This window comes from Pristis pectinata, chromosome 6 (genome assembly GCF_009764475.1).
Source record: "Pristis pectinata isolate sPriPec2 chromosome 6, sPriPec2.1.pri, whole genome shotgun sequence".
NCBI lineage: Eukaryota > Metazoa > Chordata > Chondrichthyes > Rhinopristiformes > Pristidae > Pristis > Pristis pectinata.
In genome coordinates this window covers 106717650-106789738 of record NC_067410.1, presented here as the reverse complement: position 1 = coordinate 106789738, position 72089 = coordinate 106717650, and the positions used below count along the sequence as shown (strand labels likewise).

At 45.1% G+C, this 72089-nt stretch overlaps 1 protein-coding gene across 3 annotated transcripts; it reads right to left on the bottom strand.

Annotated features, from left to right (window-relative positions):
* Positions 1–16754: 16754 nt before the first annotated feature.
* Positions 16755–55221, bottom strand: LOC127572069 (P2Y purinoceptor 1-like). Of its 3 annotated transcripts, none has more exons than XM_052018935.1 (3): positions 55023–55221; positions 23910–25087; positions 16755–17390 (listed from the first exon to the last, which is right to left on the bottom strand). In XM_052018935.1, exon 2 carries the CDS (start codon positions 25040–25042, stop codon positions 23957–23959), a length of 1086 nt encoding a protein of 361 aa, XP_051874895.1. In that variant the 5' UTR covers positions 25043–25087; positions 55023–55221; the 3' UTR covers positions 16755–17390; positions 23910–23956. The 3 variants fall into 3 exon arrangements, with proteins under 3 accessions (XP_051874895.1, XP_051874896.1, XP_051874894.1); XM_052018936.1 differs by having other exon boundaries at positions 16756–17390; positions 24043–25087; XM_052018934.1 differs by lacking the exon at positions 16755–17390 and having other exon boundaries at positions 23817–25087.
* Between the last annotated feature and the right edge of the window lie 16868 nt (positions 55222–72089).

Below are 72089 nucleotides of genomic sequence, written 5' to 3'. Positions count from 1 at the left end.
GACAGTCCACCCTTCACCCACCCTCCTTGCAAATTAACAAACTTTCTTTTGTCTCCTTCCCAGGTCTGATGAAGAGTCTCTGACCTGAAACATTAACTCTGTTTTTCTTTCCACTTTTGCAGCCTAACCTGCTCAGTATTTCCAGAATTTCCTGTTATTATTGTCCCAATAGACCAAGCCAGTTTGGGGAAGATTGGTTCCAGGAATTAAAGGTAAACTGGAAGGACTTATTTAGTGTAAGCACTTTATAACCACACAGTGACATAGCTAGGAGAGTTAAAAATGAGCTGCGAGAGGAACTCAGTGGGTCAGGCAGCATCTGAAGAGAGAAATGGACAGTTGACCTTTTGGGTCAAGACCTTTCATCTGAATGACTTGGCCTCCACCGCCCTCCATGGCAACAAATTCCACAGATTCACCACCCTCTGGCTGAAGAAATTCCTCCTCATCTCAGTTCTAAAGGGACATCCCTTTCTTCTGAGACTGTTCCCTTGGATTCTAGACTCCCCACTAATGGAAACATTCTCTCCCCATCCACTCTATCCAGGCCTTTCAGTATTTGGTAGGTTTCAATGAGATCCCCCCCTCATCCTTCTGAACTCCATTGAGTACAGACTACCAAGCTATGGATAGTGAACCAAGCTATGGATAATGAACAAAAGTTGCAGGATATTTGTGCTGAATTGGGAAGGTCCAAAGTCTTTACCAATATAGACCTGATATGCATAATAAACATGGAAGAACAAATCCAACATCATCTCCTAATCAACACTGTCAATAAGGGGACAGTTATACATTATCAAGCTGGCTAACAATGCAACTTCAGTACCCAGAATATTTCAGGTCACCATCTCTGCTACTCAGCCACTGCCTGTATGAATCTACTTCACATTCCCACCACTCCAGGATCCCTACCTGGGACTAGCTTATACTTATGATCCCCTAGCCCCAGAGAAGCCCATGAATGGAAATTACATGAGAATCATAAAGTCATTGAGGATCGGAGACAGGCCCTTCAGCCCAACTTGTCCATGCTAGCCAAGATGACCGTCCCACCTAGTCCCATTTGCCTGCATTTTGCCCATATCCTTCTCAACTTTTTCTATTAATACACCTGTCTAAATGTCTTATAAACATTGTAATTGTACCCGCCTCTACCACTCCCTCTGCCAGCTTGTTCCATATACCCACCACCCTCTGTGTGGAAAAAGTTTCCCCTCGGGTACGTTTTAACTAAATCCTTCCCCTTTCACCTTAAATCTTTGTCGTCTAGTTTTAGACTCCGCGTAACACTGTTACAGTGCTAGTGACCCAAGTTCATTTCTTACTGCTGTCTGTAAGGAGCTTGTACCCTCTCCCCGTGTCTGCGTGGGTTTCCTCCAGGTGCTGTGGTTTCCTCCCACATTCCAAAGACGTACGGGTTAGGAAGTTGTGGGCATGCTATGTTGGCGCTGGAAGCGTGGCGACACTTGAGGGCTGCCCCCCAGAACACGTTACGCAAAAGATGCACTTCACTGTATATTTTGATATACATGTGACTAATAAAAATATCTTATCTTATCCCTTGGGAAAAAGACTGTGGCTATTCACCTTATCTGTGCCCCTCATGGTTTTATAAACCTCCATAAGGTCACCCCTCAGCCACTTACGCTCCAAGGAAAAATGACCCGGTCTATCCAGTTTCTCCTTATAACTCAAGCCCGTCCTGGTAACGTCCTTGTGAATCTTTTCTGTAAATTTCTGCAAGCTGAATTAAAACAATCGATTGAACAAATTGCAGCATACTCACACATAACACAAGACCAGCCCAATACAATGATTTGGTTTCTTATTTTATTACTGAATCTTTGTTACTGGACTTGGCGTTACGGTGCTAAAGTTGATCTGTTGTGCTCCTTAATAACATGTTACTTTAAACAAGTAACATGGTGAATAAAGCATGAGGCATATCCTGATGTGCTGCACACATACTGGACTTGCATGCAACGACACAATATATTGTACCTTCGCACAGTTGGATATACAGAGAGAAAGAGAGCCAGTTTTCTTGTTAATTGTCTTGCCAGTCCAGAGCTGAGGAGCCAGGAGGATTTAAAAACACAGTACTGGAGGATGGAAGACTTGTTTTTGATGTAAAGGTTATTAGAATATAGAATGCATCATCACAAATGGCTATTCAATTCTAGTTAATAAGGGGAAATTCGCAATTAGTGCTGATAGTTCTAATGTAAAATGACTCCCAGCACACAGAGATGAATGGTTTACTTCTGTGCCAACATCTTTAAAGTTCTAAGACTCCGGCAAGTTTAAGTATCAGTACAACATTGATATGGCCATTTGTAAGACACACAATATAACCCTTCTTTATCCTGGATTGAATAAGAACTGAAATTCTTCCTGATTGCTCCAGATTCCAGAATGTGCAGTCTCTTGTGAGTCCATTTGCACTGGTTGGATAGAAACTTCTGTTGGCAGTCCTCCCAGTGAGCTGTTTATGACATCTGAACGCACCACTGCAAATGAGGGTGATACAAATGGATAATAACTAACTCAATGTATCTGCACTGTGTAATGAATTGACCTGTACGATCGGTATGCAAGACAAGTTTTTCATTGTACCTTGGTACAAATGACAATAATAAACCAATACCAATACCAATAATACTCAGCAGGACAAGCAGCTTCTGTGGAGAGGAAACAGAGTCAACTTTTCGGGGGGTGACCTTTCATAGAGTCAGGGTTGCCACAGGGAGATACAGCATGGAAACAGGTCCTTCAGCCCACCGAGTCATCAATCATTGATTCTGCCCTAGTCCATTTCGTTCTCCGTATATTCCCATCAGATTCTACCACTCACCTTACACACTAGGGGCAATTAACGGTGTTCCCGCCAAGAGGCAGCTCCTCTGACAGTGTGGCGTTCCGTCAGTCCTTGATGTGTGCCAGATTGGATGACTCAAACTGTGAAAGGAGGGTGATTTGCATTGCTACCCATTGAGCCCTGGTTGATATGGGTCGGACTTGGCAATCTCCTAATGCACGTAGCTGGAGGTGGAGAATAGGGGACAAGGTGCTTCTTGCTTGCAAGTTGAAATTGGAAACTTGGCCAGTCTGATGATTGTTGGAGTGATTACGGGTGACAGACAATGGCACATCTAGCGGGGTTCAATTCTGATCTCTGGTGCTGTCAGTGTAGACTTTGCATATTCTCTCTGTGATTGAGTGGGTTTTCCCCAGGTGCTCCCATCCTCCCACATACTGCCTGGATTAGAGGGCATGTGCTATAAGAAGAGGCTGGACAAACTTGGGTTGTTTTCTCTGGAGGCTGGGGGAAGAGCTGATAATTTATAAGATTATGAGAGACATAGATGAGTAGACCGCCAGTATCTTTTACCCACGGTCAAAATGTCTAACACTAGAGGGCATGCATTTAAGGTGAGAGGGAATAAGTTCAAAGGAGATGTGCGGGGCAAGTGTTTTTACACAGAGAGTGGTGGGTGCCTGGAATGTGCTGCCAAGGGTGGTGGTGGAGGCAGATATGATAAGGTGTTTAAGAAGCTCTTATATAGGGACATGAATGTGCAGAAAATGGAGAGATATGGATATTGTGTAGGCAGAAGGGATTAGTTTAATTAGGCATTTGATTACTAGTTTAATTAGTTCAACACAACATCGTGGACTGAAGATATGTATCCCAAAGACATGCGGGATTCGTAGATTAATTGGCCATCAAGTAAAAGGCAACTGGACTTTGTTCTTTTTTGTTCTAATTGTGTTTCTTTTATTGTAAAAATATGTGTTTAATGTATGCTTTTCTTGTGAATGTTGCTTATCTGATGCTATGTGATGCTGCTGCAAAAATGTTTTTCATTGCACCTGTGTATACATATACAATAAACTCGACCTTGACTTCGACTTTAAAAGCTCAGAGCCACCCTTGGGGATTGAGCAGAGGCATTCAACAAGGCAGTCACTCAGTCTGCCCTTGGTCTTTTCAGTACAGGGGAGACAACACCATGTCCAGTGAGCGCAGTGAAAGCAAGATTGATTGGAAGTGGAAAAGTTTAGGATCCGGGAGCAAGAAACATGGCTGGAGACAGGGCAGAAAGTAGGAAGGACTAACTGACAAAAGTGATGAAGGTGAAAGGCGACAGAGGATGGTAATGGGGCAAGTAAAAGAACGAAAGATAGGCGCACCTCAAAATGGTCACCAAGCCTTCGTTAAGTCTGCTGGCTGGAAGAGGCTAGCACAACACGAGCACCATGTGCTAACTTAAAAGCGGTATGTACATCTTCCTGCTTTAGCTGGATAAGAGAGTTTTGGGTACTGGATGATATTAACAGAGGAGGTAAAAGGATAAGTGTTGGATCTTCTGTGGTTGCATGGTGCCACTAGAAGGTATGGAGGTGTGAATCAGAGGGAATGGTGCTTTGGGACCATTCCCTATCAATGACCAGCTGGATTTAGCAAACATTTCTTTGCTTTCTTTACAAAAATTATTTAATCTGTTGTGAAGCACCAAAAAATCCTGAGGCTATGAAAGGCGCCATGTTGTTTTACATCCACCTGTCATGCACCCAGCCACGTTCAGTACACATTATACAATGATACAACCTCCTGCCCATTAACTGTCCCAGTAATGATGTTCACCTCTGCCCATTGTGCTCCCCATTGTAGGAACACTTGCACCTCCCGCCATTTTGAAGTTTGTCCTCTACTCTTCCAACCATTGACGTTGGATGAACTTAGTTTGGGTTTGCCTGTGACACAGAATGCAGTTGAATAGGGTTATACAATATTACTGGTTAAGAGGTCTGAGGCATAACCATCAGTTGGGAGGCTAGCTCGCAGCCAATTGGATGAGGCCCAGTGGAGCATTTGTAAAGCCCAGGGTCTTTCTCGGCGTGATTGACCAGCAGCACTGATACAACAGCTTTGACAATCAGTGAGGCCTCTCTCCCAGGCTCATCGGCTGTCAAAGCTGTCACTGGTATTGAATATCTGTGGACGTCCTTGAGATCCGTGAACATTCAAATTTATGGTGGACCTGTGAGGATATAGCTAGTGGTAAAATAAAAGTAAAATGTTTAAAAGGCATTTGGACAACTGCTTAGATCGGAAAGGCTTAGAAAGATACAGGCCTAATGTGGGCAAATGGGATAAGCGGAGATAGGCATGATGGTCAGCATAGACGTGGCAGGCAGAAGGGGTCTGCTTCTGTGCTGTATGTTTCAAATATTCTATGAAAATTATCTTGATAAGATTGGTTATGAGACTGAAGTAAATGCATGCTTGTCTCTCTCTCTCTCTCTCTCTCTCTCACACACACACACACACACACACACACACACACACACACACACACACACACACACACACACAGAGCACCTCTACTTCCTCAGGATGCTAAAGGAATTTGGCATGTCCCCCTTGACGTTCACCAACTTTTATTGATGCACCATATCAGGATGCATCACAGCTTGGTACGGCAACTGCTCTGTCCAGGACCGCAAGAAACTGCAGAGATTTGTGGACACAGCCCAGCACGTCACAGAAACCAGCCTCCTCTCCATGTCTATACTTCTCGCTGCCTTGGTTATCAAAGGCAGCATTATCAAAGACCCCACCCACACAGGTCATTCTCTCTTTTCTCCTCTCCCATCAGGCAGAAGATACAGGAGCCTGAAGGCACGTACCACCAGGCTCAAGGACAGCTTCTATCTCAGGGTGATAAGACTGTAGAATGGTTCCCTTATACGATGAGATGGACTCTTGACCTCACAATCTACCTTGTTATGACCTTGCACCTTATTGTCTACCTGCAATGCACTTACCTGTAGCTGTGAGACTTTACTCTGCATTCTGTTATTGTTTGTACCCTATACTACCTCAATGCACTGTGTAATGAATTGATCTGTACGAACAGTATGCAAGACGACTTTTTCACTGTACCTTGGTACGTGACAATAATAAACCAATATCAATACACTAATGCACAGGCACACGCCTACACACAGACACACACAGACACACAGACACACACACAGACAGACAGACACACAAATATACAATTAATAACACCTAAAGCCTCCCATTGAATTCTAAGGGCCCCTGTATTGGCCATCCACCATTCAACCAGAGTTGGGTAATCTCCGAAGGTTGGAGTTGTCATGGTGGTGACCAAGAGAAGTCCACCAGTATTGTACTGGAGTCCTGCGGCTGATGATCTGCGGAGCAGAAGCCTTCACTCAGGAACTGCCCAGTTATGGGCAGATCTTCCAGCCGATCCATGTGGATCTCAGCGGGAGATCTGTCCCAATGTGCTGTCACTGATGCAGGTTGCTGCACTTCAATAGAACTCAGAGCAGTGAAACACATTCAGACCTATAAGCAAGAAACAATCTGCTGGAGGAACTCAGCAGAATGAGCAGCATCTGTGAGGTGAAAGGAATTGTCGATGTTTCAGGTCGAAACCCTGCATCAGAACTGAGAGTGAAGAGGGGAGATAGTTGGTATGAAGAGGAGAGGTGGAGGGGTGAGACAGGAGCCAGGGGTGATTGATGGACCGAGGGGAGGGGTGAAGGATGATGGGCAGATCAAGCCAGGCAGGGGATAGGGTGCAGGCTTTCAACCCTCACTACACCCTGCTGTATTGCTCCATTATTCTATGATGCAGGGTTTCGACCTGAAACATCGACAATTCCTTTCACCTCACAGATGCTGCTCGTTCTGCTGAGTTCCTCCAGCAGATTGTTTGTTGCTCCAGATTCCAGCTTCTGCAGCTGCTTGTGTCTTGAGGCCAATATGTTCTTCTGTCGCACAAGACCTGCCAACTCTAACTCCATCATCTTACACCACTCTCTCTCATAATGCACCCCTTAAAGTTTCCATGCAAACTCGTGGTAATGAATTCCACATTCCAGTCACCTTATGGGCTTGTCTTATGTTATGGGTCCTTCTGATCCTCCCTCACAAGCTTAAGTATCAGCATATTGACCCTAATGAACCTTTCCGAGCCTCAGCGACCTCCATCAGATCACCCCATTTCTAGAGAACCTGCAAATATCCTTAAATCACACCAACTTTTCACTGCTTCATACATAATTGGGGAATTACAGTACATTAAAAAGCACCACTGCAAGTGTAAAACTAATATACATGTGACTCAGAGATATGTTCACGTCATGTTACGTTTTCTCATTTCTTTGCTTTAGAGCACAAGTCAAACTTTGTTCAGAGACTCTATAACTCTCTGGCCAAGGGACACACCAGGGTTGCGCAGTTATAATGTCCTAAACTCAAACCTTCTTGTAAAAATTATGTATAATTTATGTTTTTCTTGTGAATGCTGCTTATCTGATGCTACGTGCCTGTGATGCTGCTGCAAGTAAGTTTTTCATTGCACCTGTGCATACATGTACTTGTACATATGACAATAAACTCAACATTGACTTTTCGACTTTGATTGACTGAAACAGCCTTTGTTAAATCCATTATGTACAAAAACAGGGTAGCACAAAAGTTAGGGCTGCTGGCTCACAGCTCCAGTGACCAGGTTCGGTCCTGACCTCGGGTGCTGTCTGTGTGGATGAAAAACACAATGATGCTAGAGGAACTCAGCAGGCCAGGCAGCATCTGTGGAGAAAAGCAGGCTGTCAATGTTTCGGGTCAGGACCCTTCTTCAGGTCCTGAAGAAGGGTCCTGACCCAAAACTTTCACCAGTCCTGAAGAAGGGACCTGACCAGAAACATTGACCGCCTGCTTTTCTCCACAGATGCTGCCTGGCCTGCTGAGTTCCTCCAGCATCATCGTGTTTTTCATCTAGATTCCAGCATCTGTAGTCCTTTGTTTCTCTAGTGCTGTCTGTGCAGATTTGCATGTTCTCCCTGTGACAGTGTGGGTTTCCTTTAGGTGCTCCGGTTTCCGCCCACATCCCAACAACATGTTGATATGTTAACCGTAGTACGGGGAAGTGGCAGAGTAAAATCAAAGGGAGTTGATGCAAATGTGTGAGGGACAATGAGTTGCAGGCAAACAAGAAAATAAGAGAGCAAATGGGACTGGAGGAGTTCCTCAGCTAGGCACTGACATGAGCTAAACAACCTCCTGTGTGGTGGTAACTATGCTATATGTTTACGTCACAATTTTTCAGAGCACCTTTATTATCTCTGTTGCTCAGATCTTTTGCTCCAGCTACAATCTGGTGTAACAGGCTGGGAGCATAGACCTGGGGACACATTGGGCCAACCTACAGCAGAAGGTATAGTTGGTGAAAGGAATGTGGTTGGGTTTGATGGGTGTTTATGAAGCCCTCACCATACACAGTTTAGATGTATTGTCCCAGGCTCTTTACAAGTTAATTGTTGGCTAGATTAACTCTAAAGAATAGGTATTTATATATGTTGATCCTGTTCAGTAAAATTCTCTTCTCTGGTGCTTTGATCTGCTTGTGTTAGAGGTGATGCTTTGGAGAGGAGGAATTTACCACAACAAAGGTGAAGGTCGATACCATCAATAATAAACACCATTCTAAATCAGATCTTCTCAGAACCCATTATCACTAAATCCAAATATGTGGCACACATCATAAGGAAGTAGATAATAGCTCCAGGCTATTTGACCTAACTAGAGCACACCATCACCCTTCATGTAATCCAGTCACTGCTTCCTTGCTTTCTTTCTCCCCCCCCTTCACCCCCTCCACTGCCGTTTATCCAACTTTTCCTTAAATGCATCCCTGTTATTTTTTGGCCTAATTCCATTCCCAGTGAGAATGTGCTCCATGTTTGCAACACTCTCTGCGTCTCAAATTCCTCCTGAATTTCCTTCAGGGAAAAATAGGGAGCTATGTGGGAGGGAAGGGTTAGATCGATCTTAGAGCAGGGTAAAATGGCGGCACAACATTGTGGGCTGTACTGTGCTATAGTGTTCTATGTTCTATGTTACTGATCATCTGCTTGTGTTTCTAGCCTCTAACTCCGACCTAGCCACCACAAGGGTATGCATCAGGAGAGAAATTTGTCTTTGGAGTTTAGTGCTCTGTTTGTGTCAATACCTTTTGCTGTTGCAGATTCCATTCATTTTGTTGCAGTGAAGTCAATAATGGAATCTGAACACCTATATACTTCCACGTGCATATCACTTGCACTCAAACATAAATGTTGCCCCCAAATTCTCTACTTTGACCTCATTGCTTAGTCAACCCATCCTTGATTTCTCAATGGAATATGGCAAGCTAAGTGGTGCATATTCCATGCATTCTTACAGTATATAGAGTTTGCAAGCTTCCCTTAAAAGTTTTAGTAGAAACTGTAGCCTAGGTTGTGTTATATTATCATTCAATGTGTGTACAGTCACACCTATTTCTAGCATTATTATGAGAGCCAATCATGGTACCTTAATGGTAAGCACCTTGAGGGCTATTGATCTGAAAGCACAAGTTCAAATCCCGCTAGGGAGGTTGGAGAATTTAAATTTGACTAATTAAATCCAGAATAAAAAGTCAGACAGGGTAATGATGATGAAGACCCTGCCAGGGATTTTTGTGAAGTCCCAACTGGTTCACAAATGTCCTGGGAGGAAATTTGCCATCCTTACCCATTTTTGACCCTCATGTGACTCCAGACCCACCAAGGTTGTTGACTCTTACTGAATAACCAATCCAGTTCAGGAGACAATGAAGGGTGGGCATTGAGCACTGACCCCCTCAGCTATGGCCTCGTCTCTGGAACAAATAATTAAAAACATTTCATCCAGTAAAATAGTAAACAGTTTTGATCCAACTGAATATAGTGCTCATGTTAGTAACATTTTGCAATGTATTTAAGTATTATAATGCAAAGTAAACATTTTACTTAATTAAGAAGTTTCTTTTTTTATATAACCAGCTAGTTTATAACCAGCTATTACTCCCATGAGATGCTTTGAGCAGAACATAGTTCACCCTGCAGAATAAAATGTAATCTGACTGAAATACAGAGATTATTTTAATTATTCACTCAAAGGGTGGGGATATCTCTGGAAATGCCATTCTCATTGTCCATCCCTAATTACCCCTGAATTGAGGAGGCAGCTGAAGAGTCAATCCCATTGGTGGGTGTGGAGTCACACATGGGTCAAGATGGCTGATTTCCTTTCCTGGACCATCAGTAAACCAGATGGGGGTTTACAACAATCCAGTAGTTTCATGGATACCATTACCAAGATGGGTTTAATTCCAGATTTATTTAATTACATTTAAATTTCCCAGCTACTATGGTGAGATTTAACCTCATGTCTCCAAAGCAGTGGTCCAGAACTTTAATGACTGACCAATAGTGCGGTCACTATATTAATGTACCATAATTGGATTGATAGAATGGATGTTGTGAAGATGTTTATGGTAGAAGAGTCCAGAATGAGGGACTTCATCTCAGGATATGATGTGAGTCATTTAGGATGGGGATGAAGTGAAATTTCTTCTCACAGAGTATTGTGAATATCTGGAATCTCCCACCTTATAGTTAAGACTGAGACCGAAAGATTTTTGGACAATGGTTTTGGGGAACAGGCAAGAAATGGTTGAAGCCTTGATCACATTGAATGATGTAGCTGGCTCTCAAGGCCATATTAGTGAAGGCAAAAGTAGGTGCCTTAAAGTCAGTAATGGGAACAAAGGAATGGTTGGACAATGAGGCAAATACTTTTGTTCTATCTTCATGGTAGAGGACACAAATAACTTCCTAAAAATGCCAAGAGTCTAATGGAAAGGAGGCATGAAAGGAAATTTATATTAGTAAAATCATAATGCTGGAGAAATCAATGCCACTGAAAGACAGTAGATCCCAAGGGCCTGATAATCTGCATCCCAGAGCACTGAAAGAGGCAGTCATGGAAATAGTGAATGTACAGGATGTCTTCCAAAATTCTGCAGATTGTGAAGTGGCTTATGAATATTATCTGTTTCCCTTTGTACTACCTCGATGTACTTACATATGGAATGATCTGTTTGGACGGCACGCAAGCAAAGGCTTTTCACTCTATCACGGTACATGTGACAATAGTAAACCAATTACCATACTAATTACCAATTACCTGTCCATTGGAGGGTGGCAAGTGTAATCCAAATATTTAACAAATGAAAGAGAGAGAGAACATGGAACCACACAGTGGTCATCCTAACACCTGGGGCAGGGAAAATGCTGGAATTTATTATAAAGGATGGGATAATAGGATACTTAGAAAAAAAAACACAGTGGAATAAGACAAAGTAAACATGGGTTCATGGAAGGGAAATCATGTTTGACAAACCTGCTGGGGTTTTCTGAGATTGGAACTGGTGAAAGACATAAGGGACGACCAGTGGATGTGGTGTTATGGAAACCAGCCTCCCTTCCAGGGACTCTGTCTACACTTCCCGTTGCCTCGGGAAAGCAGACAACATAACCAAGGACCCCTTCCACCCAGGTCATTCTCTCTTCTCCACCCTTCTATTGGGCAGAAGATACAAAAGCTCGAAAACATGTAACACCAGGCTCAAGGACGGCTCCTATTCCCCCGGTATAAGAATTTTGAACGGACCTCTTGTAAGATAAAGATGAACTCTTGATCTCACAATCTACCTCATCATGGCCCTTGCTCGTTATTGTCTATCTGCATTGCACTTTCTCTATGACTGCAACACCATATTCTGCATTCTGTTATTGCTTTTCCTCTTGTACTACCTTGATGTACTTACGTTTGGAATGATCTCTCTGGATGACATGCAAAACAAAATTTTTCACTGTATCTTGGTACATGTGACAATAATAAACCAAACACCAATGACTTGGAATTTCAGGTTCATTAATTTCTCCAGCAGTTTTTAAACCAATACTAATTTCCTTCCATCGTTCCATTGATGAAGTCCCAAGTAAGAGGTTATTATGCAGAATAGAAGCATATAGGATTGTGCCTAATATGGATAGATAATAGGTTGACAGATAGGAAACAAGGTAGGATTATAGAGATTAACTTTGGACTGACAGGAGATGATGAGAGGGATGCTGCAGAGATTAGTGCTTATATCCCAGTTATTCACAATATATATTAATGATTTGGAATGAGGAATTAATTTCTGAGTTTGCCAGTGACACTGAGTGGGATTGTAAACTGTGGGAAGGATACAAAGAGGCTTCAAGGTGATTTAGAGAAGTTGAGGGAGTGGGCAAATACATTGCAGATGCAGTACAATGAGATGTTATCCACTTTGGAAGGAAAATCAAAATGGTAAAGTATTAATTAAATGGTAATAGTTCAGGAAACCTAGCTGTGCAAAGGGAACTGTGTATCCTTGTACACCAGTCACTGAAAGCAAGCAAACAGTTATAAGGGCAAATGGTCTGTTGGCCTTCCTTGCAAAACGTTTTGAGTGCAGGAACGAGGATACATGACTACAATTATATCGGACCTTGGTGAGGTCACATCTGGAGGATTGTGTGCAGTTTTGGTCTCCATGTAGATGGAGAAAAGGTACTCAAGGAGAAGCTTAAAGCTTACATGAAAAATTGCAAAACCCACTGACTCCTGGGAATCTCTGGCCCATGACCACTCAAAGTGGAGAAGGAAGATTTGGCATAGTATTTTTCCTCTACAACCGGGGGTCACAACCTCAGGATGCAGTGTAAGCCGGTTAGGACTGAGATTCTTCACATACTGAGTAGTGAGTCTTTGGAATTCTCTTTTACGGAAGGCTGTCGAGGTCAAGTAAATGAACCTCTACTTCCTCAGGCGGCTAAAGAAATTTGGCGTGTCCCCCTTGACGCTCACCGATTTTTATCAATGCACCATAGAAAGCATCCTATCTGGATGCATCACAGCTTGGTATGGCAACTGCTCTGTGCGGGACCGCGAGAAACTGCAGAGAGTTGTAGACACAGCTTAGCACATCACGGAAACCAGCCTCCCTTCCATGGACTCTTTCTATACCTCTCACTGCCTCGGTAAAGCAGCCAACATAATCAAAGACCCCACCCTCCTGGTACATTCACTATTCTCCCCTCTACCAACAGGCAGAAGATACAAAAGCCTGAAAGTACATACCACCAGGCTCAAGGACAGCTTCTATCCCGCTGTCCTAAGACTATTGAACAGTTCCATAGTACGATGAGATGGACTCTTAACCTTACAATCTGCATCGTTACGACCTTGCACCTTATTGTCTACCTTCACTGCACTTTCTCTGTAGCTGTGACACTTTACTCTGCATTCCGTATTGTTTTACTACCTCAATGCACTGTGTAATGAAATGATCTGTATGAATGGTATGCAAGACAAGTTTTGTTATGGTGCATTGACATATTATTGCCACATATATCTCAGTACATGTGACAATAATAAACTAATTCCAATATATTTAATAAGGAGCAACACACAAGATGCTGGAGGAACTCAACAGGTAAGGCAACATCAATGGAGGGAAATGGACAGTCGACGGTGAAGGGTCTCAACCCGAAATGTTAACTGTCCATTTCCCTCCATAGATGCTGTCTGACCCACTGAGTTCCTCCAGCATCTTCTGTCTAGCTCCAGATTCCAGCATCTACAGCCTCTTGTGGCTCCAGATTTAAGGAGGTACAAGAGACATCAAGAGTTATGGGACAGTGTGGAGATATGGTATTGATTTAGCAATCAACAACACTCATATTAAATGGCAGAACAGATTCAAAGGGCTAAGTTGCTTACTCCTGCTCCTACTTCTCTATGTTTTTATGTTCTAATCTCTGCTGTTCTTATCTGAGTCATTCAGCTGAGATATTGTAAATTTTGTGGAGAAAGAACATTTCAGGTCAAGGCTCTTCTTCTGATACTGCAGCATCCCACCTGAAGGCTTGGTCTTCCAGAGTAAGTAAAGGGAATAATCCAGAAACCGTTGCAAAGATAAGCACTGGAAAATGTACCCATTTATATGGAATAAATGTATTTGTATTGGTATTGCCATTGGTTTATCCCACTGTGATAAAACTATTGAACGGTTCCCTTATATGATGAGATGGACTCTGACCTCACGATCTACCTTGTTGTGACCTTACACCTTATTGCACTGCACTTTCTCTGTAGCTGTGACACTTTACTCTGTACTGTTATTGTTTTTACCTGTACTACCTCAATGCCGTCTGTACTAACTCAATGTAACTGCACTGTGTAATGAATTGACCTGTACGATCGGTATGCAAGACAAGTTTTTCACCGCACCTCGGTACAAGTGACAATAACAAACCAATACCAATACCAATGTTCTTTGGATGCTACCAAAGGTGTGTTGTATTTCATTGCAAATAAGTATTCAAGCATGATTTGGTTGCCGGAACTCAGCCATTAACACACAGTGAATGGACAATTCTTGCAAAACTAACCAAAAGCAACAGTTGTTCAGTGCTACAATGCAGCAGACAACTTTTGTAATTGTTTAATATTCAATTGTTTAAGTATTATAATGGCTTGGCAACCAAAGACGGGTTAATTTTTAACTGAGTGCAATAATGTAAAAACTGATAATGTTCCACATTATTCCACAGCCCGTTCCACATTACCTGTGATTTTATTCCCACTGGCAACAGCAAAGCAGATGAAAATCATCTGCGCAACTTAAAATTGTCCAAAATGTGTTTCATGACTTACTGGATGAGTTCCACTAATTCTGTTGGCATCATTGTGAACAGGACTCATCCCCTGAATGTGTTAAAACAGAAAATGCTGGAAAAACTCATTAGGTGAGACAGCATCTGTGGAGAAAGAGAGTTAATGTTTCAGGTTGACGATTTTCCATCAGAACTGTGAATGGTCATTGAATGGAAAGGTTAATTCTGTTTCTCTTTCCTGACCCGATGAGTGATTCCAGTATTTTTTGGTTTTTTTTGAAATTTCCAACTTCAACAATTTTTTTCCTTTCTCATGATATTGTTCTACTGAGTGATGAGAGAATTTCTCAGCAGCGCATCTGATAGTTATCTCCCCATTCTCAGCACTGCAGCAACAACAGTGCCTTTGAGGATCGAGAGCTGTGGGTTGCCTCACACGATCCAACCCTTTACTTGCAAACAAGAATTTCTGTGTCTGCTTTTGTCCAACCCCTGTTATTTCTTTGAAAAGATTTAGCATGCCCAAGAATAGTCCTTATAAAAACCAAGCCAGTTGTCTTCGTGGACTCACGCTGGGATTGCTTTGAGTATTCGCTGCCATTATAAGGGGGGAGAAAAGCTAACTTTATTTCCCTTTTACAAATTTGGCTGCATTTACACAAATGGATGATCATTATTTATAACCTTAATCACACCAGGGCAATCTCACTGCACCGTGCTGTGGGATGCGTGGACAGGAAGAAAGTAGAAAAAAAGTAGAGAGGAATTGCATTTACGTGACATCTTTCAAGACATCTCAATCACTTTATAGCCAATGAACTATGATTAGGCTGCAGGAGGAAACATGGTAGTCAAATTGTGCATAACAAGATTCCACGCACAGCATAGTGATACTGACCAGAAAACTTGTTTTAGTTACGTAAGTTTTTTTTACTTACCTACACTTCCCACTGTCTCGGGAAAGCAGCCAACATATTTTGCTTTATTATTGAATTGCATTTTATTATTGAATTTGGTTTAATTGAGGACCCCTCACAACCCGGTCATTCTCTCTTCTCCCTCTCCCACCAGGCAGAAGATACAAAAGCTTGAGAGCACGTACCACCAGGCTGAAGGAGAGCTTCTATCTCGCTGTTATCAGACTCTTGAACGGACCTCTTACACTCTAATAGATCAACTCTTGATCTCCCAGCCTCCCTCGTCATGTCCCTTGCACTTTGTTTGTCTACTTGCACTGCACGGTCTCTGTAACTGTAACACTATATTCTGCATTCTATTTACCTTTTGTACTACCTCAATGTACATTTATGTGGAATGATCTGTCCGGATGGCACGCAAACAAAAGCTTTTCATTTTATCTCAGTACATGTGACAATAATAAACCAATTTCAATTCCAAGGGATGTGGGCTTTACAGGCTGAGCGAACATTTAATTGCCCATCCCTAGTTGTCCTTGAGAAGGCGCTGGTGGGGAGTAAATCCTGGATACCACTGTTTAATTAAACTCCATGAGATCTCTTGCATTCACCATCCATACAGCTGCTGATCCAATTATTAGTTGAGCTTAGCAGAACATTAGGAATTTGGTTTAATTGAAATCTGGTAACAAAAAGCAGTTAGCTGGAAGAGGGATCAGGAAGCTTGACTGGGTCACCAGGTCCTTTGAACTTATTATAAGAACGTGAATTAAAAGCTAGAGATCTGTAATAAAACCAGAAAATGTTGGAGTTACTCGAAGGTCGGACAGCATCTGTGGAGAGAAACGTCTCTACAGAGACTGCCTGCCTGCTATTCCAATTATTTTTGTTTTTATATATAAAACAACTGGTTCACTGATGTTACAGTGGGGAAGGATATCACCCATCCTTTCTAGCTACATACCTGTGTGTACTCTCTGAAGAACTCCAGGACTTTATTCCCTGGAACATAGGAGATTGAAGGGTGACCTGATAATAAGATCATAAGGGGCATAGACAAGGTGAAAGCACATAGTCTTTGTCCCAGGGAGTGGGTGCTAAAAACAAGAGGGCAGAGGTTTGAGATCAGAGGCGAGAGGTTTAAAAGGGACATCAGGGGCAGATTCTTCAAAGGGTGGTGCATATTTGGAATGAGCTGCCAGAGGAAGTGGTTGAGGCAGGTATAATAACAACTTTTAAACTTTTCACAACAGTTGGACAGGTACATGGATTGGAAAGGTCTGGAAGGTTATGGGCCAAACGCTGGCAAATGGGACTAACTTGGATGGGCATCTTGGTTGGCATGGACCAGTCAGACCGAAGGGCCTGTTTCCATGCTGTATAACTCTATGACTCCATGTTTGACACAAGAGAAACTGCAGATGCTGAAATCTGGAGCAACACACACAAAATGCTGGAGGAACACAGCAGGTCTGGCAGCATCTATAGAAGGAAATGAGCAGTAGACATTTCGGGACTCTTTATGTTTTGTAACTGGACTATTTTAATAAATCAAACAAAAGTGACAAAGTCTGAAGTCTCTTCTCGGTTCAGCGAAGTCTGGATCCAGGACTCAATTTCACGTCAGTCAGGTACAGAAGGGCTGTACTGGATAATTTGGCAAAATGAACACCTTCAGCCATTGGCTTGTAATTTTTCACAAGGGCATTCGAACAACGCCAGGTTAACTCCCAGGATACTTGTGGGCTTGATCCTTGCAATACTCCCGTTTCATCGGACTTTGTTCTTGCAAGTGAAAATCAAAAGTCCTGCGGATGCCGGAAATCTGAAACAAAAACTGAAGAAGCTGGAAGCACTCAGCAGGTCAGGCTGCATCTGTGGGAAGAGAAACAGAGGCAAGGTATCAGGCTGAAAGGTCATATGAAGGGGCTTCAAGCTGGAACATTGATGCTGTTTCTCTTCCCACAAATGTGGCCCAACCTGCTGTGTGTCTCCAGCATTTTCCATTTTCGTTTGTGTTCATCAGGTTGTGGTGAAAGGAAGACTTTTCACTCTAAGCAGTCAAGGAGGGCAACAGTATAACATAAGGCTTGTGTTTGCCCATTGACACATTGGTTCCCATTAACCATTCACTGCCCTCGTCCCTCCAAACTTCCAATCAGTGAGTTAGGGCTTTTCTCTTTGGAGAGAAGAAGGATGAGAGTGCACAAGATGATAAAAGGCATAGACCAAGTGGACAGTCAGAGACTTTTTCCCAGGGCAAGAATGGCTAACACGAGGGGGCATAATTTTAAGGTGATTGGAGGAAGGTATAAGGGGGATGTCAGAGGCAAGTTTTTTTTTACACAGAGAGTGGTGGGTGCATGGAACGCACTGCCTGCAGAGGTTGTGGGGGCAGATACATTAAGGACATTTAAGGGACTCTTAGCTAGCCACATGAATGATAGACAAATGGGAGGGAAGGGTTAACATTTGGGAGGGAAGGGTTAGATAGATCTTAGAGTACGATAAAATGTCAGCACAACATTGTGGGCCGAAGGGCCTGTACTGTTCTGCAGTGTTCTATGTTCTATACACCCACTTCCACTCCCCAGCCAAATGTTAAACTCCAGTCAGATCCCAGGTCGAGTTCTGGCCGATATGGCTGTTGATACAACAAAACATTTCAATACCTTTAACAGAAGCATTATCCAACTGAAGTTCTTCAAAATTTGATAGTGATCCACCCCCTTAGTCTCTTGTCAAAGCCTTGTCAAAGAGGTGGATTTTAAGCAGCATCAGGAGGAAAGAGAGGTAGAAAGAGTTAGAGTGGGAATTTCAGAGCCCAGGATAAAGGACAAGGTATGTCTGCCACTGATGGTGGGATTCAAATCAGACGTGAGCAAGAGGATTATGGAATCATGGAAAATCTAGGCAGCTTGTGGAGCTGGAGAACACAAGAAAGTAGGAGCGGGAGTAGGCTACCCGTGCCTGGTCAGAGTCATAGAGTAATACAGCACGGAAACAAGCCCTTCAGCCCAACCCGTCCATGCCGACCATGGTGCCCACCAAGCTTGTCCCACTCGCTTATGTTTGGCCCACATGTGTGCGTTCATCCTACCTATACCCCTCACACTGGACCCCATTGTCCTACATTGCTGGCCTTTTACCAACATAAGATATCTTTATTAGTCACACGTACATTGACACACACAGTGAAATGCATATTTTGCGTAGTGTTCTGGGGGCAGGCCCCAAGAGTTGCCACGCTTCTGCCACCAACATAGCGTGCCCACAACTTCCTCACCCGTACATCTTTGGAATGTGGGAGGAAACCGGAGCACCCGGAGGAAACCCACGCAGACACGGGGAGAACGTACAAACTCCTTACAGACAGTGGCGGGAATTGAACCCAGGTCACTGGTGCTGTAGAGCATTACGTTAACCGCTACACTACCATGCTTGCCCAAAATTTGTATTCCCTGACCGGGAATCGAACCCTGGCCGCGGCGGTGAGAGGTGTTAAATTATGAGATTGTAGAGACTAGGTGTATTCCTTGCATACAGGAAATACAATAACTGAGGTAGTTAGAATGGTCTAGGAAATGGATTGTTGTTGAAGATGATGGGAGAATCTGGAACATTTAACAAAGTTAGAGCAGTGAAATCTCAGGGAGGAATTCTACACACAGTACAAATCTGGATCTGTCGGAAGCTCTTGAGGTTGAGTGGCATTTGAAATTTTTGAAGCGAAGATTGATTGACCTTTGCACGGCCGTGGTACTTACAGAAGGTAAAAAGTCAGAGGCAGGCCTCTCAAGAAAGGAAATGAGAGAAGCTTCTTCACACAAACGGATGATGTATGGATCCAGCAAAATAATGCAGGTTATGTATGGATGTATGGATCCAGCAAAATAACTCAACTCATACTTTTACATCTGAGATCGACAGCATATTACTACTGAAAGATACTGGGGAAAATGGAGATAAGGCAGGTGAATGGAATTAAGGTGTATATCGTCCATGAATATCTGAATGGGGAAAAGGATTTGAAGGAATCAAAAGCCAATTTTTGTTCCCATACTATGATTTCCTTTACTTTAAATGGATCGTAAGTTTGTACAGGTGGGCTGCTGATATGTTAGCATCCAGTTGCTAAGGACAGCATGAAATAGTTGGGCCGAAGGGCCTGTTTCCATGTTGTATTACATTATGACCACAGTGGCACAGTGGTTAACTCTGCTACCTCACTGCTCCAGGGACCAGGGTTCAATTCCGAGCTCTGGTGCTGTCTGTGTAGAGTTTACACGTTCTCCCTGTGAGTTGCATGGGTTTCCCCCCACGTGCTCCCAGCTTCCTCCAACTCCTTAAGATGTACGGGTTGGTAGTTTAACTGCAAGTTGCCCCTAATGTGGGTGGGTGGCAGGAGAATCGGGGGTAAGTGATGGGCATGTGAGAGAGGACAGGCCACTAGTAACTAATTGGGGGAAAGGGATTGCTGAGATTACTCTGAGGGCCAGTATGGATACAATGGGCTGAATGGACTCCCTTCTATGTTGTGAGAAAGATAAATATAAAGACTAATTAACGCCAACCTATTTGTCCGCCAGAAGCCCACATTCAGTGCTGGACACTCTCTGCGGACAGGAATGTCACATTAATGCTTCCTTATCATTGAACCTGGGAACAGCTTTATTCTCCTGGATATCACAGTGCCAAGGAGTCTCACCACATCAGATTCCATCATTTATTCCTACATCTATCTTCACATTATGTTCTTTTGAAAGGCAATAATGTGGTGCAGCTCGTCGAGCCGGTGTTTCGCAGAGCCAGAGATTCGGGTTCAGCGCTGACCCCTGGTGCTGTCTGTGTGGAGTTTGCACATTTTCTCTGTGACTGCGTGGGTTTCCCTCCGGGTGCTCTGGTTTCCTCCCACTCCCCCAGACGTGCGGGCCAGTTGGTCAAATGGCCGCTGTACATTGCCTCAGGTGTGCCGGTGAGGTGTGAGTTGATGGAGACGTGGGGAGAATAAAATGGGATCAATGTAGGATTAGTGTAAATGAGTGGTTGGTGCAGACTCAGTGGGCTGAAGGGCCTGTTTCTGTGCTGTATCGCTCTATGATTCTATGACTCTATTTAACAATGTATGCAACTATCCTTCAAGAAATTTAAGGACATGAACCCCTGGGAGAGAAACAACATTGTTCTTGAAGGAACTTGTCTTGGAGAAACAATGGGCACTGAAACATAGATGCCATACAGTAACATTACCAGATTGCTGAAGAGGAAATGGCAAGTCTTGTGAATTACTTAAACGTATTGCTTAATGTGGAAAAGTAAACTCATTGAGTTGCAGCCCTTTAAGATCGTAAAAGATGCATCTGTGTGTAACTGAATGCAAATTCTTCAGTTCCTGGATATTCTCTCTTCTCCCCTCCCATCAGGCAGAAGATACAAAAGCCTGAAAGCACATATCACCAGGCTCAAGGACAGCTTCTATCCCGCTGTTATAAGACTATTGAATGGTCTCCTAGTACAATAAGATGGACACTTGACCTCACAATCTACCTTGTTGTGACCCTTGCACCTTATTGTCTGCCTGCACTGCACTTTCTCTGTAACTGTAACACTTTATTCCGCGTTCTGTTTCCCCTTTGTACTACCTCAATGCACTGTTGTGATGGAATGGTCTGTATGAACAGCACGCAAAACAAAGTTTTTCACCGTACCTCGGTACGTGTGACAATAATAAACTAATTCCAACCAATTCCAATTGCAACATTAATTGTAGTTGCCAGTGTGAAAATCCTATGGTGGTGATAACATACAAGCAAAAGCTTTTCACTGCATCTCGGTACACGTGACAATAATAAACCAGTTACCAATTTTGATTTGAGCTGTGGATAGGGCAGAGTTTTCAACTCTCCAGGATTTCCCTGAAATCATGAGGAATTATGGATTAATCCATCTTGACATTGCTTCACGCAAATCCATGGAAAACTCGTGGTAATATTCCAAAAGTATTGCTTTATCTTCATTCTCTTACTTTGGACATTGAATAATTGTAACAGCGGGAGAGATGGAAAGACAGGAAAGAATGGGTAATTTTTTTTCCTAACTGTAAGTCACACAATCAGGTAAGATGAAGGAGGGATCAGGTGCAGATGGACATGTTGGGTGACCAATGGTGGGAATGTGGGGATGGAGCTGTTGGAACTCCAGGAACATGGGATGGTTGGCATGGACGGGTTCCCAGAGACCTGTTTCTGTTCTGTATGATCCTATGACTCTCCAGCACATGCTGAATCCTCTGGAAGTGAAGTCAAATCAAGTTAGCAACTCCAGGACCTTGGAGTTATTACTGCCTTAATAAAGCAGATGTGCAAAGCACAACCTTGCTTGACTTTGCCTTCCAATGAACTCAGTGGAGCTGGAAAACAGAGCTGGTCACTCATAAACAGCCAGCCTCCCATGAATAAAAAACCAGGACCTGATGCAAGGTCTCAACCCGAATTTCCCGAGTTCCTCCAGCAGCTTGTTCTTTTGTTCCAGATTCCTGCAATTGCAGCCTCTCGTGACTCCAGCTTACCACCGGCCCCGGAAGAATATCAGTTCCCCTTTGGCCCAAGCCTTTGAGTCACCCCAAAACATCATGTAAAAATAGTTTACTATCCAATGGTTCCTGCTGAAGGCCATTAGTTGCGTTCAGCAGAGAATTGTACTCAGGGCCAAAACCAATAAGCTTGAAAAGCAGCACCTTAATCTCTAACTAGTCCCATTGCAGTCTTCCAGATTCAACACTGTGGATATGGATTCTGTTTTTTCCACCTTCTCCAAATCATTCCATTGCTTCTTTCCTTGTCTGATTATCACCCACGTTCACCTTGCACCCTTTATCATTTAATGGTCCGTGTTCCATCCTGTCATAAACCTTCATTTCCTTCCCCTCTCCGCCCTCCCCACCTTAAAGCATGTTTAACTTTCCCCAGTTCTGACGGAAAGTCATTGACCTGAAATGCAGTCTCTGTTTCAGTCTCCTCCCAGGCTGCCTGACCTGCTGAGTTCTTCCAATGTTTATCTCAAACGGTCCTAGATGGCCACTCATCGCACTCACCAAAGGGTTACGACTGATACTTGGCGAAGTTTCTAGTAACATAAGATCCTAAACTGCATGTGTTTGTACAGGGTGAATTTCATATTTCTATTAAATCGTATCAGTCATAGAGTTATTCAGTACAGACACAGTGCCTTTAACCCGCTGAGTTCACACTGACTGTAAAGCATCCGTTAACACAATAATCCCATTGTATTCTCCTCACATTCCCATCAACTCCACCACAGATTCTAACACTACACTTTATGTCACACTTTATTTGTCCACCTGTACCGCACTTGCTCTGTAACTGCAACACTACATTCCGCATTCTGCTATTTCTTTTTGTATTATCTCGATATACTTACGTATGGAATGATTGGTCTGGATGGCACGCAAACAAAAGCTTTTCACTGTATCTTGGTACATGTGTAACGTACATTGCTTGCACCTTACAAGCAATACCTTTTTCCTGTTATTGAGCGATCCAATACCAGAGGGCATGCATTCAAGGTGAGAAGGGGTAGGTTCAGAACAGACGTGAGGGGTACGCTTCTTTACTGAGAGAGTGGTGGATGCCTGGAATGCGTTGCCTGATAGGGTGGTGGAGGCAGATTCATTGGGGGCTTTTAAGAAGGGCTTGGATGGGCACATGAATGAGAGGAAAGTGGGCATTCTATAGGTAGGAGGGATTAGCTATGTCGGCACAACATTGTGGGCCGAAGGGTCTGTTCTGTGTTGTACTGTTCTATGTTTCTATGTGACAATAATAAACCAATACCAATTACCACTCACCTACACACTAGGGACAAATTTCAGTGGCCAATTAACCTAACAATCTGCTAGTCTTTGGCAGGTGGGAGGAAACCAAACCAAACCAAAGAAGGGGTAAACTCTGCAGTGCCTGGGTCACTGGAGCTGTGTGAGCCAGCAGGTCTGCCCGCTGCAGCACTGAGCCACATTGTGGGGACTAACGGTCTTGGGGTTGCTTGGTGAGATTGGTAGCTTCTGCAAGGTGATAGCCACCTGAGCCCATTCCCACGTGCTTCCGTGGTGTTATTCCCAGGATGGGGAGGGTGTGAGGCTCGTGATGCTGCAGAGAACGGAGTGACAAATAAAAACCTTTTCAAATGTCAAAACAACGATAAAAATTTCTGTGCAAAGCAAGTTTCAGGTTCACAACTGAGATTGATTCGGAAACAAAGTGGTTATGGACAGCGTATTTGAGCTTTTAATTCCCGTTTATCTCACTCTTCATCATTTCCTATACAGATCAGCACCTTGAATTTAAACCAGTCCCAAGTGCAATATCTTTACTGTACCTTCCGAACCTACAGAAAGTCACACAATTCACTGCCTAAGTACAAGTTCACAGTGAAGTGTCTCCGTTTTGTGAAATATTTGACACAGCCTGCAGTGGGCTATCTTCACTCCTGAATGGCAGGGAGAGCTCACCTCGTCTAGACATGAACCTAGTGGCAGCGGTGGTGAACCTTCTCCTGAAGGTGTCACCAGCCAGAAAGTACAGGATGGGGTCCACACAACTGTTGAGACTGGCGAGACCCCTGGTCACTTGATACATGGCGTAGACCCTTCTGTTCCACTCGCACGTGTCTATCCCTTGGTAATAAAGTCTGGACTGAAGGTTCAGGTTCTTCATCACGTGGAAAGGCAGGTAGGAGATAGCGAAGACGGCCAACACAATGATGACCAGACGTACGGACTTGCCCCGGAGAGGAGTCCTCATGTCGTTTGATATCAGCGCCTTCACGATGAAACCATAACAGACCAAGATGGTGGCGAAAGGGATACAGAATCCAAAGAAGGTAGTACCCATACTGTAGATGAAGTACGTGTGCAAGAGTTCCTTAGATGTCGTGTCATAACACGTGTTGGTTTTATTCCTTCTCAGCCCAGTTCTGGAGAAGAACAATATCGGGGAGATGCCGGCCATTACGGCAATCCACACACACACGCAGACAATGGTGGCTGACTTCTTCTTCAGCCTGCCAAGTGACCTCATGGGGTGGACAACCCCCGTGTACCTGTGGACGCTGATGCAGGTCAGGAACAAGATGCTGCCGTACAAGTTCACATGGAATATAAACCGCTGCAGTTTGCACAGGACCTCACCGAAGATCCAGTCGGTTTTGTTGAAATAGTAGAAGATTAGAATGGGCAGGGAGAAGACGTAGAAGAGGTCAGCCAGAGCGAGGTTGAACATGTAGATGGTGATGCTACTCCAAGGTCTCATGTGAAATATGAACATCCAGAGGGCAACACTGTTGCCGATGAATCCGGTGACAAATACTATAATGTACATGATGGGCAGATAATAAAACTGGAAGCCCTTGTTTAAGGTGCAGGTTTTGTTAATGCCAGCAGTCAAACTACCCGTCAAATCTGAAAAGTTAGATAACGCCTCCTCCATTGTATCAAAGCCAAGGTCGTCCATTTAGCATCAACAGGTTGGCCCGTGTTCCATCAAGATAAAAGACATCTGAAACATTAAACAAGAAGGGTTTAACTTTGTATGGTTGCGGCTAATAGCATGCAATATTTAACCAATAATTTATTTTACTTTTTCAAGAAAATGATCTCTGCTGAAGGCAAAAAAGTGGGTGTGTACACAACAGAGGGGCAGGCAATTCAGATTATGCTCCACCATTCGCTAAGATCATGGTTCATCTGATCTTGCCCTCAACTTCACTTTTTCTGCTCTGTTCCTGCAATCCTTGATTTCCTAAACTTTGAAAAATTTGCCTAACTCAGTCTGATGTACGATCATTGACTCAGCATCTCCTGGGTTGAAATTTCAATGACTCACAATCAATGACATTCCTACTTACCCTAAGGCTTAAATGGGTGATCCTTTATTCTGAAACTGTGCCTCTCAGTTCAAGACTTTCCTTCTCAGTATCTCCCCTCTTAAACCCCCCACTAACTCTTGCATCCTTCAGTGAGATCCTTCTCGTTCTTCTCAATCTGCTAAAGTCCAGCGAGTAGCAGCCCATTCTTTTAAACTTTCCTCATTAGGAATCTCTCCATCACTGGAGACAACCTTTTGAATCTTTTCTGTGATTCTTTCTGGACCAAGTACATCCTTCCTTCCCGGGAGATCACTCTTTGTCTTTTAATAGATTCATAGAGTTCTACAGCCCTTCCAAGATGCCAACCAAGATGCCTACCTGAGCTAATCCCATTTGCCTGCATTTGGCCCATATTCCTTGAAACCTTTCCTATCCATGTACCTGTCCAAATGTCTTTTAAACATTTTAATTGTACCCACCTCTACCACTTCCTCTGGCAATTCATTCCATATACGCACCACCCTCTGTGTGAAAAACCTGCTCCTTAGATCCCCTGTAAATCTTTCCCCTCTCACCTGAAACCCATGCCCTCTAGTTTAACTCCCCTACCCTGGGAAAAAGACAATGACTATGTACCCTATCTATGCCTCTCAGCATTTTATAAACATCTATAAGGTCACTCCTCAGCCTCATTCACCACAGGGAAAAGAGACACAGCCTAACCTGACACAGGAGACCGCAGATGCTGGAATCTGGAGCAACAATCTGCTGGAGGAACTCAGCAGATTGAGCAGCATCCGTGGGAGGAAGGAAACAGTCTACATTTCGGGTTTAAACCCTGCGTCAGGACTGAGAGTGGAGAGGCGAGATGGCCGGTATACAATCCCTTTCCTCCAACAGATGCTTCATGACCTGCTGAGTTCCTCCAGCAGATTGTTTGTTTCCTTGGTCTATCCAGTCTATCCTTATAATGGAAGCCCTCCAATCCAGGCTACATCCTTGCCAATCTTTTTTGAGCTTTATTTAGTTTCATCACACCCTTCCTATGGCATGGCGATTACAAACTGGCTGCCTGTCACTTCTGCAGCCAGGACGAGACGGTGTACCATGCATACGCGGAGTGCGAGAGGTTGCAGCCCCTCTTTGCGTGTCTGAAGGGGCTGCTGCTCAAGTTCTGGCTGCACTTCAGCCCAACGCTGTTGGTTTACGGGCACCCAGTGCGGCGCGGGGCGCGAGGAGGATCTCCTGGTAGGTCTCCTGCTGGGCCTGGCCAAGCTGGCCATCCACGGGACGTGGCGGCGGGCGGCCGAGGGTACTGGCCGTGCTTACGTGCACGTGCGGGTGTGTTTAGAGAGGGAGCACGCGGTTTCCGTGGGCACCCTAGCTGAGTTCCGTGCTCGGTGGGCCCCTCAGGGGATCGCGTGTGTCGTGGACGGTACAGACGCGGTTCTTATTTGAAGTGTTGCGTGTTGCGTTAATGGGTGTAGCGTTGTGTGTGTGTTTCGTTAGTATTAATTTGCATTCTCTACTGTAGTATGTCATTGCTTAGTTTCTTCTTTTCTATATTAGATGTACTGTATTGACACTGGTTGTCTTTTTGTAGTGCTTTTAGCGAATAAGTGTTTATATTAAAAAAATGGCGATTAGAAACATACACAATATTCCTAGTGCAGTCTAACCAATGTTTGTTACAAACTCTCCTACGTATACAAGATGATAAGAGGCATAGATCGAGTGGACAGTCAGAGACTTTTTCCCAGGATGACAATGGCTAACACGAGGGAACATAATTTTAAGGTGATTGGAGGAAGGTATAAGGGGGATGTCAGGGGTAAGTTTTTTACACAGAGAGTGGTGGGTGCGTGGAATGCACTGCCGGCAGAGGTTGTGGGGGCAGATACATTAGGGACATTTAAAAGACTCTTAGATGGACATATGAATGATAGAAAAATAGGGGGCTATGTGGGAGGAAAGGGTTTGGTAGATCTTAGAGCAGGATAAAATGTCGGCACAACATCGTGGGCCGAAGGGCCTGTACTGTGCTGTAGTGTTCTATGTTCTATGCTGTGACATCAGCCACCTTCCATGCAATTGGAGAATTACAGATGTTTACATGACAGAAGTTGGTCATTTGAATTCTGTCCATTACATTATCTTTAGTTCTCGGCTCCCCTTTCTCCTCATTTTAGAACTTGTTTTACCTCTAACTTTCTCTGACTCCAATGGACGATCATTGGCCTAAAATGTCTGCCCTGTTACTTGCTCCACAGATACTGCCTGTCCTGCTCAGTATGTCCAGCACTTTCTATTTTACTCCTGAGGAAAAGAATATCAGCCATGACTGAATGTGGAGCAGACTCAATGGGCCGAATGGCCCAATTCTGCTCCTATATCTTATGGCCTTGTGGATGGGTGTTAGTGGTCAGCATGGATGTGGTAGGATGAATGGCCTGTTTCCATGCTGTATGAATCTGTGATTCTATAAGTAATTTCTATGACATAGTGAAACATAGTTTGCTTCACAGGAGTGTGTCAAACAAAATTTAAAAAGCCATATAACGAGATATTAGGACTAAAGTGTCCCTTAAGTGGTAGGAGGCAGAAAAGTAGAGAGGTTTAGGAAGGGATTCCAGAGCTTATGGTCTTGGTGATCAGAAGATTCGTTATGACCTTGCACCTTATTGTCTACCTGCACTGCACTTTCTCTGTAGGTATGACACTTTAGTCTGCATACTGTGTTGTTTTACCTTGTACTACCTCAATGCACTGTGTAATGAATTGATCTGCATGGACGGTATGCAAGACAAGCTTTCCACTGTACGTGTGACAAAAATAAACCAATTCCAATTCCAAGTTAATGGTGGGGCAAACAAATTTGGGGACGCTCGATATGAAATTATCCACCAATAGGTAAAACAGAAAAGGTAAGATATCTTTATTAGTCACACGTATATCGAAACACACAGTGAAATGTACCTTTTGCGTAGAGTGTTCTGGGGGCAGCCCGCAATTGTCACCATGCTTCTGGGGCCAACATAGCACGTCCACGACTTCCTAACCCGTATGTCTTTGGAATGTGGGAGGAAACCGGAGCACCTGGAGGAAACCCATGCAGTCACGGGGAGAACGTATAAACTCCTTACAGACAGCGGCGGGAATTGAACCCGGGTCGCTGGCACTGTAATAGCATTATGCTAACCACTACACTACAGTGCCAAGACGGGGTGGTGACTTATTTCAGTGGTGTTAGACTGGAAAATGTAGATGTACATGGAGACTTAGATATCCTTGTACATTGCTCACTGAAAACAAACATTTTTAGGAGCAGCAAGCAGTGAAGAAGGCAAAGGCATGTTTAGATTAGGAAAGATAAGTATGAGAGGACATGGCTTTAGGGTGAAAGGGGAAAGGTTTAGGGGGAACATTAGGGAGAACTTCTTCACTCAGAGAGTGGTGGGAGTGTGGAACGAGCTGCCATTTGACATGGTAAATGCGGGTTCACTCTTAAGTTTCAAGAATAAATTGGATAGATACATGAATGGGACAGGTCTGGAGGGTTACAGACTGGGTTCAGGTCAATGGGACTAGCGGGATAATGTTTTGGCACAGACTAGAAGGGCCAAATGGCCTGTTTTCTGTGTTGTAGTGTTCTATGATTTTATGGTTCTATGTTGCCCTTTGTAACAGAATGATTTGAGTACAGGAGCAAGGACGTCTTACTACAATTAAACAGGACTTTGTTGAAACTACACCTAGAGTATTATGTGTGGTTTTGGTCTCCTTACCGAAGAAAATATGCTTGCTGTAAGAGGCAGTGCAGCAGACGTTTAATCTGTTTCTTGGGATAAGGGTGGAAGGAGAGTTTGCATTGAGTAGGCCCATATTCTCCAGAGTTTAGAAGGACGAGGGGGGATCTGATTGAAATGCACAAAATTCTGATGGATTGGAAATGGAGAGGACATTCCCCCTGCCTTCGCAGACCAGAACAAAGTGTGGCAACCTCAGGTTACAGGGCAAGAGATTAAGGACGGAGATGAGGAGAAAATTCTTCACGCAGAGTGTGGTGAACCTGTGCAATTTGCTTCTACAGAGGCCAAGTCACTGAATACAGGAGGCAGATAGATTTCTAGATGCAAAAGCCATCTAGGGGTATGTAGAGGGTAGAAATATAGTATTGAGAAAGATGACCAGCTATGATCATTTATTATGAGTCATTAAAATTACAGGAGGCATACATAGTGTAGACAGAATGTCAAATACTACAGGACATGCATTTAAGGTGAGAGGGGCAAAAGTTCAAAGGAAGGTGTGTGGGGCAAGTTTTTTTTACACAGAGTGGTGGGTGCCTGGAATGAGCTTCCAGGGGTGTTGGTGGAAGCAGATACAACAGTAGCGTGTAAAAGGCTTTTAGACACATGGATACGTAGGGAATGAAGGGATATAGATCATGTACAAGCAGAGGAGACTTGGTTAATTTGGCATCATGTTTGCACAGGCATCGTGGGCCGAAGGCCTGTTTCTTGTTGTACTGTTCTATGTTCGATCATATTGAATGGCAGAGCATTGTATGTTTTCCATGTAACAGATGTTTTCCATGGGCGGCATGGTAGCGTAGCGGTTAGCGCGACGCTATTACAGCGCCAGCGATCAGGGTTCGATTCCCGTCGCTGTCTGTAAGGAGTTTGTACGTTCTCTCGTGTCTGCGTGGGTTTCCTCTGGGTGCTCCGGTTTCCTCCCACATTCTAAAACATACGGGTAGGTTAATTTGGGGTTTAAAAATGGGCGGCGTGGACTCGTTGGGCCGAAAGGGCCTGTTACCACGCTGTAAATAAAATTTAATTAAAAAAAATTTAGAACTCTCATCAAACAATCTGCTGGAGGAGCCTAGTGGGTCGAGCAGAATCTGTGGGTTGGGGGAAGAAATTGTTGATGTTTCCTGTCAAAACCCTGCGTCAGGACCCGAAATTCAACAATTCCTTCCCCCTCTCCACAGACACTGCTCGACTCGCTGATTTCCTCCAGCAGATTGTTTGTTGTTCCAGATTCCAGCATCTGCATCCCTCGTGTTTGTCATCTCTGAGAAGTTAGTTGGTTCGTCATGAAGAACTTAACTTCTCCCTGGGCTCCCTGTTAATCATCACCATCATCTCTATCCATGTCCGATCATTCCCTGTTCCATCCTGTACCTCCTCTCATTCACCCCGTTCTTTGCAAAGAAGGGTGAAGGGAACAACCCCCAGTTCCTGGGGCTCAGTCAATGTCACGAAAAACCAATTATCTCATCGTTATCACACTGCTGTTTGTGGGATCTTGCTGTGTGCAAATAAGATAGAGATTTAAGATTTCTTTATTAGTCACATGTACATCGAAACACACAGTGAAATGCATCTTTTGCGTAGAGTGTTCTGGGGGCAGCCCACAAGTGTCGCCACGCTTCCGGCACCAACATAGCACGCCCACAACTTCCTAACCCGTACGTCTTTGGAATGTGGGAGGAAACCGGAGCACCCGGAAGAAACCCATGCAGACACGGGGAGAACGTACAAACTCCTTACAGACAGTGGCGGGAATTGAACCTGGGTCGCTGGTTCTGTAATAGCGTTATGCTAACCGCTACACTACCGTGCTGCCAAATAGGCTGCTGTGTTGGCTGCAATGCAATAGTGACCACTCTTGCAAAGAACATCCATAACCTCTAAAGTGCTCTGGGATGTGCCAACCATGAAGTGAAAGGCCCTACGTAAATGTGCCTTCCTTTCCTTTATTTCTACGGTCCAGAATTCTACCCATACTGGGATTTGTGCTTATCGGGAATGATTGAATGGACTCATTCAATAGAAAGCAGAAGACTGAAGAGTGACCCGATGGAAATCAGGAGAAGATTACTTGCTCAAAGAGTGGGGAGCCTGAGAAACAAGCTCCATTGGAAGTGGTTGAGAAGGAATGCACGGATACCTTTGGAGAGTCTTGGATGAGGGGGCATAACAACAAGATGGAAGGGCCGGTCATTTAAAACTGAGGTACGCAGAAATTTCTTCTCGCAGAGGGAGGTGAATCGTTGGAACTCTCTACCCCGGTAGGTGGTGGAAGCTGGATAATTAGGAGTATTTAAAGTGCAGCTTTATAAATATTTCATAGATCGAGGAATAAGGGGAATGGGGAACTGGCACAGAAGAGGAGTTGAGGCCAGCGTAGATCACCCATGATCGTATTGAGTGGCAGGGCAGGCTTGAAGGAACTGATAGCCTCCTCCTGCTCCTATTGTCTTGTGTTCTTGTGTACACTTGAGGGGAAAGTGGGGGAGTAAAAGGAGAAAGAGATATTTTGCTAGGTTTGCTGGGGCAGGCACTGTAGTGTAGTGGTTAGAGTAATGCTTTACAGTGCCAGCGACCCGGGTTCAATTCCTGCCGCTGTCTGTAAGGAGTTTGTACGTTCTCCCTGTGTCTGCGTGGGTTTCCTCCGGGTGCTCTGGTTTCCTCCCACATTCCAAAGACGTACGGGTTAGGAAGTTGTGGGCGTGCTATGTTGGCGTCAGAAGCATGGTGACACTTGCGGGCTGCCCCCAGAACACTCTACGCAAAAGATGCATTTCACTGTGTGTTTCAATAGACATGTGACTAATAAAGATATCTTATCTTAAATGTGTGTGTAAATTTAGCTTAACAAAGCATCGTAAGAGGACATTTGGCCCATGTCAGCTCCTGGCAGGACAATCCCATCAATTCCATTCCCTCTCTCCCTATGTGTCCTTACAATGTATTCTCTCCCAACTTCCCTTTGGTTCTTTTTGCTACATACCTACACAAGAGGTAATTTACACCGGCCAATTAACCTGCCAGCACATGTTTGAGGTGTGGGAGGAAACCAGACCACCTGAGCAAAGCCCATGTGGTCACAGGGAGAATGCGCAAACCCCACACAGACTGCACCTGAGACATACATATAAAAAATAGCCTGTTTTATATTGTAACTATTACGTAATACTTTCTAAAAATGCTGACTTTTCACTCCACAAGTGTGTGAGCCAAGTAAGAATTCTGTATGCATTGGGCTGGTCACAGAACATCCAATTTGAGCACAACATCGTGGGCCGAAGGGCCCGTACTGTGCTGTATTGTTCTATGTTCTACTGGTGAAGAGAGGTCTGAGGTGGGTGGAGTCTTTGATTATGTTGGCTGCTTTATCGAGGCAGCGAGAAGTGTAGACAGAGTCCATGGAGGGGAGGCTGGTTTCTGTGATGTGCTGAGCTGTGTCCACAACTCTCTGCATTTTATTGCGGTCCTGGGCAGAGCAGTTGCCATACCGAGCTGTGATGCACCCAGATAGGATGCTTTCTGCGGTGCATCAATAAAAGTTGGTGAGGGTCAAAGGGGAATGTGTGTCCTGTGTGAATGTCATTGTGAGTGTAATTATGTCATAATCAGAATCAGAATCAGGTTTATTATCACTGACGTCTGTCGTGAAATTTGTTGTCTTGCGGCAGCAGTACAGTGAAAAACATAAAAATAACAATAAGTTACAAAAATAAATAAATAGTGCAAAAGAGGAATAATGAGGTAGTGTTCATGGGTTTAATGGACCGTTCAGAAATCTGATAGCGGAGGGGAAGAAGCTGTTTCTGAAACATTGAGTGTGGGTCTTTCAGGCTCCTGTACCTCCTCCCCAATGGTAGTAACATGAAGAGGGCATGTCCCAGGTGGTGAGGGTTCTTAATGATGTGCTGTTGTGTGTGTGTGTGTGTGTGTGTAGTGTGTGTGTGTGTGTGTGTGTGTGTGTGTGTGTGTGTGTGTGTGTGTGAGAATGTGTGTCTAAGTGAATTTGTGTGTGCGAGTGCGATTGGGTGTCTGATTGTAATTATGTGTGAGTGTAGCTCTGTGTGAGGGTGCAGTAGTCTACCTTCTATTTCTGTACTGGAAGAACACCATCACGACACTACTGACTACACAATGTCTCAAATTACATCAATTATTTAGTGTTGCGCATTCTGCACCCCTGCCATTAACCATCTGCATACAATGATCTAGATGTATCCATTTCACTGCCTCGGTAACTGAGATCTCTCCAACAAACAAACATCTGAATTAGGACCAAGAGCAGGCTATTCAGCCCATTGATCCTGTTCCATCATTCAATAAGATCACAGCTGGTCTGATTGTAATCTCAGCTCTGTATTCTCATCCACCCCAAGTGAATGTTCACCGTTTGCTAATCAAGGATCTATCAACCTCTGCCTTAAAAATATTCACTCTGCTTCCACTGCCTTTGGAGAAGAGAATTCCAAAGGCTCACATTCATATCAGACAAAATTGAATTGTCTTTTCTGTCTTAAACAGACTATCTCTTATTTTACACAGTGACCACTGGTTCTCGATTCTCCCACAAGAGGAAACATCCTCTCTGTGCATCATGTCAGGACCCCTCAGGATCTTTTATGTTGTCTGCTCCATACAATACGATCCTCCAATATTTCAAACATCTGCACTGTCTTACAGCTGCTTGCCCACAATGTCTTTTGCTGGGATCTCAACGTAAACTGACTCTCAGTCTCTCTACTATTTCTCCAGCATTGAGAACACTTCCATGTATTTTATTCAGGTGTCGAGAGGTCAGGTACGTATACATCAGACTTCCACCCAGGTGTGTATGCATCAAGCTGAAAGGTCTCGACCCAAAAGTCGACTGTCTATTTCCCTCCACAGATGCTGCCTGACCCACTGAGTTCCTCCAGCAGCCTGTTTTTTGTTTCGATGTGCTCCTGACTTCCACGCTGCTATGCGGACATTCGGAATGCCACTGAGTCATGGTAGTTATACTGCATGGAAACAGGCCTTCTGTTCATTAAGTTCCTACCAAACTACCAAGCAACCACTCACACTAATCCCATTTTATTCTCCCCACATTCCCATCAACCCCCCCCTCAGGTTCTACGTCCCACCTGCACACTCGGAGCTACTTATGGTGGCCAGCTAACCTTCCAACCTGCGCGTCTTTGGGATGTAGGAGGAAACCTGAGCATCCGGAAGAAAAACCATGCAGTCACAGGGAGAATGTGCAAATTCCACACGACAGCGCCCGAGGTCAGGATCGAACCTGGGTCTCTGATGCTGTGAGGCAGCAGTTCCACCAGCTGTGTGACTGTAGCTGCACACACTGCAGTTAGCTAGAAATCCTGTATGGTGTTGTACCCAGCACAGGGAGTCCCAATGTACACAAATAAAAGGGAACATTATTCCAACAGATCAATTACTGAACTGTATCAGTCCTGGCTGAGTCAGATTTAGCTTGTCCACGAGGGTTCCCTGCAACTTCTACAGATGCTCTATAGAAAGTATCCTGACGGGTTGCATCTCAGCCTGGTACGGCAACTGCTCTGCTCTGGACCGACGCAACCTTCAGAGAGCGGTAAACACAGCCCAGTCCGTCACGGGCTCCTCACTTCCTTCCATCCAGTCCACCTTCACTGTGTGTTGCTTCAGGAAGGCCGACAGCATCGCCAAGGACGCCTGCCCACCCTGGCCGTTCCCTTTTCTCTCTTCTACCTTCTGGGAGAAGATACAGGAGCTTGAAAGCCTTGCAGAGGAGCGAACAGCTTCTTCCCCATGGCTTGTCAGACTCCCGAACCACTCACCTTTTCCACATCCCCTTCCCGGTGGTGCTGCCATGTTCTCCAACCCTGAACTTTACCCCTTCCATTACTATCATTTTAGAATTTCTTTATGCACTACTTTAGTTTGCATTGCTAGACTTTGCACCATCCTGTTGTCTTGCGCTCATCGTGTATTTATTGTTGTATTTATTACAATCGTGTATACTTTTTATTCTGTGAGCATGCAAGCAATGGATTTCATTGCACCCTGGTGTATACAACAATGAACTAATCTGAATCTGAACCTGGCAGATGGAGAGGGACTCACAGACGCCAAAGGAGACCAAACTGCATCCATCCCATGCAAGTCTGATCCCACTTCCCAGCTCTTTGGAGGTTCAAGCAATTCACCAACTCATGCAGAGACTGTTTCTGCCTTCACCAACCCTCTCAGGCAGAATGTTCCAGAGCCCCACCTGCCCCACCACTCTGTGCGTGAGAAAGCTTCCCATAGTTCCAATCCTGCTGCCAGTTACTTTAGGTCTCTGCCACAGTAAGAGAGACAAGAGGCAATAGTTAAAGAGAAGGTGGGATTTGGGTCAACACATCCTCTCTCAAGCAAAACCAATGGAACATCTCACTAGCCTCCAGGGGAGGTGGTGGAGGTAACTACAACAACAATACTTAAGGGGCATTTGGACAGGTACATGGATAGGAAAGGAGAGGGATACAGGCCTAACGTGGGCAAATGGGATGAGCACAGACAGGAATCACGGTCACCAAGGAAGGGCCTGCTTCTGGGCCGTACAACTCCAGCACTATGCTGCTTGTGGTCTTTTGTTGGGCTGAGGTTGTCAGTGATTAGACTTCATAAAATTTCACGAGATATTCATTTTCATAAGAATTTCCTGGCTATGATTCATCTTGGAATGTCCTGAGGAAGTGACAGACACTCTGTAATTCTCAAGTTCAATTCTTGGGACCATGTGAGGATGCTGAGAAGAGATTCCTTTCTCAAGTGAACAGCTGATGGGTATGCACAGACCTCTAATGAAACACTAGTACTAGTAAGGATTAAAGTACAGCATTAGCAGAGGACATTCACCGGGGTGTTGCCTGGGATGGCGATGTTTCTGGTATGAAGAGAGACCGGGGAAGCTGGGTTTGTTTTCACATTGCTTGATGTCTTGTACAACGGCACCATGACCTCCCAACTTCTATACTCAGTGCCCTGACTGATGAAGGCCAGCGTGCCAATGCCTTCTTCACCACCCTGTCTACCTGTGACTCAACTTTCAGGGAACCATGTTGTGATCTGCATTTGTTCATTTAATGGATGTGGGCATTTATTAGATGGTGAGCTGCCTTCTTCAACTATTGCAGTCTTTTAATGTGGATAGGATGTTTCTCCCCTTTGAGGAAATATAGAACAGAGTTAATGTTTCAAGTTAAAGACGGGGGCCAATGCATAAGAGGCATAGATCAAGTGGACAGTCAGAGACTTTTTCCCAGGGCAAAAATGGCTAACATGAGGGGGCATAATTTTAAGGTGATTGGAGAAAGGTATAAGGTGGATGTCAGGGGTAAGTTCTTTTACACAGAGAGTGGTGGGTGCGTTAAACGCACTGCCGGCAGAGGTTGTGGGGGCAGATACATTAGGGACATTTCAGAAACACTTAGATAGACACATGAATGATAGAGGAATGGAGGGCTATGTGGGAGGGAAGGGTTAGATAGACCTTAGAGCAGGATAAAATGTCAGCACAACATTGTGGGCCGAAGGGCCTGTACTGTGCTGTTATGTTCTTTAAGACAAACTGTTTCTCTTTCCACAGATGATGACTGACTTGCTGAGTGTTTTCAACATTTTCTGTTTTTATTTCAGATTTCCAAAATCTGCCATTTCTTTTTTTAATTTTCTGGAACTAGGATACATCGGTTCAGAATAAAGGATGCCCTATTTAAGACAGAAATGAGGAATTTCTTCTTCTGACAACTCTGAAACCCAGAGAGCTACAGAAGTGGAAACACTGAATATTCTCCAGGTCGAGACAGGCGGATGTTGCCACCATAGGGAGTCAGGGGAACAGACAGAAAATCGGTCGAGCTCATGATCAGATCATTCGTGATCTTATCGCATGGTGGAACATTATCTAATCTTGCTCCTATATCCTGTATTCTTATAATCTTCTGGTGAAAGTACTCCCACAATGAAGCCAGGCAGGAAGGAGTTAAACCCAGTGGCGATAAAAGAAAAGCAACATATTTCCAAATCAGGATGGTATTTGACTTGGAAGGGAACAAGCAAGTGGTGATGCTCCCATGCACCTGCTGCCCTTGTCTTTTTGGGTATAGATATCGTGGATTTGTGAGGTGCTGTTGAAGTAGCTTAGGTGGGTCATCACAGTAGATATAGTAAGACGGTACACATTTCAGCCAAGGTTCGCCAATGGAGGAGAAAATGAATGTTTAGTGTGATTGACAGTGAACAGCAGCACCCTGGGGACTGTTGTAGAACAGAGGGACCTTGCAGTACAAGTACATGGCTCCCTGAAAGTGGAGTCGCAGGTAGACAGGGTGGTGGCGGCGGCTTTTGGCACACTGGCCTTCATCAGTCAGGGCACTGAGTATAGAAGTTGGAAGTCACGGTGCACTGTACAAGACGTTGGTGAGGCCACATTTGAGTATTGTGTTCAGTTTTGGTCACCTGCTGTTGGAAAGATGTTATTAAAATGGAAAGTGGGCGGCAAAGATCTACAGGGAAGTTGCCAGGACCTGAAGGGTTGAGTTACAGGGAGAGGCTTGAACAAGCTAGGACCTTCAACCCACCCATCTAAGCTAGTCCCATTTGCCCATATTTGGCCCATATCCCTCAAACCTTTCCAAGTGTCTTTTAAATATTGTTAATTTACCTGCCTCTACCACTTCCTCTGGCAGCTCGTTCCATATACGCACCAACCTCTATGTGAGAAGTTGCCCCTCAGTTCCCTTTTAATCTTTCCCCCCCTCACCTTAAACCTACACCATCTAGTTTATGATTCCCTTTCCCTGGGAAAAAAACACTGCGTGCATTCACCCTATCGATGCCCCTCATTTTTTTTATTATTATACACCTTCATAAGATCACCCCTCAGTCACCTACTCTCCAAGGAATAAAGCTGAACCTTGCCCAACCTCTCCTTATAAATCAGGCCCTCAAGACCTGGCAATGTTCTTGTAAGTCAAAGACCCCACCCACCCTGGACATTCTCTTCTTCTCCCTTTGGGCAGAAGATACAAAAGCCTGAAAGCACGTACCACCGGGCTCAAGGACAGCTTCTATCCCGCTGTTATAAGACTATTAAACGATTCCCTTGTGCAATAAGATGGACTCTTGACCTCACAACCTACCCTGTTGTGGCCTTGCACCTTATTGTCTGCCTGCACTGCACTTTCTCTGTAACTGTAAACACTTATTCTGTATTCTGTTATTACTTTCCCTTGTACTACCTCAATGCACTGATGTGAAGAAATGATCTGTATAGATGGCATGCAAAAACAGTTTTTTCACGGTACCTTGGTACATGTGACAATAATAAACCAATTTACCAATCTAAATCTTCTCTGCACTCTTTCCAGCTTAATGGCATCTTTCCCACAACAGGGTAACTGAAAGTGAACACAACACTCCAGGTGCAGCCTCACCAATGTCCCAACTCCTATACTCATTGCCCTGACTGATGAAGGCCAGCGTGCCAAACATTTTCTTCTCCACACTGTCCACCTGTGAAGCCGCATTCACGGAACTCATCTGTGAACGTTTCCCTCTTCTGACCTTATGAATTGAAAGAAGGTTGCTGAAGATAGGCCAAAGGTGCTTCAAGTCCTCAGGCTAAGATGATTCCCCTCCAAGAACCACGTCCATTGTCTTTTGCATCTTATATTGGGAACAGATGCAATTGGCTGAATATTGCTTTGTAGTGTGTCCAAAAGTGTGAAAGGCTCTTTAAAAATGCAACCCTCTTCTTTCAAATTTCAGAGCATTAGAACCCAGGATAGTACAGCACAGGAACAGGCCCTTCAACTCATGATGTTGTGCTGAACTAATTAAGCTAGTGGCATCTAATTAAACTAATCCCTTCTGCTGGCACATGGTCCGTATCCCTCCATTCTCTGCAAATTCATGTGCCTATCTAAGAGCCTCTTAAACACCTCCATCATATCTGCCTCCACCACTATCCCTGACAGCCCATTCTAGGCACCCACCACTCTCTGTGTAAAAACTTGCCCTGCACATCTTCTTTGAACTTTCACCTCTCATCTTAAATGCATGCCCTCAAGTATTGGACATATCAACCCTGGAGAAAGATACCATCTCCCATTTTACATCTCCCATTTAGACCCGCAAGTTTACATTGGGCTCAGCAGGAGTGGATTACGTGGTCAGTTTGTTATTCCTAAGTAGTAAGGTTGTGGCTACCAGTTCCACTGCAGTTTTCAAGCACATCATCCAGGGAGATGCTTCAGAGGGGTGCGGATGGGAGAGCCACACTGAGGAGCAACAGCATTTAGGACACTTTCCCCCTGAAAGAAGAGCAGTTCTGGACCAGACCAGACTAAATTCATGCCGAATGTCACACCTTGCAGTGCAGCAATCAGAGACCAATGTCAGCTCTTAAAGGCACAGTCCCCATGGCAGCCTGATCCCAGGTACAGACAATTGAGGAGGCAGGGAGAGCACTCCCAGATTTACACTTGGGGATGCTGCTTGATGTACGGACACCTGTCAGGAAGGAGGTCCTGTCCTGAGGGATCACCAGACCTGCCGACATCCCCGGGAGAAAAGTCTGGCAGGACCTCCGCCGCCAGTGAGAATCCTTGCAGACCGAAGCAACGTCAGGAGAGATCTCCATAGAGGCGGGTACAATTACGGCCTTCAAAGGACATTCAGACAGGTACATGAATAGCAACACACAAGGTGCTAGAGGAACTCAGCGCCCCCTCAGCTCAATCACATCCTTCCCACAGCGTGGTGACCAGAACCACGCACAGTACTCCAGGTGCGGCCTCACCAACGTCTTGTACAGTTTGTAACGTGACGTCCAACTCACTGTCTGATGAGGGAGAGTGCGCCGTACGCCTTCATCAACAGCCTGTCTACCTGTGTCATCCCTCTGTTCTACAACACTGCCCAGGGCCCTGTTGTTCCTGCCATGGTTTAGCTTCCCAAAGTTCATCCCTTCCATTTGTCCAGGGTGAGTTCCATCCTGCCATTCCTTGGCCCACTTTCCCAGTTGACCCAGATCCTGCTGTAACTTTAGACAACCTATTCACTGTCCACCACACCACCGATCTTGGTGTCATCCACAAGCTTACCGACCGTGCCACCTACATTCTCATCCCAAATCGTTAATTATGTGACAAACACAGTGGATCCAGCCCCGATCCCTGCGCCGCACCACTGGTCACAGGTCTCCGATCTGAACAGCACCTTCTGCCCTCCTTCCACCATCAGTTTTGTATCCAATTGGCGGCCCAGTCTGGACTCCCATGGGACCTCATCTTTCTGGGACCTTGTCAAAAGCCTTGCTAAAGGCAATGCAGACAACATCTATTGCCCTGCCCTCATTTATATCCGGCACTAAATATCGTAACCCTGGAAATAATGAATACCGGTAGTTGTTTTCCAAAATTCTTTATGTTCTGGAGCAGTTCTTAGAGATTTGGTGGGTGGGGAATGTGACCATACTAAAAGGAGGGAGGAACTGCAGATCAGTGTCAGTAGTAGGAATGTGTTGAGAACCTATCACAAAACGATGCGCGATGGGGAAAGCATCACCGACTGCACTGAAAGTTGCCTCACAGGTGGATAGGGTAGTTAAGAAAGCTTATGGGATGTTGGTTTTCATAAGTCATGGGATCGACTTTAAGAGGCACGAGGTAACGATGCAGCTCTACAAAACTCTGGTTAGACCACACTTGGAGTACTGTCTCCAGTTCTGGTTGCCTCATTATAGAAGGATGTGGAAGCGTTGGAAAGGGTGCAGAGGAGATTTACCAGGATGCTGCCTGGATTGGAAAGTATGGATTATAAGGAGAGACTAAGGGAGCTAGGGCTTTACTCCTTTGGAGAGAAGGAGGATGAGAGGGAGACTTGTTAGAGGTATACAAAATATTAAGAGGAATAGATAGAGTAGGCAGCCAGCACCTCTTTCCCAGGGCACCAATGCTCAATACAAGAGGGCTTGGCTTTAAAGTAATGGGTGGGAAGTTCAAGGCAGATATCAGAGGAAGGTTTTTCACCCAGAGAGTGGTTGGGGCACAGAATGCGCTGCCTGGGGTATTGGTGGAGGCAGGTACATTGGTCAAATTCAAGAGATTGTTAGATAAGCATTTGGAGGAATTTAAAATAGGTGGATATGTGGGAGGAAGGGGTTTAGATAGATTTAGGCGAGGTTTAAAGTTGGCACAACATGGTGGGCTGAAAGGGCCTGTATTGTGCTGTATTTTCTATGGTTCTATGGGTCAGGCAGCATCAGTGGAGGGAAATGGAGAGTCGCTGTCTTGGGTCAAGACTATCTGGAATGTTCCTCCAGCGCTTTGTGTGTTGCTCCAGATTCCAGCATCTGCAGTCTCTTGTGTCTCTGAGGTACATGGATAGGAAATGTTTAGAGGGACATGGGCCAAATGCAGGAACTGGCTCAGTTAGGCAACTTGGTCAGCATGGACTGGTTGGGCCAAAGGGCCTGTTTTCCATGCTGTGTGACTCTATGACCTTCTGAAATATGTTGCGAGTTACAGACCCTTACAGTACTGCACCATGACATGCACATGCGCGCACACACACACACACACACACACACACACACACATTCATACACACACACACTCACACGCACACGCACGCACACGCACACACACTCACACACACACGCACACACGCACTCACACGCACACACACGCACACGCACACACACACGCATACACTCACACATACAAAGACACACATGCACACACAAAGACACACACATGCATGCACACACACACACAAATACACACACATAAATACATACGCGCACACACAACACACACACATATCTGTAGACATGCACAAACACATGCATGCACACATACACAGGCATGTACATACATAGACATACATACACACAGACATACACATGTGCAGACATAAGCACATACACACACATGCAGACACATGCACTGGTATACCTCACGTATGTGCATACAGGCACATGCACACACTTCACACACTCATGCACACATACATTTACACGCACAGACACACTCACCCCACACTTCCTATCCTCCTACCCCACCCATCCTCGACCACCATGGAATATTATTACTATCCCATTATAGAGATCAAGCATCCAAATGTTTGACGAAAGGTCACTCACTGTCTTCCATCTCAACCGTGTTGGCTAAAACATAGAAACGAAGGGAGGAGATCTTCCTCATGGGGAGAGGGCCCACAGAGGAAACAGACCACCATCCCCAAGCAGAGTCCATGGAGTCTGCCAGGTACGTCAGCAACAATGTCCCATTTCGATTGCTGCAATCCTTCTGCAGGGACCTTCACTGCCATGTCATCTGCAACTCGCCTTAAACATGCCGCTCTCTTTGCTTTGCCGCTGCAGGGTCTGAGGAGAGAGTGTCTGATTTCCCCCTCCCACAGGCAGCAGGAGGAGAGGAGGGAAGAAGGAAGCGAGAGGAGGACGCTGATGATAACAAAAAATGCATCATTGCACCTGACATCCACAACTGGTACCACATGGGACAAACAGGTTGAAGGGGTACATGTCACAGGTGAGAGACACCTCACACCATCAGGATACAGTCTGGTGTTAGGAGTAGGGAATCTGGTGCATGGAGCTCCCTACAGGAGATCTGTATATCCTTACTGCCCCAGAGGACACAGATGAAGATCTCTATTGGGATGGACAAAGCTGAAGCAGACGCACAACGTGTGACAACACGGCTCCTGTCCCTGATGACCCTCATCAACTTTTACAGATGCATCATTGAAAGCATTCCTATCCAGATGCATTTGTATGGTCTGGCAACTGCTCTGCAAGAAATTGCAGAGAGTTGTCAACACAGCCCAGTCCATCATGCAAATCAGCCTCCCCTCCATTACTCCATCTACACCTCCCGCTGCCTCAGGAAAGCCGCCAACATAATCAAGGACCCCTCTCACCCCCTGTCATTCTCTCTTCTCCCCCTTCCTGTCAGGTAGAAAATAACAAAGCTTGAGAGCTCAAGGTCAGCTTCTATCCTGCAGTTATCAGACTTTTGAACAGACCTCTCATATGCTAAAGATGAACTCTTGATCTCCCAATCCACCTTGTCGTGGCCCTTTGCACTCTTTATTTGTCTACCTGCACTGCACTTTCTCTGTAACTGTAACACTATGTTCTGCATTTTACTACCTTAAAGTAGTAAACAAAACAAACAAAAACTTTTCACTGTATCTCAGTACATGTGATAATAATAAACCAATTCTAATTCTATTTCTTAGGGCAGGCACAGTAGTGTAGCAGTTAGCATGATGCTATTACAGCGCCAGAGACCCGGGTTCAATTCCAGCTGCTGTCTGTAAGGAGTTTGTATGTTCTCCCGTGCCTGTGTGGGTTTCCTCCGGATGCTCCGGTTTCCTCCCACATTCCAAAGATGTACAGGTTAGGAATCTGTGGGCATGCTGTGTTGGGGCCAGAAACATGGCGACACTTGCGGGCTGTCCTCAGAACACTCAACGCAAAAAGATGCATTTCACTGTGTGCTTTGATGTACATGTGACTAAAATAAAGATATCTTATCTTATATCAAGGATGTGTTCAAAGCCTTCCTGAAGAAATGCAACATCTCCACTGACTCCTGGGAATCTCGTTCAAAGTGGACAAGGTACGGTATTGGGAACCTTAGTCATTGGGAGCTCACAGAAGCCCAGCATTAATGGTGGAAAAGAGCATGCAACCCCAAACTACTCAGTCACTCTTCATTTTTGTAATTTATAGTATTTTTATGTCTTTACAGTCCTGCTGCTGTAAAACAACAAATCTCACATCATTCAAGTCAGTGATAACGTCTGATTTTGATTCATAACGCATTTCCTGCCCTGCGTCTGAATGTTGTGGCTCCCATATTGGCCTCATCAGTCCCTCAGGACCAACAGAACTGGAGTTAAAGCTCATCTCAATCCGAGGAAACTGCTTAAAAAGAAGAAATGGTGGGAGTGGGCACCAAGGAAGCCAAAGCCAAAGGAGATGAGGTAGCTTCTTGCCTCCCAGGGTAGGTCAATCATAATAGGTAGGTCCAAGATAAGTGTTGACCACTTTCAGTGCAGAATCCCTCAGGGTGAAGGAGCTGCCAGAAAACGTGGTATTGACCATCATGATTCACCAAGACTTTAAGGAGTTGTTGGATTCGACTGTTTTATGTAGTTTTTAAACATGTAGAGTGTTTAATACACCTCAAGTGGCTCCACAAGGAATGGCTGCTTCCGAGCTTATTGGTTCGTCCATCAGGTGAATATGTGTTTTCTCATTGGTTGGTTTGGCCACAGGTATCTAACAGGTTCCTGATTGGACTATTGTTAGATAAGGAGTACCTCTTTATCTCAGGTATAAAAGGTGTCGTTTTTTGTTAATCACTCTCTTGCTTCCATCTCTCTCTTGCTCTCCCCCCAACCTCCCCGCCCCCCCCCCCCCCCCCCCCCCCCCCCCACCCCGGTCCTAGCTCACCTTTAGTTCCTTTTGTCTTGGCTCATGTCCCAGTAGTAAGGCCTAGTACCATGTGCCCTGTGACTGTTCCTTTGTTTTTAACTTTTCCAATAAAACTTTGTGAAGCACCAAGTTGTTTTCAACGCATTCTTGGACTCCTGTAAGAACAGCGGATTCGAAAATAACCGGATCCGGACAGAGAGGAAGCCCTTTCTATTCCTGAAGGGATTCATGTTCTCCAAGGAAGCCCGTAGATGAGTTCAGTTAACAATAGCTTGCTTGGGGAAGCCACTAATGTTGCCCTATCTCAGTGCATGAGATGCTGATTGCTCCTCACTAAAATCAAAGCCCACTAAGGTCATTCCTCCATGGTTACAAAGCCTGGGAGACCTCCCTAGAGGGAGCAGTCCAGGAGCACGATTATGGTTGAAGGTTGGTCTACAGAGTGTGAAAGATCTCAGCTACTGCAACCTGTGAATACATTGCTGCTTGGAGACATTCTGGTATGATTTTGTGTCCCTGGGAACTGTTGTCTTCACGCAAAGGCATTGCTGTACCTCCTGCCTCTTAGATCTGAACTGTCCCCAAACTGCATGTGACACCCGGCCTGAAGTTTCCAGGCTCATGTCTGACCTACGAGGCACCCAATGAATGAGTTTCTCAGCAGTTCAATGCTTCATCTAGCACTCCTAGCTAGTTTGAGCACACTCTGTGAGATAGCAGCCGCTGCAGTCAGTCCTGGAACTGCCTTACGAAGTGTCCCAGTATTCAGCAGGAGTGACATTGTGCTCCCTGTTCCCCAGTGACGGATCCAAGACAGATATTTTACTAGAGCTTTGAGCTCTAACTTATGTTGGGAATGGAGAAACCACCCTTAAACCATGATGATGGTACTAAGTGTATGCCTGACCCAGGGAGAACAGCCAGATATGCTAATTTTACCTCGGGCAATATTGTACTGCTGCCAATTTAACCTGGAAAAGAACATTAATGCAAAGTACTCTGGATAAAATCGATCTTGGACTGCATTGCTGACTAACGCAAAGAAGTTTTTTGTTTGCAAGCCCAGTAATATAAAACATGATGCAACAACAAGGTCTCAAGCCAAGAACTTTGAGACACTGTTGCTGTTGCAACCCACGCAGAGATATCATGTCGGTAAGTTCTCCAGCTGCCCTGCAGCTGTGTAACTGGTATTGTGGGCACATTCTTTCACAATGCCAACAAGACATCAGGTCTGGTCGATATCTCACAGTTGTGTTCAACCATGTTCACAACAGAATGTGTACAAGACCTACAAAGAGCTGGAAGATTTCTCATACTATTTACCATACTTCCTTACAATAGAGAAGCAGGTCAGTCAGCCCATTGAGTCCATGCCAGCCCTCAGAAAAATCATATTCCATTACTTATTTACCTTCAATATATTTCCTCTCACATGGCCATTGAACCAAGCCCCACAGATTGTCCCACCATTCACCAAGACCAGAGGCAATTTACAATGGCCAATTAATCTCTGAGTTGTGGGAGGAAACCGGAGCGCCCAGAGGAAACACATCATGCCACAGGGAGAACGTGCAAACTTCACTTGAATTGATAGAGCTGTACAAGATGATAAGAAGCATAGATCGAATGGACAGTCAGCGACTTTTTCCCAGTTCGACACGAGGGGGCATAATTTTAAGGTGATTGGAGGAAGATATAAGGGGGCTGTCAGGGGTAAGTTTTTGAGTGGTGGGTGCGTGGAACACACGGCCTGCAGAGGTTGTGGGGGCAGATACATTAGGGACATTTAAGAGACTCTTAGATAGCCACATGAATGATAGAAGAATAGGGGGCTATGTGGGAGGGAAGGGTTAGATAGATCTTAGAGCAGGATAAGATGTCGGCCCAACATTGTGGGCCGAAGGGCCTGTACTGTGCTGTAGTGTTCTATGTTCTATGCTCACACCGACAACACCCGAGGTTAGAATCGAACCTGGGTCACTGGAGCTGTGAGGCAGCAGCTCTCCTTTCTGTACCACCTCCCTCCCTTCATAAACACCAGTGTGATGCTGGAAATCTTAAATCACATTTTGGCTCATACTGTGGACGAAGGGTATGGGAAATCCAATTTGTCCAAATGCCTTATGCATTCGAAAATAGTTTCTACCCTGTCAAAGTTTTGCAAAAGGTACTCCCAGTATAGAGACACAAGAGACTGCAGATGCTGGGATCTGGAACAAAAAATAAACTGCTGGAGGAACTCCGTAGGTCAAGCAGCAGCGAGGAGGGAAAGGAATTGCCAACGTTTCAGGTCGAGACCCTGCATCAGGACTCCCAGTGTAGAGTGTCATTCAGGTCAGTGTGACCCACACAATGTTTTCCCCAATCCAATTATTTGAGAGCAATTAACGAACTTGCCAATTCTGAACAATGTTTTGTACTGGGATTGTCACTTGGTGAAATCCACCCTCTAAGAGCACCACACATTTACAACACTAACTACACTTTACTGAGTTGCCCGCAGAGTGCTTTGGAAAACAACTGAAGTAACACATGGTACAGTGAACATGCATTTCTTTTTACCTCCAATTCCACAAAGAATAAAATGCACCCCAACTGCCATCCTTGTGGACCAGGCACTGCAAAGACTTTCCCATTAATTATTTGAGGGAGGATCTGTCAGCCTGTTTACATGGATACATAAGATTTTATGGCATTATTCAAGAGCAGAGCATCCTTTGGGAGCCTTGGCAACATTCCGCTTGTAATCAGAAACTAAGTAAAAGGTTTTTTTATTCATTTGTTGTTGTGAGATGTCATTATGTTGCAACTTGACTGCTGCTTATTTTCCATCTAGCAGAGATAACTGTCCTTCAAAAGTAAATCACTGCTTGCACACTGGATTTCAGGGACAGCTCACAGACATGATACATTGCTGTGTAAATGACAGTTGTTTCGCTTCTCTGTGTTATGCCAATACCTCCGGTCGTTGAACCAGACAGAATGTAACGTGTCAGTCGGGACTGGAGGTACAGAGGTAGGGTCTGAGGAAGGGGGCAGAGTACTTGGGATGGAGAAGAGAGAGGCTAATTTCACAAGAACATAAGAAAATAGGACCAGGAGTATGTCACCATGCCCCTTGAGCCTGCCCCACTATTCATATGATCATGGCCATCTCTGTTGGCCTCAACTCCTCTTCTATGCCAGTGTCCCATCTCCAGCCGAAGAGAGTCTAACCACCTCCCTTGCTGTTCAACAACCCTAGAACAGCAATGTTAAACACAAGGCTGGTTCTGGAGCACAGGTCTTCAGTACCACAGGTGGGATGTTGTCTGGTCACAGAACGTTTGATGCACACAGAGTTCTCTTGAGGTAATGTGGAGTGCATTGAACCAGCAGAAGCCTGGCTTGTGTGATATGAACATCACAGATATATCAGTGGATCCTTCAGGTGTAGGAGGTTACAGAAGTGTGGAGGGACCAGGTCACAAAGGCCTTTGATATCATGAGAAAATACTTCCAAAAATCTGCTACCATCATCAGAAAAATGCTGGAAGGTGTGCTATTGGGTGGCACCTGCTCACTTATGCTGAATGTAAGGCCTCTCATGACTTGAATCCAGATTTTTATTGATCCAAAATGGACCAAAGAGCTGAACTTGAGAGGTGGGTGTGAAGATAACTACCTTGTCATCAGGGCAACATTTGCCAGGCATCAGGGAGCCCTGAAGTCAAAGGGCATCAAGGTGAAAATTTCCTAATGATTGGACCAAACATATAAGAAGATGATTGTGGTCTTTGGAAGTCCATCATCAGAGTCCCAGGACATCGCTTGAAGACCTTCAAGCCTGTCCTAGGCCCAACCATTAAGTCAGAAGTATGGATCTCCTCAGGGTATGAAGTAGTCCATGCAAGACCTAGGTAACACTGAGGCATGGGCTGAGAAGTAGCAAGTGACATTTGTGTGACAAAAATGCCCATCTCCAACAGAAGAGAGTCTTAACCCTGGAACAGCAAGGTTAGATACAAGGCTAGTTCTGCAGTGCAGGTCCTCAGTACTACACATGGGATGTTGTCTGGTTGCAGAGCGTTTGATATACACAATATTCTCTTGAGATAACATGGAGTGCATTGGGTCTGTCCTCTGTGATAGGAACAGCACAGATATATCAGTGGGTCGTTAAGGGTGGAGGAGCTTACAAGTGGGGAGGGACCGGATTGTGAAGGCCTTTGAGAACAACAATCTAAAGTTAACAGTGCATCCCTGCTGGACTGAGAGTCATTGTAGGCAAATAATAACAGAAGTGATGGGCAAAATGGACTTCAGTTAGGTTTTAAGCAGCTAAGCTTTGGATGAGCTTAAGCTAATGCAGTGTGGAAAGATTACAGCCAGGAGAACCTTGGAATGGTTCGGTCTAGAGGCAACAAAGTGATGGATGAAAACCTCAGCAGCAAAGGCTGGTGCACAGATAGGTGGTGTTACAGAAGTAGAAGCAGCTGATCTATATAGCATAGAATTGGAAGCTCTAGTCAGATCCAAATAAGATGGTAGGGTTGTGAGGCATCACAGAGCAAAGGCTCACACAATGAAATTCACCCACATCCGCTATCAGAATGTATTCAAAAAGGTACCTTGGTTGCACAGCCAACCTTTCAGGCACATTCTGAATGTGAACAGACATTTATAAACCAGTCCAAGGTTTGCACTGTTAATCCCAGCCTTTCCACTCCGTTCAACCACATATCATTCCGTGGGCATGACTGGCAGTCTCACCCCTCACTGTCTCACTGGGATTTCTTGGGAGCAGGCTGAGACTGGGGGAAAATGAACAAAGGTGCCACTATGTTCAAGAAACTGCAAAAATGGGACCCTGGGCTGCTGAAAGGACTGAGTGTCAAGGCTGTTCACTGGTTGGAGATCGCGCTAACAGGACTGGTTAGGTTGCATTTGGAATATTGGTAATTGGTTTAATGTTGTCACATGTACCGAGGTACAGTGAAAAACTTTGTTTTGCATGCCGTCCATTTCTAAACATAAGCACATCGAGGTAGTACAAAGGGAAAAGCAATAACAGAATGCAGAATATGGTGTTAGAGTTACTGTTACAGAGAAACCATGGTGCAGGTAGATAATAAGGTACAAGGGCCACGACGAGGTAGATCATGAGATCAAGAGTTCAACTTGATCGGATAATAGGTCCATTCAAGACTCTGATAACAGCGGGATAGAAGCTGTCCTTGAGCCTGGTGGTGTGTGCTTTCAAGCTTTTGTATCTTCTGCCCAATGGAAGAGGAGAGAAGAGAGAATGTCCGGGGTGGGTGGGGTCTTTGATCAAATTGGCTGCTTTACCGAGGCAGCGAGAAGTGTAGACAGTGTCCATGGAGGGGAGGCTGGTTTCTGTGATGGACTGAGCTGTGTCCACAACTCTCTGCAGTTGCTTGCAGTCTTGGGCAGAGCAGTTGCAATACCAAGATCCAGTTGGGATGTCTTCTATGATGCATCTATAAAAAACTGATGAGGATCAACGGGGACATGCCAAATATTGTGTGCAATTCTGGTCGCTCCATTACAGGAAGGACGTGGCATCTTTGGAAAGGGTGCAGAAGAGGTTTACCGGGACGCTGCCTGGACTAGAAGGTATGACCTACAATGCATTGTTTCCTCTGGAGTGGCAGAGGCTGAGAGGAGACCTGATAGAAGTTTATAAAATGATGAGAGGCACAGATAGGGTAGGCAGTCAGAACCTTTTTCCCAGGGTAGAAATGTCAAAGTACTAGAGGACGTGCATTTAAGGTGAGGGGGGAAAGTTTAAAGGAGGTGTGCAGGCTAAGTTTTTCTTATACAGAGAGTGGTGGGTGCCTGGAACGGGCTGCCAGGGGTGGTGGTGGAGGCAGATACGATAGTGGCGTTTAAGAGGCTACTAGATAGGCACATGAATATGCAGGGAATGGAGGGATGTGGATCATGTGCAGGCAGAAGACATTTAGCTTAATTCGCTATCGTGTTTGGCATAGGCATTGTGGGCTGAAGGGCCAGTTCCTGTGCTGTACTGTTCTGTGTTCTATTAACTGGATAAAGATCCACTGCCCAGCATTGGAGAAACCTCAATGATCCCATTCATGGACTAAATTCTTATTGCCAACACTGGAAGGCAATAAGGAACACCAGCAACAATGAACACTGAAGGTCCTTCTCTTTATTCATTCACTGGATGTGGGTGTCACTCACAATGTTGCTATGTATTGTCCTTCCCCACTTGTCCCTGAACAGAGCAAGCAAGTCGTAGCCAAGCACACTAAAGGATCCAGGGTCACATTTATGCTAGACCAGGCAAGGATGGCAGCTTCTCTTCACTGAAGAACATTAGTGAACCATTAACTGCACTTGCAGTAAGTCTGAAATAAAAACAGAAAATGCCCAAAACATTCGGCAGGTCAGGCAGTGGGAAGGGAAAAAGAGCTAACATTTTAGCTCCAACACTATTCCACAGAACTCTGCTTCTCCTTCCACAGATGCTGCCTGACCTGCTGAGTGTTTCCAACATTTTCTGGCTTTATATTCATGAGTCGATCAGAATCTCTTTCCCAGGCTAGGAATATCTAACACTACAGGACGTTCTAGGGAACATTAGAGAAAGTTTGAAGGAGATGTGTGGGGCAAGTTTTTTATTTTATACGGAGAGTGGTGGGTGCCTGGAACAGGCTGCCAGGGGTGGTGGTGGAAGCAGATATAGTGTTCAAGAGGCTTTTAGACAGGCACATGAACAAGCAGGGAATGGAGGGATATGGATTATGTGCAGGCAGAAGCAAGTTAGTTTAATTTAGCATCATTTTCAGCACAGACATCGTGGGCCGAAGGGCCTGTTCCTGTGCTGTACTGTTCTATGTTTAACCAGATAGGTTTTAAAACAATCTGGTAGTTTTGTGGTCATTGTTACTGAGATTAGCTTTTGTTTGTTTTAATCCCACCTTCATTTACCATAGAACCACAGAACAATGCAGCACAATACAGGCCCTTCGGCCCACTATGTTGTGCCGACCTTCAAACCACTCCTAAAACTATCTAACCCCTTCCTCCCACATATCCCCCTATCTTAAGTTCCTCCATATGTTTACCTAACAATCTCTTGAACTCGCCCAACGTATCTGCCTCCACCACCACCCACAGCAGCGCATTCCATGCACCAACCACTCTCTGGGTGAAAAACCTCCCTCTGACATCTCCCTTGAACTTCCCACCCATTACCTTAAAGCCATGCCCTCTTGTACTGAGCACTGGTGCCCTCTTTTTTTTAAAATTTTTAATGACATTTGTATACACCAACAACAAGGATGTCCATGGTACAACTGGCCCATGGTATTTATAAACACCAATGGGACTTATTGAAGACAAACATGATCCAAATTCTCCCATCTCTTGGACAAACATCAGGTATTGCTTCACCCTTCACCAGTTGCAGAAGAACAGCCTGCTGCCATATTTGAAGGGCTGCAACTCTCCTTCACTGACTGGGTTAGGTTCTGGCCTTGGCCTGGAGTGATAGACATTCTCTGGAACTGGCCGATCTGTCTGCACCTTGGTAACCTTAGACAGTTCCCCTAGATCTGGACGAACCCAGCCCAGTTTGACTAGCACACAGTTATCAAATGCCTCTTGCTCTTTGCGGCAATGGCAAAACTCTTGCATTCATTTAATTGGATTTAAATTGAATTTGAATTCGCCAGCTGTCAGGTTTGGATTCACACTCATGTTTCTGGATCAGTGGTCCAAACTTCCAGCTCCCAGTTCAGTATTATATCAACTGCATGACTGTACACAGAATACTAGCACCAGAAAGCACAGAATCACACAGCCACAGGACTCCATTCAGCTCTCTGAACTGACAACATTTCTCTGATAGAGACATTCAATTTTCCTCCAACCTTTTTCTCTGGTAACCCTGCAACTTCAATTATTTATTCCAAACCCCTTTCAAAAATCACTGCTATAACTGCTTTGACCAGACTATCAGGCAGTGCATTCCAGATTAAAACACCTTGCAGAGAAGATTCACCAGGATGGCAGGCACGGTAGTATAAAGCTTTACGGTGTCAGCGACCCGGGTTCAATTCCGGCTGCTGTCTGTAAGGAGTTTGTATGTTCTCCCTGTGTCTGTGTGGGTTTCCTCCGGGTGCTCCAGTTTCCTCCCACATTCCAAAGACGTACGGGTTAGGAAGTTGTGGGCATGCTATGTTGGCGCCGGAAGCGTGGCAACACTTGCGGGCTGCCCCCCAGAACACTCTGCGCAAAAGATGCATTTCACTGTGTTTCGATGTACATGTGACTAATAAAGATATCTCATCTTGTCTTCAGTGGTCTGGATTGGAGCATTTCAGTTACAAGGAGACAGTGGATAGGCTGGGTTTGTTCTCCCTGGGGTGGAAGAGGCTGCGGGGTAACCTAACAGAGGTGCAAAAAATTATGAAGGGGGTAGAGAGTAAAAATCTATCAGATGCAGGGTTTCGACCTGAAGCGTCGACAATTCGCCTTCCCACGGATGCTGCTCGACCTGCTGAGGTCTTCCAGCAGACTGGAGACACAGGAGACTGCAGATGCTGGAATCTGGAGCAACATACAAAATGCTGGAGGAACTCAGCGGGTCAGGCAGCATCTGTGGAGGGAAATGAACAGTCAACGTTTCGGGCTGAGACTCTCAGATGAAGGATCTCAACCCGAAACATCGACTGTCCATTTCCCTCCATAGCTGCTGCCTGCCCCGCTGAGTTCCTCCAGTGCTTTGTGCGTTCCTCCCACAGATTATTTGTTGCTCTAGATTCTAGCATCTGCATCTATTTTGTGACTCTCTGGAGAGTAAGAATCTTTTTCCTGTGGCTAGTGTGTCTTAGGCAAGACGGCACGGGTCTAAGGTGAGAGGTAGGGGGTTCAGAGGGGAACTGAGGGAGAGTTGTTGGGATCTGGAACATGCTGCCTGAGCAGTTGGTGAAGACAGGTACTCTCATGATACTTAAGAAGCATTCACTTGAATCGCCAAGATATGGAAAGTGAAGGACCTAATGTAGGCACATGGGATTAGTGTAGATAGGTGGATGGACATGCTGGACCGAAGGGCCTGTTTCTGCACTGACAACTCCATGTAAACTGAAGACAGAATACAAGGTTAATGGCAGGACTCTTAGCAGTGTGGAACAGAGGGATCTTGGGGTCCATGCCCATAGATCCCTCAAGGTTGCTGTGCAGGTTGATAGGGTTGTTAAGAAGGCGTATGGAGTGTTAGCCTTCATTAGTCGGGTTATTGAGTTCAAGAGCCGCAAAGTGATGTTGCAGCTCTATAGAACTCTGGTTAGCCCACAGCTGGAGCATTGTGTTCAGTTCTGGCCGCCTCGTTGTAGGAAGGAAGTGGAAGCTTTAGAGAGGGTGCAGGGGAGATTTACCAGGATGCTGCCTGGATTGGAGAGCATGTCTTGTGGGGATAGGTTGAGCGAGCTAGGGCTTTTCTCTTTGGAGAAAAGGAGGATGAGAGGTGACTTGATAGAGGTGTACAAGATGATAAGAGGCATAGATTGAGTGGACAGTCAGAGACTGTTTCCCAGGGCGACAATGGCTAACACGAGGGAGCATAATTTTAAGGTGATTGGAGGAAGGTATAAGCAGGATGTCAGGGGTAAGTTTTTTTTACACAGAGAGTGGTGGGTGCGTGAATGCATCATCAATTTCTGAACCCCTCTATTACAACATCACCCTCTCTGACACTACAATATTTTCTGCTGAGCCGGTTTCTTCCCAGCAAAGCAATTATTTCCCTCTGCAGAGGTTAGTAGAGCGTCACAGGAGACATAATTTCAAAGCAACTCACACACCGAGATTGGAGGGGAGACCCACTCAAACCTCACTCCCTTTGAAAAGCTGCTCACTTGAAGGGCCAGGGGCTAAGAGCTGGAGGAGTTGTTCAATCCCCTCTCTCACCCTCACTGGGAACACCAGTTTAGCCAGAGTTGCCGTGACTTCAACTATAGCTGAGATGTGCCTTTTCGCCTGACACTCCCATTCCCTCAACCCACACACATGCTTTTTCTTGACACCTTTTGTTTAACTGCACGCAGTTCATTAGACACCAGGGCGTATTGCAACCTGTCGCGCCTTACATTCACTTTTTAACGCAAGAACGACTAAGCAAAAATCAGATGACCCAGGAGAGCGTTAACATGAAGGATTCTCACCACCACAGAAAACAACACACTGCAAAATCAGACAGATTAAACATGTACACAGATCCTGCGCTACAAAGTTACTCGAAAGGAACCCAGAAGTTCTCTTAAGAAGATGAAGTTTTCGTACCATTTTCTGCAGCCTTCCCAATTACCCAACCAGAGATCCAGCAGTAACATGGAATAAGATCCACCGGGAATACTTGGAGAGAGAAGCACTGGGTTAGAGATAGACTTTTTTCCTGTTCATTGAAAATCGCGGCACCTTCCGAAGGATCTGACTTTTTTTTTACACACACAGCACACACTCCGCGTTTCTCAAATGTCACTCGCCTCCTCTTTCTGTGGTGCAGCGTCACGGGGCAGGCGTGGCAATGAAAGCTCCCCCCTCTCTGCACTTAAACTCTCTCTCGCCGGAATAACCTTAGTCTCTGCATCAGATTTTATCTCACCGTCTGGCCATTGTGAAACCACCCCGCGACCTCTGAGCTAATCAGTTACAGCTCTCACTCAGTCAAACTCCAACCCAGATAAACAGGAATAAGGCCCTTCGGCCCATTGTGACTGTTCTATCACTCAACAGGATACAACCACTCCAGTCTCCCATTCCTTCTTGCTCCCCTTCAGAACGAAGGATTTTGATTTCAGCAAACCATTTGCGCCTTCCTGTGCACTTATCAAATTAGGTGAAATAAACTGCAATTCTTCCCTATTACGAAACTGTGGACTTTTGAAGCTTTCAGATGAATGACACGTTTTTCTTTGCGGAAGTGAAGGAATGATTGGCAGATGTTTTTGTTATTCTCTCAGGGAGGGGCAGATTTCGCCCTTGCAAGCAGAAGCTTTGTGCATAGAGTTAAGCCTCCCTACGTGAGTGAGGTGATTAGAAACACAGCCTGCGTCGTTCACCACTGATGCCGTTGATATTTAGAGAAAGATTCATAAGGACATTCTCTCTTCTCCCTCTCCCATCGGGCAGAAGGTACAAAAGCCTGAAAGCATGTACTACCAGGCTCAAGGACAGCTTCTATCCCGCTGCTTTAAGACGATTGAACAGTCCCCTAGTACCATAAGATGGACTCTTGACCTTACAATCTACCTCGTCGTGGCCTTGCACCTTATTGTCTGCCTGCACTGCACTTTGTCTGTAGCTGTTAAACCTTACTCTGCATTGTGCTATTGTTTTCCCTTGTACTACCTCAATGCACTGTTGTAATGAAATGATCTGTATGGATGGCATGCAAAACAAAGTTTTTAACTGTACCATGGTACATGTGACAATAAAAAAAACAATTTACCAGTTTTAAAATGTTACCAGGACTGGAGGGCTTGAGTTATAAGGAGGAACTGGACAGGCTGGGGCTTTTTTTCCTTGGAGCGTAGGAGGCTGAGGGGTGACCTTATGGAGGGTTATAAAATCATGGGGGGCACAGATGAGATGACTGGTCTTTTCCCCAGGGTAGGGGAGTCTAAAACTAGAGGGCACAGGTTTAAGGTGAGAGGGGAGAGATTTAAAGGGGATGTGAGGAGCAGGTTTCTCACACAGAGGGTGGTGAGTACATGGAATGAGCTGCCAGAGGAAGTGGTAGATGCAGATAAAATCACAATATTTGAAAGACATTTGGGCAGTTACATGGATAGGAAAGATTTAGAGGGATATGGGCCAAATGCAGGCAAATAGGACTTGCTCATGTAAGCAACTAGGCTGGCATGGATGAGTTGGGGCGAAGGGTCTGTTTCCGTGCTGTATAACTATGAATCTAAGGATCTGTATGGGTACAGTATCACTGCTGATAGTAGAAACAATGCATCTCCCTGCCGGAGGAAGTGGTGGAATCAGATGCAGTCAGAGGGCTTTATACAGGCACTTACATAGGCAAGGCATAGAAGGATACAGCTTTAATGTGGGCAAGTAGAATTAGTGCAGATGGACAAAAGGCCAGCATGGATATGATCGGCTGAAGGGCCCACTTCTGTACTGTACAACACTATGACAATTCCCCTCCCTCCTCAGCTGTAGTTCTGTTGGTTGTAAACACTTTGTTACTGAGTCTGGTTCAAATTCTGCTCCTTGTCCCAAAGAGTCATAGAGTGCAGAAACAAGCCCCTTGGCCCACCATGTCCCCGCCAACTTATCTATACTGTCAGCTACACTTGGCCTGCAGCCTACTTTATCCTCAAAACATAGGCTGACTCTCCAAGGCAATGTTGAGGGGGTGCTGCTGTGTTGTAGGTACCACGTTTTGAATGATGTTAAGCCAGTTGGACATAAAAGATTCCACAACACTCATTGAAGAACGTTCTCTCTACTGTCCTGACCAATTTGCCCCCGAAACACCATCACCAAAATGGATTATCTTGTGGCCATCACAGTGCTATCTGTGGGAGTTGCCATGTGCTAACTGGCTGCAGTGATTGCTGCCTCACAGTAGTAGCTTGGCTTCAAAAGAACTTCATGGTTGTGAAACATTTGCAATCTGGAATGTCATTCACAGAACGTTAAAAACAATCGGTGTTGTGTGTTTGAACATTTGCTTCAGCAGTTTTGGGGGATATTTCTCTGTGTTTCAGCTCCAGCCATTAACATTGTTTGCTAGTTTTTTTGGCAGTATTTTCGTGTTTGCTGGTGTTGTTTTCACCCAAGTGACCTCAGCTGTGTAACACCCAAAACCTGTTGCCGACAAAACTTTCAAAAGGGTGGTCTGAATGTTGCCAGTTGTGGTGCAAGGGACACCGTTCACTCGTACTGTAGGCTCAACAACGGGGCTGGACACAGTAAACCTGCTCTCTCTCTCTCTCTCTCTCTCTCTCTCTCTCTCTCTCTCTCTCTCACACACACACACACACACTCTCTCTCTCGCACACACTCTCTCTCACACACATTCTCTCTCTCACACACTCTCACACACACTCTCACACTCTCGCACACACTCTCACACACACTCTCTCACACTCACACACACTCTCACACACTCACACTCTCTCACACTCACACTCTCACACTCTCTCACACTCACTCTCTCACACACTCTCTCTTTCACACACACTCTCTCACACACTCACACACACTGTCTCACACTCTCTCTTTCACACACACACTCTCACACACACTCACACTCTCTCACACTCACACTCACACACACTCTCACACACTCTCTCTCACACACACACTCTGTCTCACACACACTCTTTCTCTCTCTCTTTTTCCTTCTCTCTTTCTAATCTTTCTCTTCCTCTCATTCTACCTTTCTCTTTTCACTCTCTTTCTCTTCTCACTCTCTCCCCCCTTCCTCCCATCCACCACGACTCACAGCTCACTCCATACACTGCTCAGCCTCAACCCTCTATCTTCAGACCTGTTGATGCAACTAAAACTACCTTCCAGTGCTCTGGATCTAACATTCCCCTTTGTGGATGAAGCTCTGGAGTCAAAGGGGCCTCTCAGGCAGCTTGGGACCCATGGAAACCCCTTCCCAGGAAACAGGCAAGTGCTCAGTCCCCTGCACCTTATCCTCTTGGCTTCATAGGCCTTGTGTACCCTCCCTGGAGAGACAGGATAAGATAAGATAAGATAAGATCAGATATCTTTATCAGTCACATCGAAACACACAGTGAAATGCATCTTTTGCGTCGAGTGTTCTGGGGCAGCCCGCAAGTGTCACCACGCTTCCGGCGCCAACATAGCATGCCCACAACTTCCTAACCTGTACGTCTTTGGAATGTGGGAGGAAACCGGAGCACCCGGAGGAAACCCATGCAGACACGAGGAGAAGGAGAGAAGGTGAAAAAGAAAGAGAATGAGATAAAGAGAGAGGGATAAAGAGAGAAAAGGAGCGAGGAAGGCGAGAGAGGAGGAGAGAGAAGGAAGGAGAGAGAGGGAGAGGAGAGAAGGAGGTGGAGAGATGAGGAAAGAGAAAGGAAGGAGATGGAGGGAGAGACAGAGAGAGAGAAAGACAGAGGGAAGAGAGAAAGAGAGAAGAGAGAGAGGGGAAAGAGAGAGAGAAAGAGACAGACAAAGAGAAGAGAGAGAACGAGAGAGAGGAAGAGAAAGGGAAAGAAAGAGAGATAAAAACAGAGAGTGGAGAGACAGAGAGAAAGACAGAGGGGAGAGAGAGAGAGAAAGAGAGAGAAGAGGGAGAGAAAAGGAGGTCCACAATAGCTTCTGTGACCTCATAAAATCTCAGTTACGAGATCACACATGTGCCTTGTAAGTCACATGTCAAGGTCACCCTAACTTCCCAGCTTCAGGATTATTGGAGCCCACAGCTGCTGGTGCATGTCATGTATCGCAGGGCAGTGATCACTGCAACAGCAGAGGGGACATTGACAGTCCCCATCCCACAGTAGCAGCACACTTCATTTACTTGTTCCGCTGCTGGACACAGAAGCAGACAGAGTGGGGGCAGGGGCATTCAGAGAGCCTGTTCATGTCCTCCCTGGCATCTCCATGACCGCCCGAAACTGAGGATATCCCTCCTAACAGTGATGTGATACACCGGCCTCTGGAGGACCCTCCCAGTAACCCGAGAATATGTTTCCTGTCCTCAGGCGTCATGGAGACACCCATCAAGTCAGCAAAACATTCCAGTCACTGTGAGGGTGTCAGGGGTGTGGTGCAGTGTGCCTTTAAGGGCTGACTCATGGGCTCTGAAGCTTCAGAAACAGAATAGCATTATATGAGGGAGCTTGATGATACCGTTTCTTAAGCAGACTGACAACTAAGTTATTTTGTGGAGCATTTTAAACCAGAATTGGGGACATATAGAGTGATGCTTAAATGGCAAAACAATATCAAGGATAGAGGTTAGAGAGATACAGGATGGAAACAGGCCATTCGGCCCATTGGGTTTGTGCCGACCATCAACCACCCATTTACACTACTCCTACATGAATCCCATTACGTTTTCCCCACTTTCTCATTAACTCCGCCCCTCTCCCCAGATTCAACCACTCACCTACATGCCTGGGGCAACTTACAGTGGCCAATTAACCTACCAACCCGTGCGTCTTCCAGATGTGGAAGGAGATGGAGCCCCCGGGGGCAAACCCATGCGGTCACAGGGAGAACATGCCATTTCCATGCAGACAGCACCTGAGGTCAGGATTAGATTTGTAGTTTGCATTTTTCCACACCTGAGCAGTGGAGGAGGCTGAGGATAGACAGGTCGGTGTGGGAATAGAAAGGGGAATTTAAGCGGCTTGCATACAATCTCACTTCCCTCCTGAGATTGTTCCATGCTCAGACCCAGGCTTGATCCGAGTGGTCCCAGCGAAATATTAAACTGGGCATTAAGTTATTGGTTACTAAGGACTGCTTTGCAGCATAGTCAATGCCATCTTCCGTTCCTTTGCTGATGATTGCATGACATTACAGGATTACAACCTCACTGCCTGATGATTATTTGCACACGAGTGATTTTGAGCATCTGTGGCTTTTATGGAAAGTACCAAACGAAATGTGGTTGTATGCTGTCCAATAATAGTTCCAAATGCCTGAACATTGACATCTGATGACTTGTTGCTTTGTAAAAATGGGAAACTCACACTTTCTCAATTTCCAAAAGCACCATAAAACAAAGGAACTCTCAAGAGATTTCAGATATTTCATGTGCATAAGTTTGAAACACTGTTGATAAAAAGCTTAGCACATTGTATTTAATCATATATGTGCTGTCATTAATTGAAAAGGTTACCAAAAGGATGAGGAATATTTATTGTAATGGAACTTTAATATTAAGAACATAGAACAGTACAGCACAGAAACAGACCCTTCAGCCCACGATGTTATGCCAAACTAATTAACATTAGTTAACTGGTCACCTCATTATAGAAAGGATGTGGAAGCTTTAGAGAGGGTGCAAAGGAGATTTATCAGGATGTTGCCTGGATTGGAGAGCATGTCTTATGAGGATAGGTTGAACGAGCTAGGGCTTTTCTCTTTGGAGAAAAGGAGGATGAGAGGTGACTTGATAGAGGTGTACAAGATGATAAGAGGCATAGATCGAATGGACAGTCAGAGACTGTTTCCCAGGGCGACAATGGCTAACACGAGGGAGCATAATTTTAAGGTGATTGGAGGAAGGTATAAGGGGGAACATAGAACATAAAACATTACAACACAGTACAGGACCGTTGACCCACAATGTTGTGCCAACTTTTAGCCAACTCTAAGATCTATCTAACCCTTCCCTCCTACATACCCCTCCATTTTTCCATCATCCATGTGCCTATCTAAGAGTCTCTTAAATGTCCCTAACGTATCTGTCCCCACAACCTCTGCAGGCAGTGCGTTCCACACACCCACCACTCTCTGTGTAAAATAGTTACGTCTGACATCCCCCTTATACCTTCCTCCAATCACCTTAAAATTATGTCCCCTCGTGTTAGCCATTTCCACCCTGGGAAAAAGTCTCTGACTGTCCACTCGATCTATGCCTCTTATCATCTTGTACACCTCTATCAAGTCACCTCTCATCCTCCTTCTCTCCAAAGAGAAAAGCCCGAGCTCACTCAACCTGTCCTCATAAAACATGCTCTCCAATCCAGGCAGCATCCTGGTAAATCTCCTCTGCACCCTTTCTAAAGCTTCCATATCCTTCCAATAGTGAGGCGACCAGAACTGAACACAGTATTCTAAGTGTGGTTCTATTGGGCTGCAACATTACCTCTCGGCTCTTGAACTCAATCCCCCGACTAATGAAGACCAACACACCATATGCCTTCTTAACAACCCTATCAACTTGCGCAGCAACTTTGGAGGATCTATGGACTTGGACCCCAAGATCACTCTGTTCCTCCACACTGCTGAGAATCCTGCCATTAGCCCTGCATTCTGCCTTCAAATTCAACACTCCAAAATGAATCATTTCACACTTTTCCGGGTTGAACTCCATCTGCTACTTCTCAGCCCAGCTGTCCATCCCATCAATGTCCTGTTGTAATCCTGAACAACCTTCTACACTATCCGCAACACCACCAACCTTCGTGTCATCTGCAGCTTACTAACCCGCCCTTCTGTTTCCTTCCAAGTCATTCATAAAAATCACAAAGAGCAGGGGTCCCAGAACAGACCAGCAGAACACCACTGGTCACTGACCTCCAGTCAGAATACGCTCCATCTACAACCACCCTCTGCCTTCTATGGGTGAGCCAATTCCTAATCTACACAGCCTAGTTTCTCTGGATCCCATGCTTCCTGACCTTCTGAATGAGCCTATCATGGGGAACCTTATCAAACGCCTTACTAAAGTCCATATACACCACATCCTCTGCTCTATCCTCATCAGTGTGTTTTGTCACAAAGAATTCAATCATGCTCGTGAGGCATGACCAGCCCCTCACGAAGCCATGCTGACCATCCCTCATCAGACTATGCTTCTCCAAATGCTCATAAATCCTGTCCCTAAGAATCTTTTCCAATAATTTGTCCACCACTGAAGTAAGACTCACTGGTCTGTAATTCCCAGGGTTATCCCGACTCCCTTTCTTGAACAAAGGAACAACATTTGCCACCCTCCAATCATCTGATACTACTCCTGTGGCCAGTGAGGATGCAAAGATCATCGCCAAGGGCTCAGAAATCTCTTCCCTCGCTTCCTGTAATATTCTGGGATATATCCTGTATGGCCCTGCAGATTTATCTATCTTAATGTTTTTCAAAAGTTCCAGCACATCCTCCTTCTTAACATTCACATGTTCTAACTAATCAGCCTGTTTTACGCTGTCCTCACAAACATCAAGGTCTCTCTCACAGGTGAATACTGAAGCAAAGTGTTCATTAAGGACCTCCCCTGCCTCCTCTGACTCAAGGCACATGTTTCCTCCTCTATTCCTAATCGGTCCTACCCTCACCTTAGTCACCTCCTGTTCTTCACATACGTTTTCCTTAATCCTACTCGCCAAGGCCTTCTCATGCCCCCTTCTGGCTCTCCTAAGTCCATTCTTAAGCTCTTTCCTGGCTATCTTGTAATTCTCCAGAGCCCTCTCTGCTCCTTGCTTCCTGAACCTTAAGTAAGCTTCTTTCTTCCTCTTCACTAGATATTCCACACCTCTTGTCAACCATGGTTCCTTCAACCTTTTCCTGCCTCAATGGGACAAACCTATCCGGAACCCCATTCAAGTAATTGCCAAACAACCTCCACATTTCCATTGTGCACTTCCCTGAGGACATCTGCTCCCAATTTACACTCCCAAGTTCCTGCCTAATAACATCCTAATTCCCCCTCCCCCAGTTAAGTAGTTTCCCATATCGTTTGCTCCTATCCCTCTCCAAGGCAAGGGTAAAGGTCAGGGAGTTGTAGTCACTATCTCGGAAATGCTCACCCACCGAAAGATTTGACACCTGACCAGGTTCGTTGCATAGTACCAGATCCAGAATGGCCTTTCCTCTAGTCGGCCTGTCTACATATTGTGTCAGGAATCCTTCCTGGACACACCTAACAAACTCCGCCCCATCCAAATCTTTGCACTGAGGTGCCAATCAATATTAAGGAAGTTGAAATCATCCATGATGACAACCCTGTTATTTTTGCACCTTTCCAAAATCTGTCTCCCGATCTGTTCCTCAGTGCCTCTGTTGCTATTGGGGGGGGGGGGGTCTATAGAATAGTCCCAATAGAGTGATCGCTCCCTTCCTATTTCTGACTTCCACCCACACTGACTCAGTAGACGATCCCTCCAGGACGTTCTCCCTTTCTACAGCTGTGACACTGTTCCCTGATCAGCAAAGCCACTCCCCCACCTCTTTTATTTCCCTCCCTGTCCCTTTTGAAACATCTAAACCCCAGAGCATCCAGATGCATCAAGATACTTCTTGCATTAAAGTAGACACACTTCAGCCCATCCAACTGACTGAAATTTTGTCCAATCAACTGCCTATCTTTCCTTACAGTGTCTCTACACATTGCATCAACCTGTACACCAACTGCGCCATCCTCTGACCTATCACTTGGCTCCCCACCCCCCTGCCAAACTAGTTTAAACCCTCCCCAACAGCTCCAGAAAACCTGCCGACAGGTTTGCTAAAACTGGTCCCTCTCCAGTTCAGGTGTAACCTGTCCCTTTTGTACAGATCGTACCATCCCCAGAAGAGATCCCAATGATCCACAGATCTGAAACCCTGCCCCCTGCAGCAATTTCTCAGCCACGCATTCATCTGCCAAATCAACCTATTCTTAACCTCACTGGTGCATGGCACAGGCAGCAATCCAGAGATTACTACCCTTGAGCTCCTGCTTTTCAGCTTCCTACCTAGTTCCCCATATTCACTTTTTGGGACCTCGTCCTTTTTCCTACCGACCTCATTGGTACCAATGTGTACCTTGACTTCTGGCTGCTCCCCCTCCCCCTTCATAATGCTGTGGACCCATTCTGAGACGTCCCTGACCCTGGCACCCGGGAAGCAACACTATCTGGGAGTCTCTTTCCCATCCACAGAATCACCTGTTTGCTCCCCTAACTATAGAGCCCCCTATCACTATTGCTCTCCTCTTCTCCCCTCTTCCCTTCTGAGCCACAGAGCCAGACTCAGTGCCAGCTACCTGACCCTGTGGCTTTCCCCTGGTAGGATCCCCCCCCCCACCCCCGCCCCCCCCCCCGCCAAGAGTATCCAAAGCAGTCTACCTGTTATTGAGGGGAACGGCCACTGCGGTACTCTGCACTACCTGCCTATTCCCTTCCCCTCTCCCGCCAGTCACCCAGCCACCTGCCTCCTGCAACTTAGGTATGGCTAACTCCCTGTAGCTTTTATCTATCACCTCCTTGTTCTCCAGTAGGCGCCAAAGGTCATCCAGCTGCAGCTCCACTTCCCTAATACGGTCTGTGAGGACCTGCAGCTGGATGTACCTCCTGCAGATGTAGCTATCAGGGAGGCTTAAGATCTCCCACATCTGGCAGGAAGAACACAACCCTGACCCTGGATCCATTGTCACTACTTTAGCTGGGCACCGAGAGTCTCGCTTCTCACTCCAAGTCATGGCCCTCACTTCCTGGAAAAGACCTGGGTCCCGACTCTCACCTCTTTATATGGCTCCCACTTCTCACACCGAGAGTTCTGTTTCTCACTCCAAGTCACAGTGCTTGCTACCTGGAAAAGAGATTAAATTAGTTATCAAATGCCTTGTGAAACTAATCCCTTCTACCTACACAATGTCCATACCCCTGCATTTCCTGCACATTCATGTGCCTATCTAAGAGCCTCTTGAACATCTCTATCATATTTGCCTCCACCACCACCCCTGGCAGCGCATTCCAGGCACCCACCACTCTCTGTGTAAAAAACTTGCCCCGCACATCTCCTCGGAATTTACCGTCTCTCACCTTAAATGCACATTCTCTGGTATTAGACATTTCAACCCTGGGAAAAAGATACCAGCTGTCTGCTCTGTCTTTGCCTCTCATAATATTAGTCAGCAACAACGTTATCATATAATGCCTGCAAACCCGCGTGATAAGATATTGTCTGCTGGTGTCAAATAGGTGTTGAAATAAATGGATTAAAGTGTGATACTTCAGAGGTATCTATCATCAAAGTACCTCTCATCTATCATCAAAGATCCCCACCATCCAGGCCATGCCCTCTTCTCACAGCTGCCATCGGGCAGGAGGTATTGAAGCCTGAAGTCCCACACCACCAGGTTCAAGAACAGCTACTTCCCTTCAACCATTCTGTTCTTGAAGCAACCTGCAGAACCTCAGTCACTACAGATGAGCAACCCTATGACCACTTTAACCACTTTGCACTACAATGGACTTCTTGTTTTAGTTTTGTTCTTTCTTGTATAATTTTGTATAATCTTTTTTCAATCTTTTTATTAGTTTCCAGATTAATACAGATTAATATATAACATCGATGATCGTACATGTAATACAAAGAGATCGAGAACAATCATGACATAGATAATCATAAAAAATAATAAAATATATAAAAAAACTTTAGATCTCACGATCTCTTAGTAGATGAATATAATATAAAAGAAAAGAAAGAAAGAGATTTATTGTATACATAAAAGAAAAAAAATCCTCAAATCAATAAAAAAAATTGTAAATAATATAACAAACTAAACGATGAAGAAAATTTCAAAAAAAAGAGACAAGAAAAGAAAACTGGACTGAAATTTATCAATGAAAACAGAGCAATATTATGTCATCAACTCCATTCCTTTACATTGAAAAGTTATTGAAAAGGGATCTATATCATATGAAAGTATTGAATAAATGGACTCCAAATGTTTTCAAATTTAAGCTAAGGATCGACAGTGCCACTCCTAATTTTTTCCAAGTTTAGACATGATATAGTTTGAGAAATTTTGTAAAATTTATGTTTATGTTTTTTTTGTGAACATTGCTTATCTGATGCTATGTGCCTGTGATGTTGCTGCAAGTAAGATTTTGATTACCTCTATGCATACATGTACTTGTGGATTTGACTATAAACTCGACTTCGACTTCGAAGTACTTTTTCTGAGTGAAGTTTTTGGAACAACCTTAGATCACTGAGTACAGTAAATAAAATTTTCCTTTCTTTTTGCAATTTACTTTAAGCAAAGTACAGTCACTTTGTGTAATTTGGTATTGGCCACTCAATAAATGATTTGCTTGAGCGTCCTTTCCATTGTCTTCAGTGGAGTGGAGTATAGCCCATGTTGTATAAAATGCAATGATTTGACATTGCACCAAGATACAAATGACCTCCAGTGTATCTGCGGGGTAATTAAGCCCTGAGGTTGTTGTTGGAGCAATCTTTGTGTTAGTTAAAGGAAGTAAAGTTAAGCTTTAATTAGAGCAACAAACAATCTGCTGGAGGAACTCAGTGGGTTGAGCAGCATCTGTGGGAGGAAAGGAATTGTCGGGGTTTCAGACAAAGGTCGATCACATTGTCGCCAGGCACATAAATGTCGACAATTCCTTTCCCCCCACAGATGCTACTCGACCCGTTGAGTTCCTTCAGCAGATCGTTTGTTGCCCCACATTCCAGCATCTGCAGTCTCCTGTGTCTCTAAAGCTTTAACTCGTCTCACCGTAGTGTAGCAGTTACCGTAACGCTTTACAGCGCCAGCGACCCGGGTTTAATTCCAGCAGCTGTCTATAAGGAGTTTGTACGTTCTCCCCGTGTCTGCGTGGGTTTCCTCCGGGTGCTCCGGTTTCCTCCCACATTTCAAAGACGTACAGGCTAGGAAGTTGTGGGCATGCTGTGTTGGCACCGGAAGCGTGGTGACACTTGCGGGATGCCCGTAGAACAGTCTACGCAAAAGATGTATTTCACTGTGTGTTTCAATAAAGATATCTTATCTTATCTTATATTCTCTGGAAAGCCATTTGATGCAGTGTCCTGTCATTTGCCATACTAAGGAAATGTCCAGTGCATTTCCCCAACCCTTACCTCTCCACTGGAAACATTGGCTGTCTTCTTGGAGGAGGAGTAGCACAGTGGGGCAGCTCGTAGAGTTGCTGCCTCACAGCTCCAGTGAACTGCAGTCAATCCTTCTAATTTGTGTTCGGCCTCACCGTGACGGTAGGGAAGGCCGAGGACAGGCAAATCGGTGTGTGAATGGGAAGGGAAGCTGAAGTGACACACAACTGGAAGCTCACCGCTCCAGCATCTCCAGCATCTGCGTTCAATCCTGACCTCTGGTGCTGTCTGTGTGGAGTTTGCACCTTCTCCCTGTGATTGCCTGAGTTTCTTCTGGATGCTATATGTTCCCTTCACATCCCAAAGATGTACAGGTTGGCACGTTGATTGTTTGCTGTGGTTTGCCCCACATGTGTGGGTGAGCAGTAGAATCTGGGAGGAGTTGGTGGGAATATGGGGAGAATAAAATTACCCAGTATGGGATTAGTGTAAATGGGTGCTTGATGGTCAGTGTGCTGTAGGGCCCTGGTCCATGCTGTATCCCTTGATGACTATGATATTCTAATTGCACACTGTTGTCAAAACATTATCGATGTGGCTGAACAGTCCAGCAAATATGAAGCCAATGCTACATTTCTGTCAATTTTACTTTCAGTGGGTCAGACAAGATGAGAAGGTATCATTTGATAAGACTCTTTGAGAATTTGCTTCACATTCATCTTGCCAGAAGAGAAAGTGGGTGCAGTAAAGTCTTCTTTCAGATCAAACTCATCCAATGTCCTTCCGAATCACCAGCTACCGTTATGTGGTTCTTTACATGCACTGGCAATGGTAGGTCCAAGCAATCAGTCTCTGATGGTTAGTCAGACGTGACTCAATGGTTGCACTCTTGATTATTGAGGCAAAGAGGTTGTCTCATGAGGAAATGATGAACAAGTCAGACACATACTCATTGGGGATGAGAAAACTGAGATGTGATCATTCTGAAAAAAATATGATTTCACCTCCCCACCATCGAGGACATCTTCAAGAGGCGGTGCCTCAAGAAGGCATCATGTATCACTAAGGACCCTCACCATCCGGGACATGCCCTCTCCTTGTTACAACCATCGGGGAGGAGGTACAGGAGCCTGAAGACCCACACTCAACGATTCAGAAACAGCTTCTTCTCCTCCACCATCAGTTTTCTGAATGGTCCACGAACACTACCTTGTTATTCCTTTCTTTTTGCACGATTTATTTATTTTTGTACTTTATAATAATTTTATGCCTTTGCACTGTACTGTTGCCACAAAACAACAAATTGCATGTCATCTAAGCCAGTGATAATAAATCTGATTCTGATTCTGGGGCGATCATGATTCTCCAAGAGGTTGCTTTACCTCATGGGGAAATGTAAAACAAGGAGAATAGTTTTAGAACAAGGATCATATACTTAGAACAGAAATGAGAAAGAATTTCTTTTCTCAGAGGATTGTGAATCTACCATGAATCTATCTCCAGGTTGTACAGTGAATTCTTGAGAACTTCCTTAGTAGAGAGTGTTCTTGCCTCTCTGGTAGCTCTCAATATTATGTATCAATGCATTACTTTGACCCCTGCATGTTCACTGTCTGGCACAGTCTGAGCCTCTGCATAATGATAAGGCACAAATGTAGAACAAAACAGGAAGTTTGGACATTGGGGAATAAACATCATCAAATATCTCGTGTTCTTGTGGTATATGTTAATTGGTGACTTTCTAATGAGGGTTTATTTGTCAAGAACATTTTTATAGTTCCATTAACCTTGCAAGATCTCCTAAGGCAATTCTGATCAGAACAAACAAACAATTGTGAGAAAAGGTTGAGCGAGCTAGGGCTTTTCTCTTTGGAGCAACACAGGATGAGAGGTGACTAGATAGAGGTGTATAGGATTATGAGGGGCATAGAGAGTGGACAGCCAGCACCTTTTCCCTGGGTGACAGCCAATATCAGAGGACTTCCTTTTAAGGTCAGAGGAGAAATGTTCAGGGGAGATGCCAGAGGTAGGTTCTTTACACAGAGGGTGGTGGGTGACTGGAACAGCCGGGGGTGGTTGTGGAGGCTGATACAATAGGGACATTTAAAAGGCTCTTAGATAGTCACATGGAAGTAAGAAAAATGGAGGGATATGAGCTGTGCAGGAGGGAAGAGTTAAATTGATCATGGAGAAGATGTTCATGTAGTTCGGCACAACATGGTGGGCTGAAGGGCCCATACTGTGCATACTGTTCTGTGTTCTATGTTCAAAAAAATAACACCAAGCTACGTCAGGGAATGTTCAGGGTAATGATCAAACAATTTGTCAGAGATAGGCTTTACAAGACCTCTTCAATGAAGTAAGAGAGGCAGGAAGATTCATTGAGTGAATCCAGAGATCGGGGGCTTTGAGGCTTGAACAAGATTGTCAGTGGTGGAGTGATTCAATTTGGCCAGTTATTCACTTGGGGTACTCCCACAGAACTTCTCAAACCCCTGAGCTCTAGAATTAGAGAGGATAAGGGCAGTAGGCCTGTGAGCACCGCCACGTGCTGGTTCCCCACCAAGTCATCTCCCATTCTGTCTTGGAAATATACCACTGCTCCTTCATTGTCATTGGGCTAACGTTCTGGAACTCCTGACTGATTTCGTGGGAACACTTACATCAGCAGGACAGCAGGAATTCAAGAAGGTGGCTCACCACCTCCTCGTCAAGGGCAGTTAGGGATGGGCAATAAATGCTGGCTTGTCCAGCAATGTCCATGTCCCAAGAAATGAACGGAAGAAAAGATTCCAACAAGGATTGCCACTGGCTCCCCTCAACCCATTGTTTATCTGCCCACCCGACCTCCGGCGTTTGGTTCCAGGCTCCACCTTCTTCTCCTATCAGATTTCACCATCTGCAGCCCTTTGGCACCTCCACCTATCACCTCCCGGCCTCTGTCGCTATTCCCGCTCTCCCCTCCTCCATCTGCCTCTCACCCCTCCTCACCTGGATCCACCTATTGCTTGCCAGCTCTTGCTCCACCCCTTCCCCTCACCCTACTGGCTATCTCCCCTCTATCTCTCAGTCCAGATAAAGGGTCTCGACCCGAAACATCGACTGTCCATTTCCCTCTACAGATGCTGCCCGACCTGCTGAGTTCCTCCAGCACTTTGTGTGTTGCTCCAGATTCCAGCAACTGCAGTCTCTTGTGTCTCTAGAAACCAGCTGCTCAATGAGTTGGATTAAACCAGTTGGAATGAAAGACAATCAGTGACTCAAGTTGGAAAACAGAATCTTGACCTTCCAGTGATGTTCACTAAACATTGCTTTTTATTTGGCAAATAATTGGAATCAATTATTGGTATTGGTATTGGTTCATTATTGTCACTTGTACCGAGGTACAGTGAAAAACTTGTCTTGCAAACCGATCGTACAGGTCAATTCATTACACAGTGCAGTTACATTAGAATCACGACCCAGTGAAATTAGCACTCAAATCAGTGAAATGATTACAAAAGAAATAGGGTCTCAAAACTTGGTAGGTAAAGTTTGCTGGGACGAAATTGTTGGACGACAGGATGTTTTCCATCTTCCTCAAAATTGAGGGCAGCACAGTGGCATAGCAAGTAGAACCATTGCCTCACAGCTCTGGAGATCCAGGTTCATTCCTGATCTCAAGTGCTTCCTGTGTGGAGTTTGCACGTTCTCTCTGTGACCATGTGAAATTTCTTCCATGTTCTCCAGTCTCCTCCCGGATCCCAAAAGCACGTGTGCAGATTGGTAGGTTAACTGGCCACTGTAAAATGTACAGGCGAGTGGTCTAATCTTGGGGGAGGGGGGTGGGGGTTAATGGGAATGTAAGTAAAATAAAATAGGATTGGTGTAAGTGGGTAGTTGATGATCAACATGGACTGGATGGGCTGAAGGGCCTCCTTACCTGCTATATAACTCTATGATTCCATGAATTTTGTGGCAAAAATTTCCAAGAGCAGTGTTTTCAGAAGTCCTGTAATGTCTTGTTGGACTTCATTGTTTATAAAATTCCTGGTGGGTTTCTGCCCAATTATCCAGTAACATTTGGATTCTGGATCATTTGGGTGGCACAATAAAGCAACTGTGCTGATTTAAACAGCTGCTGATAAATGGAGCCTCTGTTCTCACTGTTTAACATTCTGTTGGTGAAACAACACTTTATGTGGCTTTCTACAGCAGTTAATTCATTGGAGAAAATGCAGAAGGCTACAAGTTCTTAAGCTCTGAATGGTGCATGAATAGTCAAAAAATAGGGTTGTGAAAACAGCACAAAATACCCACCATTGCCCAAAACTGGTTAATTTGCAACATGAAGGGGATAAAGGACAAGGGTGAGAGGACAGGAGAATTGATCTGGGGTGGAATTCACAGATGACACCATTGTCATTGGTAGAACCTCAGATGATGATGAGGAGGCGTACAGGAGTGAGGTAGATCGGCTGGTTGAGTGGTGTCACAACAACAACCTCGCACTCAACGTCGGCAAGACCAAGGAACTGATTGTGGACTTCAGGAAGGAGAAGTTGGGAGAACACACACCGGTTCTCATTGAGGGGTCAGCAGTGGAAAGGGTGAGCGGCTTCACGTTCCTGGGCGTCAACATCCCGGAGGATTTATTCTGGGATCAACTCATTGATGCAATCATGAAGAATGCATGCCAGCAGATCTACTTCATTAGGAGTTTGATGAGAGGGTTGTAGACTCAGCCACCTCCATCACAGGCACAATCCTCCTCACCATTGAGGACGTCTTCAAGAGACGGCACCTCAAGAAGACGGCATCCATCACTACGGACCCTAACCATCCGTGACATGCCCTCTTCTCGTTACT

Coding starts and splice junctions, on each gene's coding strand:
- LOC127572069 (XM_052018935.1), bottom strand. CDS start 25,042: ATGGACGACCTTGGCTTTGATACAATGGAGGAGGCGTTATCTAACTTT.